Source organism: Salvelinus namaycush, chromosome 14, assembly GCF_016432855.1.
Source record: "Salvelinus namaycush isolate Seneca chromosome 14, SaNama_1.0, whole genome shotgun sequence".
Taxonomy (NCBI): Eukaryota; Metazoa; Chordata; class Actinopteri; order Salmoniformes; family Salmonidae; genus Salvelinus; species Salvelinus namaycush.
The window spans coordinates 34,085,155-34,156,996 of NC_052320.1; the positions used below are offsets into that span (position 1 = coordinate 34,085,155).

The following is a 71,842-nucleotide window of genomic DNA, read 5'->3' on the forward strand; positions in this document are numbered from 1 at the left end:
TCACACACCAGTTTATTTTACACAGACAGACCAAGATGAGGATCTTCTGACTGATTGTGAGGGAAGTCTTTACAAGAATGCAGTCCAACGGAAGAGGTCAGAAGCACATTTACAACATACAGTGAGCAAGGCAGGAAGCTTCCCTGCATCTCATCAACTGGTAGACCAGAATCAATTTACATGAAGTTGATTGCAGTGCAAAGACGATAAAACTACTGTAATGTGAACAATGTGTCTTCTAACCACAAAATGAACCACAGTAACATGTGTGGTGTAGGAAATCTGTTGAACTGATGATCTTCCATAGTCCCTTGGCCAGGTATTTCTTCAGCAGGACCTGGGACTTCAGTACTATATTGCTGCCCTTGGCCTTCTCTGCAATGTTGTTGAGCCACGGGCGTCTTAGACACTGTCCAGCACTTATTCGCCCTCTGGCCAAACAGGGAAACGGGTAGAAGTATTACTATTAAACTGTAATAATCACATACTTTTGTTAATGTAGTGTATATTAGACTGGCAGCATATAAGTGATGACCCCTAAGGTCCACATGTCTGTGGGGAAGGACACAAAGTCAAAGTTGACCACCTCTGGGGCCAGAAATTCAGGGGTTCTAAAATTGAGAGCTTTCCTGAGGCCTGTATCTGATTCCCAGGAAGAAAGAACATTTATTTTTAAGGTTATCTTTGAGAGAGCTGCTACCAATGCTCACAATAAAGCCCCCGACACACACACAGCTGTGGAGAAAGGAGACATTACCTTCTGACCAGCCCAAAGTCGATAATCTTCACCTGATGGCCAGTGTGATTCACACAAAGGATATTCTCCGGTTGTAAACATTGTAGTGGATAAATGAGCCATTGATTACTTTTCATGACACCGACACATGCGTGAGCGCCTCTTTGGTTCATGGTGAGTGACCACGCAGTGCTTCAAGTGGTGATGAAAATGTGACTTGTCATTTGTGACAGTTGGTGGTGGGCCTTAAAATCTGGTTTGAGACAATGCATATCGAGTCCACCATACTCACTTTCAGGTCGAGGTGGAGGATGTACAACTGATGCATGTAGCTGACCCTTTCACAGATCCGCTTGGCAAACACCATGGCATCCACGTCGGTCAGCGGTGCACTCTCATCCACGATCCTTTCAAACAGCTCTCCACCCTCAACACTGCCACACACAGACAGCGCATTGACCACCTCCACTGGCCCTTTCCATTGTGTTCTTTTATTTGATGGATGTAATGCACTTTGCTTCATCATGTATCCATATTTGTGGTGATTCTGGCTACTGTATGTATGTCTCTGAATGTGTATTTTGTACTCTAGTGTATGCTGCCAGCAAACCAAATCTCCCCTCGGGAGATCAGTAAAGTATATTAATGAATTGTTAATTTATTGATCCCTGTTAAATGATATGTAGAATGTTGGGAAGCACTACAGTGTAATGGAGTTCATGACAAGGAACATCAGAATGGAATATGAAGGAATAGTAGCAACTTACTATTCCAGAATTAACACCAGCTGGTGCTTGGCCTCAAAGACCTCGTAGAGCTGGAGGATGTTGGGATGACTCAGCTGTTTCATCGCCTGCACCTCGTTATTCACCTTTTTTCACAGGCAAATGTCAACATACAAATATGTACCTGTAAAAAATAAATATATATATATATATGTGTATATCATGTTGACATTTATCAACATGGTAAAAGACCATGCAGTGTATACATTTAACCATTCACACAATGAGGAAACCGACTCAAAGTAACTTAGCAGTGACAAGTGAGGTCCTGCCTGGCAGAGATGCTGTCCTAGGTAGTGGCTCGATGGGTGGGGCTTGGGAAATTCCCTGGCAGTTGTGGTGGACCCTTTGCTCCAGACCTCATTTACAAGACAAAACAGAATAGTCCTCAATGGAAATTGGACACATTTCCTACAAGCCTCTCATTTTCACAATAGCATGAGTGTTGTTGTAACATCAACATTGAGAGAGAAAAATCATTGTAATTTATATCCACTTCACAGCAATTCATCTCCTTTCAAATGCTGTTTGAAACTTTAATTCATATGAATCACATGGCATTGGTTGAGACATTGAAATACAACCTTTCTGACCTGTAGTGAGCTCAGTCAAACTAAGTCTGTGAATAATGATACAATACTTCCATGTGTCATTGAACACGTTACCTTTGGTCAGGCCCTCTAAAGTCCTCTGCATTTTACTCATCCTCCTCTCCAAATTGGTAGGCCTGATCACCGACAACGACGAGACAGCCTATAGGGACGAGGTCAGAGACCTGGCCGGGTGGTGCCAGAATAACAACCTATCCCTCAACGTAACCAAGACTAAGGAGATGATTGTGGACTACAGGAAAAGGAGTACCGAGCACGCCCCCACGGCAATTGCTCGGCCTCCGACCGCAAGGCACTTCAGAGGGTAGTGCGTACGGCCCAGTACATCACTGGGGCAAAGCTGCCTGCCATCCAGGACCTCTACACCAGGCAGTGTCAGAGGAAGGCCCTAAAAATTGTCATAGACCCCTGCCACCCCAGTCATAGACTGTTCTCTCTACTACCGCATGGCAAGCGGTACCGGAGTGCCAAGTCTAGGACCAAAAGGCAACAGTTTTTACCCCCAAGCCATAAGACTCCTGGAGTACGCACTACCCTCTGAAGTGCCTTGTGGTCGGAGACCGAGCAATTGCCGTACCAGGTCAGGATGCTCTCGATGTTGCAGCTGTAGAACCTTTTGAGGATCTAAGGGCCCATGCCAAATCTTATTAGTTTCCTGTTGGGGAATAGGCTTTGTCGTGCCCTCTTCACCACTGTCTTGGTGTGTTTGGACCATTCTAGTTTGTTGTTGACGTGGACACCAATGAACTTGAAGATCTCAACCTGCTCTACTACAGCCCCGTCAATGAGAATGGGGGTGTGCTCGGTACTCCTTTTCCTGTAGTCCACAATCATCTCCTTAGTCTTGGTTACGTTGAGGGATAGGTTGTTATTCTGGCACCACCCGGCCAGGTCTCTGACCTCCTCCCTCTCACTAAACTATCAGATACTGTTCCGCCATAATACTCTTCCTGTTTCAGATACTCTTTCCAATTTGTTTTGGTGTTTGTTGGTTATGCTGTGCTGTTTCATGTTACCTTGTTTCATTTTGGAATTCAAATATACAGGTTACTGCCAAAATAATGGAAACACAAGGATACAAAGTATATTGCTTCCACACAGGTTCAGTTCCTGAGTTAAACAATTAACATCCCATCAAGCTTAGGGTCATGTATAAAAATGCTGGGCAGGCAATTATTCAGGCAAATATCTTCGGGCTTAGCTGTGGTCAATTTGCAGTGTACAAATAATTGTTTTGGCCATCTGCTCCAACAAAAAAATATACAGTACCAGTCAAAAGTTTGGACACACCTCATTCCAGGGTTTCTTTATTTTTCCACATTGTACAATAGAAGACATCAAAACAATGAACACATATGGAATCACATAGTAAGCAAAATAATCTAAATATATTCAAAATTTGAGATTCTTCCAAGTAGCCACCCTTTGCCTTGACAGCTTTGCACACTTTCAACCAGCTTCATGAGGTAGTCACCTGGAATCTATTTAAATTAAAACAGGTGTGCCTTGTTAAGAGGGACACCCAAGAAAGGAACAAACCAGGCTCTGAGGGGTGGCCAATCCTCTTCTGGCTGTACAGGGTGGAGATAACAGTACAGCGCCAAGATCTTCAAACTTTCATAGATGACCAGCAGGGTCAAATAATGAATCAGTGGTTGTAGAGTGCAACAGATCAGCACCTCGGGAGTAAATGTCAGTTTGCTTTTCATAGCTGAGCATTGAGTTCGAGACAGGTGCAGCAGTCGAAAACAGCACATCCAGTGAACAGGCCAGGGTTCCATAGCCACAGGCAGAACAGTTGAAAATCTTGCTCAGTTGGTCAACCTCTGGTCCTGGAGATAGTCAACACTTATATACCCAGCTCTAGTGCTGTAAGCTTCCCCCCCAGGGGGAAAAACCAGACTACCGGTCCCTGGCAGAAAAAAGGTTGAGAAACACTGCAATAGCTCAAAGAATTCAAGAAGTATCAGCGAATGTTGTAGTCCATTTTTATTGGCAGAAGGCTGCTGCAACATGTTGCAGAGACAGTCAAGACTACATTCATGTCAGGAAATTAAATACAGGTAACAAGACTTCAAAGACAGATTATGAATTTAAAGCCTGGTGTTTTAAAAGGTTAAGACATTAAGAACATTACTTTATTATACATAATTGAAATCAAAGCGACGACAAGTCAGAACAAGCAAGAAATGTACAGGCCAGTGGGAACGAGCAGTCAGGTTTTTCCAGAGAAATTTAAAGCTGAAGAATGGTTCAAACCAATAAAATAAAAGGCAGACCACAGAAGCGGCATAGAACTAAATTAAGTGTTTATATAATATACACAACTAAATCCCTTCTCATCCATCACATGCGGAAGCGATCAGAAAAGTTGGGAGACTGGGGCACAGTGAGTGTGACATTGCTCTTCTTCAGCTCCAGCTGTTTGTAATGTCTGACAGGTTGGGCTTTGTGGACCTGAGGGTCAGAGAGAGGACACTCACGTTACACTAAGGTACAACCAGGGCTTCTGTTCCGACAAACCACCACATGCCCGATTAAAAATTATATTAAATGCCCTAATGAGCAATAAATTACTTGTATCAGATGTGTTGGTGCCGGGCTATAGCAAACATCAGATTAGGGTACACATAACATTTTGAAAACGAAAAGGAACATTTTAGACAAGTTCAGGTTGGCCACCCTACCCCGGTGTGTTTGTGCTGGACCAAAAGCCAGCACATCTAGAGGGAGACTGGTTAATTTCAATAGAATTGTTTAAAAGTGGTATCCGGACAACAAGCCCTTACCAGGCTACAACTTAGCGCTACAGTATTTTAAGCACATGACCAACTTCTGGGGGGGCTGGTCTAAGGTCAGTGTAGTTACCTGTTCTAGGCGTAGCCTGGCCATGTCCTCCTTCTCACGCTCCTCCTGCTCCCTGCGCTGTTCCTCCTCCATGCGAGCCCTCAGCGCCTCCTTCTCACTCACCGCCCGGTCAAACTCCAGCCGCTCCTTGGCACGGCGCTCTGTAGACAGCTGGAAGCCCTCTGGAACTACGGAATTATTCATGTCTTCTAAAGAGAGGCAAGTAAAAAGAGGGAGGTGAAAAGGGGTTTTGGTGGCGAGGTGTTTAAAAAAAAGATTGGCGTGTGGTAAAGGAAAGGCAAAAAGGTTATGAGTGCAGAAGTCCAGCTCAGCATTACCCAAACAAAGCCCACGTAAAGGAGTAGGCAACCCTGATCCAGTGTTGAGACGAAGATAAACAAGACTGGAATTTGTAGTTGAGGGAAATAAATAGGCTAGAGATGAGTCTCAAGACAGTTAATGATCCAAGAGAACTGTTCAGGGTGACAAAAGTGTGGGAATCCCTTAGATAAAGGGTGGGAGAAGTTGTGAGTTAGAGGTCCAACAGGTTTCCAGGACTGTTGTGGTCTATGGCCAGTGCAGAAAGAAGTGAGTGAGGCTGGTGTGATCATACTTACCCAGGACAGAGCGGTTCTCTTTCTTGGGGATGAACGGCTCTTTGTGAGTGACCAAATTTGGTCGAGCTTTGAAGGTGGCTGCCTCCGCCTGGTGCTTCTGTTCCTCCTTCAGCTGGAGAGAACAAAACAGAGGGGGTTTGGGCAGGAATAGTGCTGTGGAGGTCATGAAATTCTGTCAGCCAGTTGTCGTCATGCAAAAGACTTCCGGGCTGACGGTAATTGACCGTTAATTAACAAACACGTTTAGCATCTCCAGGCCTCCACACATACGAGCCACTAGTGCACGCATTTGTCACATCTACATAAATACATTTCCTCCTGAGTGGCGCAGCGGTCTAAGGTATCGCAGCACTTGAGGCGTCACTACAGACCAGGGTTTGAGCCCAGGCTGTGTCACAACCAGCTGTGACCGGGAGTCCCATATGGGCTGCGCACAATTGGCCCAGCCTTGTCCGGGTTAGGGGAGGGTTTGGCCGGGTGGGGGCTTTACTTGGCTCATCACGCTCTAGTCTAGTGACTCCTTGTTGTGGGTGGATGCCTGCAGGCTGACTTCGATCGTCAGTTGAACAGTGTTTACTCCTACACATGGGTGCAGACGGCTTCCGGGTTAAGTGGGCGGGTGTTAAGCGCGGTTTGGCGGGTCATGTTTCGGAGGACGCATGACTCGACCTTCGTGTCTCCAGAGCCCGTTGGGGAGTTGCAGCGATGAGACAAGCTCTTAATTGGATATCACGAAATTAGGGCGAAAGAGTAAAATATTTTTATATTTAAAGTAAATATTAACCATCACAACAAATACATTATTTTTAGGCAGGTCTAAAGAAACATTATGAAGAAAATGTATTTCAGAAGAGAATATAAGTTGGCTATGCGCCATGCCTTAGGCTTGTTCATTTAGCAGACAAGATGTCCCTTCCCATTATTTTATATTAAGAATTATAATTGAACTTGGCTGAATAAAATAGAAAGGATATTTTTCCCCATTCCGGAGCAAGAGGGTGCGCATATGAAGCGGCTATGTTGAGTGTAAAAGTGATAATTTGAAACAGGTCCTATACGCTACATTAAGTTATTTGGCAACTTTAGTTGTGAATGATACAAACGTTAGATAAAAAGATATGGGCTGCATGATGCGACTATAGGCTATTGATGAGTTGAGAAAGTCAAAAAAGCCTGCACTCCGTTCCTTGCCTCAGGATGCACATGCGGTTCTCATTAAGTGATCTTATTTTCACCCATCAGACTATTCTCAATTTAATCTAGTCTTTACTAATATGTCAAATTTGTTTCGATTTAGAATGGCTCATTATCAAATGGGCAAGACATGGTCACCCATATGTACTGGAATAGAAAATAGAGGCCACTTTCCCACCAGTACGTTTTCATGCAAGTCGGCTACTCCGGTAATGTCACTGCACAACAGGTGATATTCAGCAAACTCTGTATGCCATGGACTCCCCAACCCTGTTCCTGCAGCAACCCAGTGCTTACATTTGGGAAACCAAGTGAAATCTGTTCGGGAACATTGATAGTAACATGTTTTCACAACAAAACATTTTATTAAACTGTTGACAGCCCCGCTATGCACGCTGGAGAAAGGAATGAAGGAGATTTAAACTCAGCGGTGAGATATTATGTAGCTTAAGGTAAAGCATCAGCCTATTAATGATAAATATTTGACAAAACGCCCTACTAATTGTAAGCTAAATCTGTGTCATTTAGGCTTCACCAATTACGTACCAAAGATATCTTTAATCAGTTTCTTTTCACGTTTTATTGCCATGTGCAGTAGGCTGTGTATTGTATAACGGAACAATAATGTTAATTCAGGTTCTTTGAAACGACCATGTCTTCCACTCAGTTTCAACAGGTTGAACATCAGTTTGGTGAGTTTTAAAAGCACATAGGTGTTTGATGCGATTTTAAATGTCATTTGCATTGGCGTCAGAGTGTTTAGAGGGACAATAGAGCCCCAAGTACCAGGCCATTAGGACCTGATGATTGTTAGCCAGTTGGGTACAACTAATGCATGCCCAGAGTGCATAACATGATTAGAATTTTACTGTGGTCATGACTGCTGGTGTGGCAGTAATAGGGTCACTGCAACAGCCCTAGGCAGGAAATAGGATTTTGCAAATAGTCGATGCACATATAAAAAATTTAAATAAACTTTTAAAAAACTGATTGTGCCTGACATGCAGTACTTTGGTGCCAGTCAGAAATACAGAACTCGTTATTCTATTTATAGGGTCGGAGTATGAAAGAAACGGCATGAACTTAGCCACATCTTCAGTTTGACAGCCGAGCAGGAATTTAATAAATCTAGTCAGTACCACTCCGGAGTTGTCCAGGGACCCTGCCTTGGCCTTACCATCTGCTCCCAGCGGTCGTGCTTGACAGCTCCCCGCTCATCGATGAGCAGCTTGAAGGGCTCAAGCTTGGTGGGCTCAGCCACCTTCTTCTCTGGCAGGACCACCTCATGGAAGTCCGGCAGCGGCTGGGCCTTGAACTTTGGCACCTGAGGTTCAGAATTTTTTATTGACCTGGTTACGATATCATTTTCTAGCTAAACAACTTGCAGCAAAAAGGCTTTAAATCATTATCCCAAAATAATGTTGCACCACAAATCTTAGATGCGCAACACCTTGCTCGTCACCATCTAATGACACAAGGCATAACAGTCAACTGCTCCTGTAACCCCTCTAGTGGCATTACTCACCAGGTCTCCCCATATTAATAGAATTTAAGGCAAACGCAACCCGAGAAGAAAACTGAACACTTTTAAGGCAGTACCTCTTCATGCCTCAGCTCCTCCAGCCTCTTCTCTTTCAGCAGCCTTCTCTCACACTCCCTCTCTTCAAAGGAGAAGGGGCACACGTCCATCTGGGTCTTGTCCTGGAGCTTAGGCTGGAAGGGCAGGCCAAAGTGGGGCGCCGCGTGGGCCTTGAGCGGGGCCGGGGGTTTTACCTCCTCCACCTTTCTGTCTATGCGCACCCTCTTCTTCAGGGCCCATGCAGGGGACTCTGGAACAGTGGGACACAGCACCTTCTTCTCTGGGACACCCTGTAAACCAACAGGTGTGGGTAGCCCATTAGCAAGGGCACCATCACATCATATATACCATCATGGTATTATACCAGAGCTAGAATGTTTTGCATGCAAAATACTACATTTCTGTTCTTTGTTTGGCATGACAATACCATAAGGAGCAGATAGCAAACAGACTGGCATGCAGGCTACATGTACTACCAATCCATGACAATCTAGTTAAAACTAGAGTTGGCTGTGTAGCACTCACCACCACCTCCTCTAGGATCCTGACCGGTAGCGGGCGGGAGTGGAAGGTGTGCTGCTCCTCAGGCTCCTCCGGCTTCTTACTGGCATTTCGATCCGTCACCCTCTTGTCCATGTGCAAATGAAAGGCCTCAGGCCGCGTGGACTCCTTCACCGTGGGCTTCTTGGGGTTCAGCGCCCCCTCTAGGATCTTCCTGTTCAGCTCCAGGGCCTTGAACTTAAACCTGGAAGATACCACAGGACAGGGGTGGATAATGAAGGTTGCAAATAGAATAAGTGAAGACAATTCCTTATTCAAATTGAAACAAATCATATATGTTCTAAACAATGCATTTCTATCCTCTTGAAGAGGGTTCAAGGTCGTTGGACCACGAATGGGCTGGAGCACCAGTAAACGTGTCGGCTTCATTGGTAGAAGTAACCCACCAAGTCGAATAACTACTATTTATAGGCCACACCGCATGCCAGCAGAAGAACAGAGTGAAGAAGCCTTAAGTGTGGACTCACTGTTTGAGTTTCTGGAGTTCCTCAGCCTCAAGCTCAGCGCTGCTCTTGACTGCCGTGGGTCGGCTCCTCTGCCGGGTCATCAGCTGAGGGGTGTGAGGGTGGGTGATCTTCAGCTGCTCACTCTTCACAGGCGACGGGCCTGAAGGAGAGAATCATTGTAGTTTGCTGCCATTTTTACTTCACGCACATGCATCCAGTGAGCACACCCCAGAGCGTGGGACTGCCACCATTGCCTGTCATGTATAACAGCAAGGACTGGCTGGATTAGAGCTAATACACACCCTTCTCGTGGCTCTGTCGACTGCGAAGGTGGTAGCGGGTTGGAGTCCGTCTCTGAAACTGCTCAATCTGCTGGGCCATGGGCACGTAGGGGGCAGGGTCCTCCAGCTTCCTCTTGCTGCCAGTAGACAGGTTAAAGGGCTTGGGCACAGTGGTACCATTTGGCGCCTTGGCCTGACAAAGAAAATAATTCAGGAGATGACGTCAAGGGGAAACAAATAATCACAAATATGTCTGGGTGAAGCGACAACCTAGGGAAGTGGAAAAGTCATATTTGGGTTGCACCCATCCCTTAAACTGCCTAAGCGGCTGATGTGGCCCAAAAAAAAAGCTAGCTACTTACGGGGGAGGATGGGTGCTTGCGGAGCTGAGCGGTGAAGTCCATCTCCTTGTGCGGTGGCAAGTTGCCGACCTTGACACGTCCGTCTGTGCTGAAGTTGAACTCTTTGGGTACGGTGGTGGCCAGAGCCAGCTTCTTTGGGGGCTGACCTGAGTGACGACATGATTGACCAGATGAAATTCTGCTTAATGCAGACAGATTACTCCTTCATACAATTGAAGCTACTCACTGCCTGCCATTGCAGCCCTGTAACTGGCCTCGTTCCTCTTCCGCTGGTCAGCCACTTCCTTCTGAAGAGCCTTGATGCGCTCCATCTCCTGCTGCTCAGAGCTCTTATGCCTGGGGTTGACATACAAACGTTATAACACAATTTAGGGATATTAACCTTCAAATGCAGTGTTCCACAATCCTGGTCCTAGAGAACCACTGGGTTATGCAAGATTTTGTTCTAGCCCAGTGTCAATACTTGATTAGTTGAATAAGGAGAGTTACTGCTAGGGTTATAATGCTGAGTGATGGGAAATGTAACCAGTCAAATTCCTTAACGTATCCACGGATTAAAGGACTGACAGTCTTGTCAGCACCAACATCAGGTCATGCATGCCTCCTTTAATTAAAATCGATGAGTGATAGCAGTATGACATACTGTGTGGTGGTGGGGGCCGCTGCAACGTGCCGGGCCTGCGTGGCTGCTCTGGGGTTGAGTCGCACGGTGGTGCGGACACTAAGACTGCGCCTGGGGGGCAGAGATGAGCTCCTGGCAAATGAACAGACCAGGACAGTCTGGTTACTTTTGTCCACAAGACAATTGGTCAAAGTTCATTATTAAAGATGGAATCTGCAGTAGGGAGAAACAGCACCACTGCCCAGGCATTATTGTTTTGTTGACAAAGCAGAGGTGGAGAGCGCTGCATGTGAAAAACTAATAGAGTGATACATTCACCAACACCCAAAATTAATTTCATATTTCAAACCCAATAGTGAATAGTTTGGACCATGCTAAACAAGCCCTCAAAATACATTTCCACCATGGTGGGAGGGGGAAGACAAGGTACTCCAGTTGTTTAACTTCGATGTGTTGACGAAATGTTGTGTTTTTTTGTGCGTTTTTATTTTTTACAGCAGTAGGGTTTGAGCTGTAAGCAGCAAGATGAATTGCTTTCTCTGCCATGACCACATCCAGGGCTAGATTGAATAATTCCAGGCACACTGTGGCAGAGGGGAGGATAGTGAAAATGTATAAGTTCACTGACCTTCTCTGCTTCTTGACAGGTGGTGGCACTTGAGGGGCGGTGTGCCGTCCTTCCTCATTGCAGGCTGCCTCTTTGCGCTTTGACACCCTTCAGTGGAGAAAAAAAAGTGTTATATTACCACTTAGAAACATACAGTTGCTTGGTCTAATACTGACCAGATAGGTCAAATACAATAGGAACTTAATTTAGTCCTGGACTGGTCTGCAGCTAAACAGGTTGATGCTGGTTATAGAAGAAACATTACTTTAGCATTATAACATTTTGCCATCTTTCCTTTCCACTTGAAATGGACTAATAAAATAAATATTCCAAACCTCATGAATGCAGCAGGGTGGCTGCAATCGGGTTCTTCAAAAAGAACCACATTCTCCACATTCCTTAGTAACTAAATTTAACCAATGTAGAGCCTAAGAACTCTCAAAGAGATGTCAGCTGAGCTGAGTGTTCTAGAAGCATCATACCTGCGCGGTTGGGCAGGGGGTCCCTTCCTTTTTGGCTGGGCAGCTCCCGGAGCTGGCTTATTTCCCCAGGAGGTGACAATGTTGGGGAGGGTAGCTGAGGACATGCTCGGGGCATCTGCTGTGGTGGGTCCTGGGGAAGTGCTTGGGGCCTCTACTGTGGAAACAAGAATATATATCACATTACACACAGGTCAGTCCAACTTGTGAATGTAAGTGTGAAAACACCCAGGATAATCATGAAATTGTCTAAAGTACCAACCTGAGTTAGAGTGTGTTTCAGGGGTCATTCCAAGTGGTATATTGTTTCTGTTTGGGGTGGCAAGGTGGCCAAACATTCCCCCACCCTGGCCAGCACATTGGTCTGCAGAAAGTCACACAATTCAAGAATAAAGTGCAAATTCAACAACTTTGCAAGTTACAATAGGTGATAAAGCATTTAACACCCAGACCCCCATTTGTCAGCGTGCTCCAATATTTCAAAATGCATACATTAATCTTGGGAAGATCCATCCTTACACAGCCCATGGGAATTGTAGTCGTTGCCCTACTAACAACCCCGTATTTCCTCCAAAATACGGTATAATATTGTGTACAAGCTTGCGAACATATCTTACCAAACCAAATGTCTGCGTTGTCCCCCGTATCCAATGCTTTGAAATCAATGACATGTGACGGTGCATCAAATTCGTAGTGACTTGCCGATTCACTCTGCGCCATCTCACCATCCATTTCAGCAGCTGTCTGTAGCTGGTCTCCTAACAAGCAGATGTTGATGACAGGAGGCCAATTGTTAAGATGGGAGTTAGTTTTCAAAACGTATCAGTGGCTAACTTCGCTAAATTAGCGAGCAAAACGTTACACTTTTCCCCCATGAACACATTTAACTGCGTAGCGACAATATAGATATACAGTACTTTAACATAACAAGCACAAGAGAGCCATATAAAAACAAAATACCAGAAATGGTATCGTTATTAGCCACTGAAGCTAGCTACAGTGGCTAACGTCGGGGTACTAGCTAGATACTGTACTGTTGATCCAAATTATCTGGGTATATTATGAGATAAAAAAATTGTTAACATGTTCATAATAATAACCTACATTATATCATACCTTTTAAACGTGTATCTTAGAAACACAACCAAGCCGTAGTGGCAATCCCTTGAGCAGTCAGTTAGCTTCAGTGCTGAAATAACAAAATAAGGTATGGCGTTACCGTTTAAATTTCCTCCCCATTTGAACCAGCCAATCAACAGCCTCTTCCAGAGCAATTGGTTTTCCATTGGCTCAACATGCCTAGATTACGGCATTCTCAAATTATATTTCCTGCCACGTGAGGACTTTCTGTAACAATTCTGAATGCTCACGTTCTTACATTTTCATTTGGCTACATTTGACTAATTTAGCAAACACTCTTACCCAGAGTCAACTAATGTATCTAGATAAGAAACCCACATAAGTAATTGTAATTTAAAATTCCCTAAAAAAAACAGCTATCAGCAAAAACCTACAACAGTGCACGAGTTCGTTTTGGATGGCCCGGTGCACCGGGTAAGCGGGGTTTACACATTTAAAACTATTCCATTGGTCCTCAAAATAAAACTCCACTCAACTGGGACAACGGCCCATGCAAAACTAACTCTTCCAGTAACAGGGGGGGGGGGGGGGGTCAACAACAACAGATGAAAGGGGAAATCTTTGACCATGTTCTTTGAAGAGCATCATTTTTCATCATTAATTTATCAACAATGTAACAAATTTAACTCGGTGGGCAATCAACTGTAAATAATAAATGTGCATTTGCACAGCATCATGCTCTGTAGGCTTAATCTTTATCAATTATTAAATAAAGTAGCAATTTTTTGGCATGTTAGGCCTACTTATTTAGGCCTATGCTATGGTCTAACTTCAACAAATGATATGGATACAAAGGTTGAAATAGACTTGGGTCTTTAATCAACACTCAGTGCAAATAATATTTTTCAGATGTAAAGAAAAAACATGATTCATGTGCATGTTACAATAATGCATTCATTAATCGTAATCAACAATAATAAGTAACAATAGTACAAATACATTTGATAAAAACATATGATATGTAGGCACAACACTGATGTCTGCATGCAGGACATTTCAAGCTTTTGTTCAATAAAGAAAGTCAATACAACTGGGATGGGTGGGGTTGGAGTGAATACGCCTTCCTTCGGAGGGTGCTACATTTTCTGGATCATGACCTGAAATTTACCTGTGTAGAAATAAACAATATGTCAGAAGGATAAAAGTACTGTATATCCCAAGATCATTTTGCTCTTCCCATACCAACATCACACACAACATACTGTATCAGTCTGGGCTGGCTGATGTTTTTGGTTGGTTGTTGAGTAATGGTTGGGGCATGGTTATGCTTGAGAATCATTATAGCTCTGGATACCTGTAATAAGTCTAACTTTCATTAAACTGTTTACAACCCTGGATGGCTTGTTTATGGAGGAATGTGTGGTTAGATGTTTAATAGGTTTCTCAATTCACAAGCTCTCCCAAAGAGAAAAGTCTTCCTTACAGGCAGGCATAACGGACACCTCTGCTGTGACAATACTCTTCACTCCCAGGTTGGAAAGCCCTCCTCTAACCAGGCCACATGTGAACGCCAAATACTGCAATGACAGGGGCAGGGAGAACCATTCATGTGGTGAAAGTTGTCCAGGTATAAATAGTGCTTGACAAGTGAGTTTTTCCCCATTATGCTTCCTCACCTTTGGGGCATGCTCCAAATACTGTTTACCGGCAGAGAGCTGAGTGAGTAACCGGAACTTGTTATCCTGCAGGACATAAATACCCTGAAAAATAATCCACAGAAATCAACACTACATGAAAAATTACAATATATTCAGTGAAAATATTTGACTGCATAATATTTCCACGAGAGGTGGTGATTGAAGTGCAATGGAAAATGTAACCTTACTTGGTGGTTTGTTCTTAGGTTGTCAATTTGCTTTTTGAAGACACAGGTCCAGAAGTCTTTGCAGATGAATTTCATCACATCAAGCTCATCTTTAAACCGTGCTGTGTCTTTGGTGAACCTAAAGAAAAAGAGTATGTTCACCATGATGTTGTTCCCAGGGCCGGCTCCAGACAGAAACAGGTACTTAGGGCCCCAGGCCGCAAGGGGGCACCCAACCCAGGGCAGCTATCTAAACTTGTAGTAATCATAGTCGAATACCGACCGGTCATGCAGGGCACGTGCCCAGGGGTCCTGACCTCCAGGGGGCCCCTATTGATTTTGTTAGTTACGCTCACTCAGATATCATTAACATGGCATAAATCAATGCAAAATGTGTAGAATTGCAGGAAATTAGACTTAAAACTGAAATGTCTCTCCGGCCAATGGCAAAATGTGTAGAACTGCAGAAAACTTGACTCAAACCTGCAACTTTCATATTTTATTTATTTTTACTCAGTCAGGGTCTCAACTTACTGTTGAGAGTTAGAATACACAAGGTGCAAGTTCAAAATGTGGCTGTGCATCAGACATTTTTATCTTGTTATGTCAGTCACTAGCTAGGTTTCCATCCAATTGGATACAGATTTTCATACAAATATTCTAAAATCTGCATAAAAACAATATGTGCATTTTCCCACCAGAGATGTGTTCCCATCGAATTGACATGTTGCAGATAAAAGGCTGTGCGTGATGACGTAATGCATATAAAAATACATTTGCAGTTAAATTCCCATGTACAGAATAAAAATTCAAGTTAAATTGGTTTCTATCGCATTTTCAACTTTACTGGTGGTTTTCTCACAAAAAAATGGTGTTTTATAGCGTGTGCCCACTTTGGTACTGGCACGTGCGCTCTAGCCAACAGCGCTACCTACACGCTGTTGGCTAGAGCGCACATATAGCCTACATGATGAGATTATTATAGATAAAAGGGCAAGATTATTTTTAGTTTTCAAACGGCAGCCAAGCATCGATTATCATGTAACCAGAAAAATACCCTCGATATTTATTGGAAAGCAGCATCAAGCTCATCACCTTGCACTTCCACCACCCTGAAGTTCATCATAATTTATTTAATCTCTAGCCTAATAAACTGCATGCTTTCCCGAAGAGTCATAGAAGAGCCATTACCATTGACAGATCAGTTTGGAAAATATCACCCTTGGAGATAATTTGTGTTTGGTGATGTCAGTGATTATTATAATAATTGGAGGTGGTCACAGTGGTAAACAACAACATTAATTATCCTATTAGTATCAATAAATAAACAAAACAAACATAGTGCTTCAACAAACCTTTCTATTAGTCCCTGACCCACCCGGAATCCCATATTTTCCAGTTTGGTAATACATCTCCCATTTTCCTAAAGGATATGAGGATAAAACAACATAATTAGTTATTATGCACACACATTCCGTATGTTCCAATACCATACAAAAAATCTGGCCTCACCATTTCCCCATGTTCAGATGATTTGTATATATACTGTATCACCTCATTGTGTAAAAACTGAAAAAGGGCTTCGTCTGCCATCCTTGGTTATTCCCAAACCTATCAAACACCTCTGGCTAGTAAGGATGACGCCACCCTAAATGTTATCAGTATTCATATATAGATTTTTTTTAAATATATAACGTTATATATATTCGTCTTTGAATTTGGGGATGTGTGTTTCTACAGTTACTTAATAATGTAGAGCAAAGAACACAACCTAATCGAAATTTCTATGAACCCACGATTATTTAAGCCAACATATATTTCTAACTAGCCGTCAATAAATTCATATTATTAAATATCTCAACTGAGTCGTGAGACGCAAAGATTTAACGATGAGACATGAAAATAAACATCTGACTGAGGTCCTTCTTTCACACTAGCAAACAGTCGGCCAAAATAATGCCTGAACAGGAGGCAAAAAAGACAAATAAAAATGATGAATATCTGATTATTACATTCCTTATTATTTAACAGTTCATACGTTTAAAAAATGTCAGGGGATGTATGTGTTAATTAGACACGAGAAACATTGTGGCAATGTGGGCAACAACGTTACAAAAGCATATATGGGCTACTTCCATAGAGATAGATAGAGGACTCATCTTTGTATCTGTGCCATTGTAGCGTCTGTGATAGCATCAAATCAAATCAAATTGTATTGGTCACAGTAAGAACAATATATGCTACAGTATGTACAAAAGTGACTAGACAATCAGGATAGATAATAAACAGAGTAGCAGCAGCGCATGTAACGAGTATGAAAGTCTGTCTATCGGTGTGTGTGTGTAGTCAATATGTATGTGTTTTGTGTGTGTGAGCATATGTAGGTATAAGTGTGTGACTAGAGTCTAGTGAGTTTGCAGAAAATCAGTGCAAATATCATAATAAATAATAAAGGGGGTCAATGTAAATAGTCCGGGTAGCCATTTGAAGTGATGTTCATCAGGCGGATCCCTATTTTTGAACACAAGCATGGTACCAATAATTGCTTCTATTTCACCAGATGTACAGTACCAGCCAAAAGTTTGGACTCACCTACTCATTCAAGGGTTTTTCTTTATTTTTACTATTTTCTACATTGTAGAATAACAGTGAAGACATCAGAACAATGAAATAAAACATATGGAATCATGTTGTAACCAAAAAAAGTGTTAAACAAATACAATTTTATATTTGAGATTATTCAAAGTAGCCACCCTTTGCCTTGATGACAGCTTTGCACAATCTTGGCATTCTCTCAACCAGCTTCACATGGAATGCTTTTTCAACAGTCTTGAAGGAGTTCCCACATACACTGAGCATTTGTTGGATGCTTTTCCTTCACTCTGTGGTCCAACCCATCCCAAACCATCTCAATTGGGTTGAGCTCGTGTGATTGTGGAGGCCAGGTCATCTGATGAAGCACTCCATCACTCTCCTTCTTGATCAAATAGCCCTTACACAGCCTGGAGGTGTGTTGGGTCATTGTCCTGTTGAAAAACAAATGATAGTCCCACTAAGCGCAAACCAGATGGGAACTCTAAATAAATTGAATTCTAAATAAATCACTGACAGTATCAGCAGCAAAGCTCCTTCTCCATGCTTCACAGTGGGAACCACACATGCGGAGATCATCCGGTCACCTACTCTGCATCTCACAAAGACACAGCGGTTGGAGCCAAAAATCACAAATTTGGACTCATCAGATGTCCATTGCTCGTGTTTCTTGGCCCAAGCAAGTCTCTTCTTCTTATTGGTGTCCTTCAGTAGTGGTTTCTTTGCAGCAATTAGACCATAAAGGCCTGATTTACGCAGTCTCCTCTGAACAGTTGATGTTGAGATGTGTCTGTTACTTGAACTCTGTGAAGCATTTATTTGGGCTGCAATCTGAGGTGCAGTTAACTCTAATGAATTTATCCTCTGCAACAGAGGTAACTCTGGGTCTTCCTTCCTTGTTGCGGTTCTCGTGAGAGCCAGTTTCATCATAGCGCTTGATGGTTTTTGCGACTGCACTTGAAGAAACACAACTGACTGGCTCAAACGCATTAAGAAGAAAATAAATTCCACAAATTAGCTTTTAACAAGGCATACTTGTTAATTGAAAGGCATTCCAGGTGACTACCTCAATAAAAAATCAATAAAAAATATATCTAATGATTTAACTAGGCAAGCCAGTTAAGAACAAATTCTTACTTACAATGACGGTCTATACTGGCCAACCCAGACCCGACGCTGGGACAATTGTGCGCCATCCTATTGGACTCCCAATCACGGCTGGTTGTGATACAGCCTGGAATCAAACCAGGATGTCTGTAGTGATGCCTCAAGCACTGAGATGCAGTGCCGTTTTAGATCGCTGCGCCACTCGGGAGCCCAAGTAGTGCATGTTGACAGAATGCCAAGAGTGTGCAAAGCTGTCATCAAAGGGTAGCTACTTTGAAGAATCTCAAATATAAATATATTTAGATTTGTTTAACACTTGTTTGGTTACTACATGATTACATATGTGTAATTTCATAGTTTTGATGTTTTCACTATTATTCTACAATGTAGAAATTTGGTAAAAATAAAGAAAAACCCTCTAATGAGTAGGTGTGTTCAAACTTTTGACTGGTACTGTATGTCCTTGAACCGATTACTTTCAAATCACACACAGACGAAGTTATAAGGATAATTTAGTTGCTAGCCTACAGTACCTTGGTCGGGCCTTCTTCTTGAGATACTCCATGAGAGGGGGATGCACTGAGCCAGCCTGCAAAGTCACTTCCTAGAGTAGCTCAAACTGCGCATGCAATGTTTCCAAAAACTCCTCCATGTAGCAAGATGACACTTCCTGATCATTAAATGCGCCACTGAGCATTCTCAAAGGAAACAATGGGGTGACGTCATCGATGGCTTCCTCCATATTTTTTACAGTCTATGGGTGGAAGCCCTCAATGGCGCTGCCCATGCTAATACAGCCTTTTGGCCACGAGAGACCTCTATCATTCTCTATAGCTATGTCCAAATAGTTTTAACATGGTTCTCTGCATACTAGGTTTGGTTTGCTCCTAGTCGAAGTGAATGTCTGTACCTCACATGCTCTTGACCTTTGATTGAAAATAGTACTATTTGTCCCTCTTTAGACGCTGTAGCCAGTATACTTCCTCAAAATAGTCTAAATTAATCTAAGATAACTCTAGAAATCTGTAATACATTTTTATGTTTTTGCCAAGGAGGTCTTAGTTGCGCAATTTTACATCTAACTGAGATGTTTGGTGCAGTATTTCTCAGGTGAAGAAATGTGCATGAAATCAAGCTGTCTCTCGTTGAATCAGAACAAACACTTCTTCTTCTCCTACTGCTTCTTCTTCTTTTTGCTATTATGGCAAACAGATATTATAGGTGCATGCCACCACTTACTGTATTGGCTGTGTATCAGCCTACTATTCTGCAGTATGAATTCACTAAACTTTGTGAAATAATTTCCCTATCATCTAACCCTGCACTCATTAAAACCTCACCACTATTCCACTACTTTGGCCCTATCTAATCCTACTCCAGGCCAGCAGCCTGGGCGGATGGGACACTATCGTTCAAAACATCTTGTAACTCTTCTGCAGTAAAATCTCGTACACCCAAGTGCTTCTCTGCAGATTCCAACACAACATCTATCCTCTGGGCTTGACGTACCATTCCTGCAGTACAATTGACAACCATTGCCATGAACACCAAAAAACAAACCGTATTCCTATCAATCTCTATTGGCCTAGGCCAACTCACAGGGATCCATGTAGGATCCCTCACCCTGGACCCATCTTCCTGTACTACTTTCTTTACTGCCTCAGCATACAACACCTTCTACACTACTCTGATCCTAGAAACCTCAACCTACCTTTCTCTCACCGGACACCTCTGATCTCCAGCACCGATTGTACACATTCCTTTATCTCATGTCCTCCTGCACACTTCTCACATCTAGGAATCTCCCTCCTACACACTGCTGCCACATGACCATAAGCTTGACACCTAAAACACCATAATCGATTCGGGACAAAAGCTCTCACGGGATAACTGACACATCCCAACTTGAAATTATCTGGTAAAGACTCTGCCTCAAAACTCAGCCGTACAGACAGTGTCTTCTCTGGTTCACCACGCTCTCCACCGGGTCTGCGTCGCACCAAATGGTTGGCGTCACAGAGACCTGGAATTCTGAACTTCAGTTGATCCTGCTCAACACTTAACGCCACTCCAGTTATCACTCCTTCTGGACGGCAGAAACGCAAAAAATCAACACGATTCCCCTTCGAGTGACTTTCACATTCCCAACATACCCCAACCTCTTCTCCACCCAACCTGACACCACATATGGATCACAGGAGGTTGGTGGCACATTCATTTGGGATGACAGGCTCGTCGTAATGACTGGAGCAGAATAAGTGGAATGGTATCAAATACAGTGAATTTGGAGAGTATTCAGACCCCTTCACCTTTTCCACATTTTGTTACGTTTCAGCATTATTCTAAAATTGATTAAATAGTTTCCCCCCTCCTCAATCTGCACGCAATACACCATAATGACGAAGCTAAAAAAGTTTTTTTGAATTTCTTGCAGTTATATAAAAAAAATACTGAAATATCACATTTACGTAAGTATTCAGTCCCTTTACTCAGTACTTTGTTGAAGAACCTTGTTAGGATTTATGTTTATGCACTATAGCCTGCTACCATATTGTATGAAGATGAATATTGTTTTGTTACACACACACACACAAACAATACAGATGTATGTGTGTAAAGACTGACCAACATTGAGTGACAGGCCATAAAAGCTGTGGTCAATCTGGAGAGGGGAGGGGTGCATATCTCCAGGCCAACCAGGGAGGTTAGGACACTGGACAATACCATATAAGGAACTGTTTGAGTGTAGCGGCACAAGACGGATCTAATCTACCCAACAACCAGATGCGGACAGAGGAGTGCACTAAGGGACTTGGACAAGTCCGAGTGCCAGCATAGGCTGAGCAAAGTCTAAACCGCGCTCAGCCTCTACTGTGATAGGCCAACAGACGCGTTGGAACTACGTCTGTCACCGTATAAGAACAGCTGTTTACGTACTTCCTGCCAGTTCCCTGTTCTACCCTGCGTGGAGATACAGCGAACCCGTATATACGAAAATTGCATTTGCCATTTATTGTCTGCGTTAATTAAACATAATTAAAGAAAGTTAGCAGACCTTGCTCTTTATTTATCCTGATACTGGATTTGTTACACGCAGAGCTTTCAACCTTTGGAAGCGATTACAGCCTTGAGTCTTCTTGGGTATGACGCTACAAACTTGGCACACCTGCATTTGGTGAGTTTCACCCATTCTTCTCTGCAGATCCTCTCAAGCTCTGTCAGGTTGGATGGGGAGCATTGCTGCACAGCTATTTTCAGGTCTCTCCAGAGATGTTCGATCGGGTTCAAGTCCGGGCTCTGGCTGGGCCACTGAAGGTGTAAAAACGGACAGCTTATCTCCTTTCCAAGACCCCAACTTTCTTTTGGTTTTCCTATTGGAATAAGGTCATGCTAATCATCATAATTTTATTAGCCAATCAGCTGCCTTTCTTTCTGGGACTTAGAGGAATAATTTTAATTTTATTGCAACAATAATAACAACATTACACATAAATACAGGGACATTCCTGTGAATACAATGAAAAAATAAAATAGCGTAATACTGTCACGTTCCTGACCTATTGTTCCTTTTTCTTTTATTTATTTAGTTGGTCAGGGCGTGAGTTGGGGTGGGTTGTCTATGTGTGTTTTTCTATGTTGGGGTTTTTGTGTTCGGCCTGGTACGATTCTCAATCAGAGGCAGCTGTAGTTCGTTTGTCCCTGATTGAGAATCATACTAAGGCAGCCGGGGTTTCACGTGTGTTTTGTGGGTGGTTGTATCGCGTGTCTGTATTCGTTACCACACGGGACTGTTTGCGGTTTGTTACGTTTATTGTTTTGTATGTTAAGTGTTCATTCTATTTTCATTAAATAATCATGGACACAAACCACTCCGCGTATTGGTCTGATCCTTCTCGCCTCTCCTCCTCGTCCGAGGAGGAGGATTACGACGATCGTTACAAATACTCCACCAGGCAGGGCCTCAGGCAGTCTGTAGTTTACATTCTGATAACCAACTTGTTTTTCTCTCCTGCTTATTCTACCTCTTTAGAATACATTTCTTCTCTTTCTGATGTTTATTGTGCGTGCAGCTAAATGTAAGTGCCAAAATCCTGATGTCTTGTTGTTTGGAGCTAAATAGCGTCTGTTTTAAATATTAGCATTAGCATTGTCATCTGGAATTCATTACTATTTAGCATGCTTATTAGCGATTAGCATTATTTAGCATTTGTCTGTGGTGCTAGGCTATTTTCGTTTGTAGATCGTTCATGCTTATTATGTTTTATAATGTGTAGATATTTCTACATTGCTCTATTTTTTGTGAGTCTAGCATGTGTGTTTGGGTCCACATAGCCTGTTAAGTTGTGTGCTATAGCCTAAGTTCTCTTTTCTTTACAGAACCACAATTAGTATCAGAGAGAGTGGTGTTGTGTGTGGATCTTCATTAAACCCTTGAACTGGAACTACAGCTTCCTCGTCTTCTGAACAGACACCCTGTGGTTGTTGCTACCGGCCTAAAATCCAGCACCTAAGTTTTTTTATCCCTTTTTATTGATCCTTTGAATTTATAAACTACCCATATTTTTCATGTTCCTTTGAGCCGGATTCAGTAACTGCCAGAGTCCAAGGATGCCAGTCTCCAGAGAAAATCCTCCACACATTGTGGTTCGTCCCCGCCGTCACACTCCCCCCACTTCGTCTGGTTGACTATGAGGTAAGCTACGAGTCAAGACAGACACCACACACAACAGAAGGACATTCAGAGACTTGTCCCAAAGCCACTCCTGCATTGTCTTGGCTGTGTGCTTAGGGTCGTTGTCCTGTTGGAATGTAAGATGAACCTTCAAAGAAAATCAAACATTAAAGTGACTAGTGTTGCATTATTAAATTGGCCAGTGATTCCAAGTCTATGTATATAGGGCAGCAGCCTCTAAGTTGCAGGGTTGTGTAACCGGGTGGAGCCGGCTAGTGATGGCTATTTAACAGTCTGATGGTCTTGAGATAGAAGCTGTTTTTCAGTCTCTCGGTCCCAGCTTTGATGCACCTGTACTGACCTCGCCTTCTGGATGATAGCGGAGTGAACAGGCCGTTGCTCGAGTGGTTGATGTCCTTGATGACCTTTTTGGTCTTCCTGTTACATCGGGTGCTGTAGGTGTCCTGGAGGGCAGGTAGTTTGCCCCTGGTGATGCGTTGGCCAGACTGCACCACTCTCTGGAGAGCCCTGCGGTTGCGTGCGGTGCAGATGCCGTACCAGGCGGTGATACAGCCCAACAGGATGCTCTCAATTAACCATCTGTAAAAGGTTTTACGGGCCAAGCCAAATTTCTTCAGCCTCCTGAAGTTGAAGAGGTGCTGTTGCGCCTTCTTCACCACACAATCTGTGTGGGTGGACCATTTTAGATTGTCAGTGATGTGTATGCCGAGGATCTTGAAGCTTACCACATTCTCCACTGCGGTCCCGTCGATGTGGATAGGGGCGTGCTCCCTGTGCTGTTTCCTGAAGTCCACGATCAGCTCCTTTGTTTTGTTGACGTTGAGTGAGAGGTAATATATTTATGGCACCACTCTCCCAGGCCCCCCCCCCCCCCCCCCCCCTAGTAGTCAATGAACAGCATTCTTACATAGGGATTCCTCTTGTCCAGATGGGATACGGCAGTGTGCTGTGCAATGGCGATCTGTGGATCTATTTGGACGGTAAGCAAATTGAAGTGGGTCTAGGGTGTCAGGTAAGGTAGAGGTGATATGATATGATACTTAACTAGCCTCTCAAAGCACTTCATGATGACAGAAGTGAGTGCTACGGGGAGATAGTCATTTAGTTCAGTTACCTTGCTTTCTTGGGTACAGGAACAATGGTGGACAATTTGAAGTAAGTGGGGACAGCAGACTGGGATAGGGAGAGATTGAATATGTTCGTAAACACTCCAGCCAGCTGGTTTGCACTTGCTCTGAGGACGCGGCTAGGAATGCCATCTGGGCCGGCAGACTTGTGAGGGTTAACACGTTTAAATGTCTTACTCATGTCGGCCACGGAGAAGGAGAGCCCGCAGTCCTTGGTAGCGGGCCGTGTCGGTGGCACTGTGGTATCCTCAAAGCGGGCAAAGAAGGTGTTTAGCTTGTCCGGGAAGCAAGACGTCGGTGTCTGCGACGTGGCTGGGTTTCTCTTTGTAGTCCGTGATTGTCTGTAGACCCTGCCACATATGTCTCGTGTCTGAGCCGTTGAATTGCGACTCTACTTTGTCTCTGTACTGACGTTTTTACTTGTTTGATTTCCTTACTGAGGGATTAACTACACTGTTTGTATTCTGCCATATTCTCAGTCAGCTTGCCATGGTTAAATGCGGTGGTTCTCACTTTCAGTTTTGCACAAATGCTGCCATCTATCCACGGTTTCTGGTTTGATTAGGTTTTAATAGTCACAGTGGGAACAACATCCCCTATACACTTCCTGATGAACTCCATCACTGTGTCAGTGTATACGTCAATGTTACTCTCAGAGGCTATGTCACGCCCTGACCTTAGAGATGCTTTTTATGTCTCTATTTTGGTTTGGTCAGGGCGTGAGTTGGGGTGGGCATTCTATGTTTTGTTTTTCTATTATTTTCTATTTCTATGTTTTGGCCGGGTATGGTTCTCAATCAGGGACAGCTGTCTATCGTTGTCTCTGATTGGGAACCATACTTAGGTATCCCTTTTTCCACCTGTCATTGTGGGAAGTTGACTTTGTTTAGAGCACATAGCCTTTAGCTTCACGGTTTGTTTTTGTAGTGTTTATTGTTTTGTTCGGCGTCATTTTTATTAATAAAAGGAAAATGTACGCTCACCACGCTGCACCTTGGTCCTCTTCTTTTAACGGCCGTGACAAGCTACCCGAAACAAATCCCAGTCCATGTGATCAAAACAATCTTGAAGCATGTATTCCGATTTGGTCAGACCAGCATTGAATGGACCTGAGCAAGGGAGGAGCAAAATGGAGCCGTGATCAGATTTGCCTAAGGGAGGGCAGGGGAGGGCCTTGTAGGTATTTCGAAAAGTTGAGTAGCAGTGGTCCAATGTTTTACCAACACGAGAACTACAGTCAATGTGTTGGTAGATCTTTGGGTAACATTTTCCTCAAATTTTCTTTGTTAAAATCCCCAGCTACAATAAATGCGGCCTCAGGATATGTCGTTTCTAGTTTTCATAAAGTCTGGTGTAGTTCTTTGAGGGCCATCATGGTATCGGCTTGAGGGGGAATATACACGGCTGTGACTATAACTGAAGAGAATTCTCTTGGGAGGCAATACGGTTGGCGTTTGATTGTGAGGTTTTCTAGGTCAGGTGAACAAAGGGCTTGAGTTTCTGTATGTTATCACAATCATGCCAGGAGTAGTTAATCATGAAACATACATCCCCACCTTTCTTCTTCCCGGAGAGTTCTTTATTCCTGTCTGTGCGATGTACTGAGAACCCAGATGGCTTATGGACAGGGACAGTATATCCCAAGAGAGCCATGTTTCTGTGAAAGAGAGTAAGTTAAAATCCCTGATGTCTCTCTGGAAGGAGATCCTCGCCATGAGCTTTTCTACTTTATTTTTTCAAAGACTGAACAATAGCGAGTAATATACTCAGAAGTGGTCGATGGTGTGCACGCCACCTGAGTCGGACAAGAAGTCCACTCCGAATACCTCTTCTCCGCCGGCGGTGTTTTGGAGCAGCCACTGGAATAAGTTAAATTGTCTTGGGGGGTACGAACGAAAGTCGTATTCCTGGTCGTAATGCTGGGGAGTTACTGCCGCTCTAACATCCAAAAGTTCTTTATGTATGTAATAACACCAAACATTTTATGAGCTAATAATGTAAGAAATAACATACAAAAAAACAAAATGCTGCAAAGTTGCTTAGGAGCTAGAAGCAGAGCTGCCAAATCTGTTGACGCCAAACACACAGACCTTCACCCCAGTCTGAGGTTCTGAGTGCTCCGGAGCAGGTTTTCATCAAGAATCTCTCTGAACTTTGCTCCGTTCATCTTTCCCTCAAACCTGACTAGTCTCTTAGTCCCTGCCGCTTAAAAACAACCCCACAGCATGATGCTGCCACCACCATGCTTCACCGTAGGGATGGTATTGGCCAGGTGATGAGCAGTGCTTGGTTTCCTCCAGACGTGACGCTTGGCATTCAGGCCAAAGAGTTCAATCTTGGTTTCATCAGAGAATCAGAGAATCTTGTTTATCATGGTCTGAGAGTCCTTTAGGTGCCTTATGGCAAACTCCAAGCGGTCCGTCATGTGCCTTTTACTGAGGAGTGGCTTCTGTCTGATTGGTGGAGTGCTGCAGAGATGGTGGTCTTTCTGGAAGGTTCTTCCATCTCCACAAAGGAACTCTGGAGCTCTGTCAGAGTGACCATCGGGTTCTTGGTCACCTCCCTGACCAAGGCTGTTCTCCCCTGATTGCTCAGTTTGGCTCTAGGAATAGTCTTGGTGGCGCCAAACGTCTTCGATTTAAGAATGATGGAGGCCACGGTGTTCTTGGGGACCTTCAATGCTGCAGCCATTTTTTGGTACCCTTCCCCAGATCTGTGCCTTGACACAATCCTGTCTCAGGGCTCTAAGGACAATTCCTATGACCTCATGTCTTGGTTGTTGCTCTGACCGGTGTGTGCCTTTCCAAATCATTGAATTTTCCATAGCTGGACTCCAATCAAGTTGTAGAAACATCTCAAGGAGGATCAATGGAAACAGGATGCCCCTGAGCTCAATTTCCAGTCTCATAGCAAAGGGTCTGAACACTTATGCAAATAAGGTATTTCTGTTTTTTATTTTTCATAAATTTGCAAACATTTCTAAAAACCTGTTTTCGCTTTGTCATTATGTGGTATTGGGTGTAGATTGATTAGGAAAATGTTTAATATTGTCAATTTTCGAATAAGGCTGTAATGTAACAAATGTGGAAAAAGTGAAGGGGTCTGAATACATTCCGAATGCACTGTTCATCAAACACATGGTTTCCAGATGTTTGATGCCATTCCATGTGCTCCGTTCAGGCCCTTATTACGAGCCGTTCTCTCCTCTGCAGCCTCCTGTGATGTGGATCTGCCAGAAGGCAAGGATCCATTCTCTCCAAAAATCTCACTCCCACAGGGCCAGAATCATCTTTGTCATCATCAGGATGAGGCTCAAACTCAGCGGTCTTCACTGCATCTGCCACCACAGTTCATTCATCCACACTCTCGTCACGTTCAATTTCCTCCTGTAGCTCTTCCAAAAGTTCTGTGTGATCCACCACTCCAAATTGACCTTTTTTTCCTCTCCTCCATTTTACCCCCACCTCATGGCCACGAAGAAACACTTAATTGAAGAATCTCAACTGTTGACCAATCACCGACGAAGGGGCGTAGACTTCGGCTTGCCTCATGAAAAATGTTTGTGTCCCCAAACAGCCAATAAAACCCTTGCAAAAGACCCAATAAACAACCTCACAAAATGTTGTCATAATGTATGAACAAACTGTTTCGGATGGGAAGCATGTGGACACCTTTAATATTTGAATTTTACAGGATGAAATCTCTTGGTATGCACCATGTCGTTTTCAAGTGTCCAAATTAAAAAAACGAACGAAGCAAACAAACAATATTTAGTAACAAGAATAATATGGCAACTTCTGTCTAATAATAATAACAATGTAATAATAGGCGCAGGCATAGTCTGGGTGCCAGTCTGTTTAGCAGAGACTGTTAACCCCTAAATAGAGACTGGCACCCAGACTAGCACAGGCAAGGCGAAGCAGAGAAGTTGAGAAGGAAGCAAACGGCATAAGGAATAATAGCGCTATCTGACGGCTAAAGGGCTATAATGTAGGGTGTGGTAAAGATACACTACATGACCAAAAGTATCTCATAAGAACATCTCATTTCAAAATCATGGGCATTAATATGGAGTTGGTCCCCCCTTTGCTGCTATAACAGCCTCCACTCTTCTGGGAAGGCTTTCCACTAGATGCTGGAACATTGCTGCAGTAACTTGCTTCCATTCAGCCACAAAAGCATTAGTGAGGTCGGGCGATTAGGCCTGGCTCGCGTTCCAATTCATCCCAAAGGTGTCCGATGGGGTTGAGGTCAGGGTTCTGTGCAGGCAAGTCAAGATCTTCCACACCAATCTCGCCAAACCATTTCTGTATGGACCTCGCTTTGTGCACGGGGGAATTGTCCTCCTGAAACAGGAAAGAGCCTTCCCCCCCCAAAAAAAAAATTCTCCAAAAAATTAGAAGCACAGAATTGTCTAGAATGTCATTGTGGTGCCTACCCAAACCATGAAAAACAGCCTCAGACCATTATTCCTCCTCCAACAAACTTTACAGTTAGCACTATGCATTTGGGCAGGTAGCGTTCTCTTGGCATCCGCCAAACCCAGATTAGTCCATCGGACCGCCAGATGGTGAAGCATGATTCATCACTCCAAAGAACGCATTTCCACTGCTCCAGAGTCCAATGGCGGTGAGCTTTACACCACTCCAGCCGTCGCTTGGTATTGCGCATGATGATCTTAGGCTTGTGTGCAGCTGCTTGGCCATGGAAACCCATTTCATGAAGCTCCCGAAGAAAAGTTATTGTGCTGACATTGCTTCCAGAGGCAGTTTGGAACTCTGTAGTGAGTCGAGGACAATTTTTACACGCTATGTGCTTCAGCGCTTGGAGGTTCCGTTCTGTGAGCTTGTGTGGCCTACCACTTCGTGGCTGAGCCATTGTTGCTCCTAGATGTTTCCACTTCACAGTAACAGCACATACAGTTGACGGGGGCAGCTCTAGCAGGGCAGAAATTTGATGAACTGACTTGTTGGAAAGGTGGCATCCTATGACGATACCACGTTGAATGTCACTGAGCTCTTCATTAAGGGCATTCTCCTATTTGTCTATGGATATTGCATGGCTGTGTGCTCGATTTTATACACCTGTCAGCAACGGGTGTGGCTGAACTAGCCGAATCCACTCATTTGAAGGGGTGTCCACATACTTTTGTATATATAGTGTATGTCAAAATTATACTACAAAAATGATAATTTCATAAATAATTATATTCTAATATGATTTGGGTAACTTTCAACTCTCTGTTTGAATGTGTTGACCAAAGAAGACACACCCATGAAAGTGGTTCTCTGTGTGCAGCTTGTTTTTATTGAGCAAAATATCCAGCTACCATACAATATATCATAAAAAAAGGGGAAGAGCTGTCAGTAGAGCAGTCGTGGCACTTTGTTTTAACATAAAAGATAAAGAAAACACAAAAAATCTCCTTCTGCTGCCTACTTCCCCATCCCCCTAGGCACTACACACAGATTAGTGTTTTCTTTTTGGTAGGCTACACAATAGAATTGTACAGCTCACTAATAAATAATTTGTTTTGTAAAATGATACAGAACTCTGTAACTGACAAGTTAGAGCTTACATGGGATTATACTCTTATTCTGGTTATACAACTACAATGATTTATTGTGTCTATTATTTACAGCATGTGTCCAATACTAAAGAAAAAGTCACTATGCATAAAGCAGTGACTTGTGGTGCGCACGCACGCACGCACGCACGCACGCACGCACGCACGCACGCACGCACGCACACACACACACACACACAAAACATTACATTGTATTGTTCAAACAAGACAAGGATAAAAATCAGTAAATTCCTAAATGTCTTGCCTTAGCTGATTGACAGACTACGAATCCCCTTCTGTAGAGTCACCCTCTAAAATCCATAGGTTCAAGTGGAGTTGTATGCGAAATTTGCTAATATAAAAGTATAGATTTAAATTTGCTGATATCATTGTCCTACACTCTTCGAAAAAAAGGATTCCGAAAGGATTCTTAGGCTTTCCCCATAAGATAAATGTTTTTGGTTCCAGGTATAACCCTTTTTGGTTCCAGGTAGAACCCTTTTGGGAGTACAGAACCCTCTGTGGAAATGGTTTTACATGGAACCAAAAAGTTATACCTGGAACCAAAAATATTTATCTTCAAAGGGTTCTCCTATGGGGACAGCTGAAGAACACTTTTAGGTTCTAGATAGCGACTTTTTTTCTAAGAGTGTACTTAGTAACTGTGAAGCTTAGTCTTCGGTGTATATGATAGATAATACCGTAATAACAAGACGCTTTAATGCCCAATATTTCATTTGAAAAGGATACCCTGTGAACACCCCCTTGTATAATATATCAGAGGCGGCAAGCCAACTTCATCACCATCATCTGGCATCAACTGCGTCACCATTATCTGGCATAACCATCATCAAACCATCATCTCATTTTAGGAGCCTGAGATCGCTGATCTGTTGAGGGAGTCCTGCTCTATGGCTATGACAATGTCTCCTATTCTTTGATTTGTTATGTGTTAGCTATATGTGTAAGCCAACTATGCCTGTTATGTCATGTGTTATATGTGTAAGCCAAGTATGCCTAGTATGTTTATGTTTGTACATTTTTGAACCATTTATTTAAGAGGACCATAATGGAAATATATCTAAAACATGGTTTGTGTCATGCTTGATGATTTTAAATGCATTATCCACATTTGTGGTTGTATATTGTTTAACATGGTCAAATAAAATCTATCTATCTATCTATCTATCTATCTATCTATCTATCTATCTATCTATCTATCTATCTATCTATCTATCTATCTATGTATGTACAGTTGAAGTCGGAAGTTTACATACACCTTAGCCAAATACATTTAAACTCTGTTTTTTTTCACAATTCCTGACATCTAATCCTAGTAAGAATTCCCTGTCTTAGGTCAGTTAGGATCACCACTTTACTTCAAGAATTTGAAATGTCAGAATAATACTAGAGAGAATGATTTATTTCTGCTTTTATTTCTTTCATCACATTCCCAGTGAGTCAGAAGTTTACATACACTCAATTAGTATTTGGTAGCATTGCCTTTAAATTGTTTAACTTGGGTCAAACATTTCAGGTAGCCTTCCATAAGCTTCCCACAATAAGTTGGGTGAATTTTGGCCCATTCCTCCTGACAGAGCTGGTGTAACTGAGCCAGGTTTGTAGGCCTCCTTGCTCACATTTTTTTCCGTTCTGCTCACACATTTTCTATAGGATTGAGGTCAGGGCTTTGTGATGGCCACTCCAATACCTTGACTTTGTTGTCCTTAGGCCATTTTTCCACAACTTTGGAAGTATGCTTGGGGTCATTGTCCATTTGGAAGACCCATTTGCGACCAAGCTTTAACTTCCTGACTGATGTCTTGAGATGTTGCTTCAATATATCCACATAATTTTCCTCCCTCATGATGCCATCTATTTTGTAAAGTGTACCAGACCCTCCTGCGACAAAGCACCCCCACAACATGATGCTGCCATTGGCAGCTTCACGGTTGGGATGGTGTTCTTCGGCTTGCAAGCCTCCCCCTTTTTCCTCCAAACATAACAATGGTCATTATAGCCAAACAGTTCTATTTTTGTTTCATCAGACGAGAGGACATTTCTCCAAAAAGCATGATCTTTGTCCCCATCTGCAGTTGCAAACCGTAGTCTGGCTTTTTTATGGCGGTTTTGGAGCAGTGGCTTCTTCCTTGCTGAGCGGCCTTTCAGGTTATGTCGATGTAGGACTCGTTTTACTGTGAATATAGATACTTTTGTACCTGTTTCCTCCAGCATCTTCACAAGGTCCTTTGCTGTTGTTCTGGGATTGATTTTCACTTTTAGCACCAAAATACGTTAATCTCTAGGAGACAGAACGCGTCTCCTAACTGAGCGGTATGACGGCTGCGTGGTTCCATGGTGTTTATACTTGCGTACTATTGTTTGTGCAGATGAACGCGGTACCTTCAGGCGTTTGGAAATTGCTCCCAAGGATGAACCAGACTTGTGGAGGTCTACAATTTTTTTCTGAGGTCTTGACTGATTTCTTTTGATTTTCCCATGATGTCAAGCAAAGAGGCACTGACTTTGAAGATAGGCCTTGAAATACATCCACAGGTACACTCAAATGATGTCAATTAGCCTATCAGAAGCTTCTAAAGCCATGACATAATTTTCTGGAATTTTCCAAGCTGTTTAAAGGCACAGTCAACTTAGTGTATGTAAACTTCTGACCCACTGGAATTGTGATACAGTGAATTATAAGTGAAATAATCTGTCTGTAAACAATTGTTGGAAAAATTACTTGTGTCATGCACAAAGTAGATGTCCTAACCAACTTGCCAAAACTATAGTTAACAAGAAATTTGTGGAGTGGTTGAAAAACTAGTTTTAATGACTCCAACCTAAGTGTATGTAAACTTCCGACTTCAACTGTATGTATGTATGTATCGGTGTTGTCGGAGGGCTTAGAGTTGGGAGTCGGCTCCCCCCAGGCTGTTCATCTCGTCAGGCGCATACTTCTCCCCTGCCTCTCCGGCATCATGGCGGAAGCCAGCAGCGATCTCGTCAAACGATCGTCCCTTGGTTTCGGGCACCATGAAGTAGGTGAAGACGAAGAAGCCCAGCAGCAGCACGGTAAAGATGATGAAGACGTAGGGGCCACACAGTTGCTACAGAGAATACAGAAAAGTTACATTATTTTCACAATTTCCAAATTGAAAGTGGAAGTCATAAGTACTATTATAGAACTATATAATATATATAATAATATATACTATCAATGTATACTAATTCATATAATACGAAAATGAGCCATTAATGCAATAGTAATTGTTTCTGTCTCCTTACCTCAACGTATTGGAAGGTCATGCCCACTATAAAGTTAGCTGTCCAGTTGGAGAATCCAGCCACGGCAAAGGCAGAGGGCCGAGGACCTTGGCTGAAGAGCTCAGCCACAATGAACCATGGGATGGGGCCTGGGCCAATCTCAAAGAAGGCCACGAAGCTGAAGATGGCCACGATGCTAACGTACGACATCCATGGCAGCTGGTCCTGAGGCAAGACACATCAGTAGAGGAGTCTGGTTGAAGTAGCCGTGTACATAAAATATAATATAAGCATATCCATGATGTTTTTGTTCCTTTAGTGCACCATTATACATACAAGCAGTGCCATGGCAACTGTCATCAGGACCGCTGAGAATGCCATCCCCAGTAACCCAGTGAGGTGAAGGGATCTTCGCCCAGCACGCTCCACAATGAATAGCTATATAAAGAGAGCGAGGAAGAGGAGAAGAAAGGTGGTGTTGGGGAGTGGCTACATTTCAAAGACACATTAGTCTGTTTCATTTTCCACCTATACTAGAAAAAAACAACATTTAAAATATATTTTTTATATATTTTTGGGGGATAAATATGAAATGTTAATTTTTTTTTAACATATATTACGGAATGTATTTAAAATTCATATATAAACGTATGTGAAATGTATATCACAATATACACTGAGTGAACAAAACATTAAGAACACCTTCCTAATATTGAGTCCAGTTGCACCCCCTTTTACCCTCAGAACAGTCTCAATTCGTCGGGCCATGGACTCTACAAGGTGGCGAAAGGATTCCACAGGTATACTGGCCCATGTTGACTCCAATGCTTCCCAGAGTTGTGTAAAGTTGGCTGGATGTCCTTTGGGTGGTGGACCATTCTTAATACACACGGGAAACTGTTGAGCATGAAAAATCCAGCAGCATCACCTGGCACCTACTACCATACCCTGTTCAAAAGCCCTTAAATATTTTGTCTTGCCCAATGGCACACATACACAATCCATGTCTCAATTGTCTCAAGGCTTAAAAATCCTTCTTTACATTTAAGTCATTTAGCAGACGCTCTTATCCAGAGCGACTTACATTTAACCTTTTCTTATTTTTATTTAACTAGGCAAGTCAGTTAAGAACAAACTCTTATTTTCAATGACGGCCTAGGAACAGTGGGTTAACTGCCTTGTTCAGGGGCAGAACGACAGATTTGTACCTTGTCAGCTCGGGGATTTGAACTTGCAACCTTTCGGTTACTAGCCTAACGCTCTAACCACTAGGCTACCCTGCCGCCCCTTCATCTATACTGATTGAAGTAGATTTAACAAGTGACATCAATAAGGGATCATAGCTTTCACCTGGATTCCACAACTCAATATTAGGAAGGTGTCCTTAATGTTTTATACACTCAGTGTATGTTAAATGCATTGGAAAATGTAATTCATGTATTCTAAAGTACATTCTGAAATTCATTAAATAATGTTTCCACATGTATTTAGTGATATATTTAGGAAATATATTTTATGTATTTGTAAATGTCTTTTCAATTATATTATGACACGTTCTCCCATGGGTGACCCAACGAGCTCAAACCAAGGCCACGCCTCCAAGAAGCCACGCCCCCAGATTGTCTAATAGGCTGCCGCAGCTACAATATATTTGCTCAGAATGTATTTTTATTGTAGTTGAGACATATCAAAAGTATACCGAAAGCACAAAAATGCATTTACATTTAAAATCATGTAATGATTTTTTCATTATTTAATGAAGCTGAAGAGAGGCACTTACTATATAGTCTTTTACATTTTTATTTAACCTCTTGAGACAGGAAACATATTTTTTATGAAGTTGAACATGCACTCTTTATGACAATGTTAAAATTATATCAATGCCAACATTTTGTGTAAAAAGAGTAATTAACCCACTCTGAAGGGACAAACTATGTCATATGCCAAATTAGGAACTGCTTTGGCCACCCTGTAGACTAGATATCTTAGCCATGCATTTCTGGAATTGTCAGGCATTACATGCATTTGAGCAAAGAGGGAAATGTATGTACATGTATTTGAAATACATTTTGTGAAATTAAATATATTGAAATTATTTATTTTTTCTTCGTATGGGTGTTTATGGATGTTGTACAGTGTTTTTCTGACTTACAGACACAACAGTGAAGGCTGTATTGACTACTCCAGCCCCAATGGTTGCATAGACTGGCTGAGAAACCCCCGCCTTCTCAAAGATCCTGGTGGAGTAGTAGAAAACCTGCACAAAATTGTCATAATTTAGTGGATCATGTAGTTTGAAGTGTATGTTTGTGTGTGTGTGCACATGTGTGTGCATGAGTTAGCATGTATGTGCATGCATGCATGTGTATTCACAAGTCAGTGTGAATACACATGCTCCCTGGCTTTTTTATGTTGTGACTGTGAGTGTCCTACACTCACAGCGTTGATGCCAGACAGCTGCTGGGAGAGCTGGAGCATGATGGCGATGAAGATGGGCTGGCGGTAGAGTGGCGAGCGGAATAGCTCCAGGATGGTGACCTTCTTCTCCCTCATCATCTGCCTGGCCTCCTCCTTCATCTCCTGCATGTCGTCGCCCACCTCCTCAGTGCCTCGCAGCTTCTCCAGCACTGCATGCAAATCCACAACACACTCAGGACTCCATTCAGCTGGTAACAAGATGCATGACTGGTGGCCGACCCTCCTCCTAGAGAGCTAATGGATGTGCAGGCGTTTGTTCCAGCCCTACTTGAACACCCCAGATTCTACTAATAAGCTGCTTGTCGGGACCTTGATTAGTTGAATGGTGTGTTAGAGCAGGGCTGGAACAAAAGCCTACACACCCAGGAGCTCTCCTGCTCTCCATGGGAATAGGTCCTCAGCTGGGAGGGTTCCATGTTTGAGGGAGTGAAGGTGTAGCATTAGATGGTCAGAGGCTTACCTTCCCTGGCCTTGAGCTCCTCGTTGCAGTTGATGAGGAGGAAGCGAGGGCTCTCGGGGCAGAAGGGCAGCAGGATACACTGCAACACGGCCGGGATGAAAGTGAGGCCCAGCAGGAAGGGCCACATAGTGGAGTTCCCCATGATCGACTCCATCCCAAACACCTGTAAGTAACAATATGTTCGTACACTGTAACACTGTTAATGAAAGTTAAACTACCATGGAAATACACTGTGGTGAAGTTACTTGGGTACTGTATGTTGGTGGAAAGAATATTTTGTCCAGATGATTGTGCTGTATCACTAGCGTTGAAAAAGATAACAAAAAGATCACACCTGAGGGCAGCAAATATTACTTGAACATTTGTCTTCTCGTCATTGCTATATTTGTCCAGTTGTCCTGTGCCACATTTGGATTGTCATCTCTAGTAATCACTGACATCGGATCAGGTGAAACTGAAAGTCACCCAACGGACAGTGCCTACCTGTGCCATGAGGATTCCAATGACGATGCCCAGCTGGTGCAGAGTGCCCAGCGCCCCACGGAGCGAAGTGGGCGCGATCTCCCCCACGTACATGGGCACGAAGCCAGTGGACAGGCCGGAGTAAAGTCCCACGATGAAGCGGCCAATGATCAGCATCTCCCACGACGCCGCCAGCTTGGAGAAGCCCATGAACCCGGCGGCGATGAATGCTAGCACATTGGCGATGAGCATCGAGTTCCTCCTGCAAATCATTCACAGAGAGGTCAATTTAAAAATATGGCTGGCTTCTTCACTTCCTAAAGGCACAAAAATGCTATACTGTTGTTAAGGTGCATAGGACCGCACAAAAAAACGAAATGACCCATGATTACCACACCCTTTTACCGTAAAGACCAGTCTAAAATATAACACTAACAGAGCAGATTTACCTGCCCAGGCGGTTGACAAAGAGGCCCACGGAGAAGGAGCCAAAGATGCCCCCGACAGAGAAGATGGCCACGGAGATGGACCACAGGGTGGTCAGGGATGTGGCAGGGATGGGCTCAGAGTACCTGTTGTTCCACGTGTCATTCAAAAAGCCTTCAATGATCTAAGGTACAATACAACATATCACAACATGAAGAACATACATTAACTATATTCATCATTGAAGGTTGCTGGAGACATTAAAGCTGCAACCAGCAGCAAACAATAACAAAGCATCCTCCCCGGTAAAAAGCTGAGTGATGGGCCTCAAAAGTGGGTTTGACCGATGAGGCGTCACACAATTGGCCCAGCGTCGTCCGGGTTAGGGGAGGGCTTGGTCGGCCGGATGTCCTTGTCCCATCGCGCTCTAGCAACTCCTTGTGGTGGGCTGGGCACCTGCAAGCTGAATGCGATCGCCAGTTGTACGGTGTTTCCTGCGACACATTGGTGCGGCTGGTTTCCGGGTTAAGCGAGCAGTGTGTCAAGAAGCAGTGTGGCTTGGCAGGGTCTTGTTTCGGGGGATGCATGGCTCTCGACATTCGCCTCTCCCGAGTCAGTACGGGAGTTGCATCAATGGGACAAGACTGTAACTATCAACTGGATATCTCGAAAAAGGGGTAAAAATAAAATAAAACATTTTGAAAGCTGAGGGACGGGGCTAGAGAAATGTAATCACCCTCAAATTCATAGACAGAGTTATGGATGCAAGGACTGACCATCCATGATATCTAGATTGTAGTTTTAACCATGTAGCTAATGTTTGTTTACATTTACTTTGTTAAAAAACATTGGCATAAAACAAGCTTATATTTTGGGTTCTGATGGGGTACAACAGTTGAATTAAGCTCATGAGGCATTTATAAATGATATTCTTCAAGAATCAATGGGTACATATCGTTAATTTATATGTAAAGAAAATTCTGTACAAACTGCAGATTGCCCCTTTAAATAATATCATTATCATACATACATCATATACATACAGTCACAATTCAATTCATAGTGAATTACCAACCATACAGTGAAATTATAGATATTGTAATCTCGGAACTATAACAAAAATCTTGCGTAATTGCGTCAGTTGCTCAATTAAATTCTGCGCGGAAACATGATAGAAAAAATAATTTACTAGAATGTGGAGCGGAAGCCAGGGCGGTATATCCGCCCCTCTCTCTTTGCAAGTTACAGGGAAAACATATGGGTTAAATGTCCCCTCCCCTTCCGAAATTGGAAAGATGCGAACACCTGCGAAATCATGATGTATCCAAATGATCAGTGACGAAACATCTGTGAACCGGAACAAAGTTCATAGTTAGTCATCTCCAACGCTACGATACCAGGGCTGCGGTCCAAACACTTAAAAGACACACCCTTGTCTTATGCCCTTGGGGGAATCCCCGTCGCCATCTTGGAGGGTAGTCCAAATTATTAGCCAAGCAGGAGACGTTTGCAACGTTTTTAGTCGGCTTTGCGAGTGTACAATTGTGTTCAATTCACTCCAGGGCCTGAAACTCCCCATAATTCAATTCACGACGGCAGCCCAGGGCTGGGTGCTTTATATGCGCTACAGCCAATTATGATTGCATGTCTTCTTATATACGTCTACTGTATGATAGCTAGCTAACATATTTACTTTTTACGAGATGTGTTTGTGCCGTCATGTGCATTAGTAGCACCATTTCTAACTTATTTGCATTCATTTTAGTTTCAATCAAAGCACATATTTTGCCTATTGGCGCATGCTGTTGAGTTTTCTCAAGAAATTACAAATTCCTTTTTGTGTTACAGTAACGTTATAAACTCAGCAAAAAGAGAAGCATCCTCTCACTGTCAACTGCGTTTATTTTCAGCAAACTTAACGTGTAAATATTTGTATGAACATAACAAGATTCAACAACTGAGGCATAAACTGAACAAGTTCCACAGACAAGTGACTAACAGAAATGGAATAATGTGTCCCTGAACAAAGGGGGGTCAAAATCAAAAGTAACAGTCAGTATCTGGTGTGGCCACCAGCTGCATTAAGTACTGCAGTGCATCTCCGCCTCATGGACTGCACCAGATTTGCCAGTTCTTGCTGTGAGATGTTACCCCACTCTTCCACCAAGGCACCTGCAAGATCCCGGACATTTCTGGGGGGAATGGCCCTAGCCCTCACCCTCCGATCCAACAGGTCCCAGATGTGCTCAATGGGATTGAGATCTGTGCTCTTCGCTGGCCATGGTAGAACACTCACATTCCTGTCTTGCAGGAAATTACGCACAGAACGAGCAGTATGCCTGGTGGCATTGTTATGCTGGAGGGTCATGTCAGGATGAGCCTACAGGAAGGGTACCACATGAGTGAGGAGGATGTCTTCCCTGTAACGCACAGCGTTGAGATGGCCTGCAATGACAACAAGCTCAGTTCGATGATGCTGTGACCCACCGCCCCAGACCATGACGGACCCTCCACCTCCAAATCGATCCCGCTCCAGAGTACAGGCCTTGGTGTAACGCTCATTCCTTCGACGATAAGACGAATCCGACCATCACCACTGGTGAGACAAAACTGCGACTCGTCAGTGAAGAGCACTTTTTGCCAGTCCTGCTGGTCCAGCGACGGTGGGTTTGTGCCCATAGGCGACGTTGTTGCCGGTGATGTCTGGTGAGGACCTGCCTTACGACAGGGCTACTAGCCCTCAGTCTAGCCTCTCAGCCTATTGCGGACAGTCTGAGCACTGATGGAGGGATTGTGTGTTCCTGGTGTAACTCGGGCAGTTGTTGTTGCCATCCTGTACCTGTCCCGCAGGTGTGATGTTCGGATGTACCGATCCTGTGCAGGTGTTGTTACACGTGGTCTGCCACTGAAAGGATGATCAGCTGTCTGTCCTTATTATGTTGTTATATTCTATTTTGTTATGAAGAATACTATCATTGTGATCTTGCGGAAATGGATTCAGCTTTGATCTAACTTTATTAAACGAGCAACATTCGCCAGAGTAGCCTGTTCTCTACAAGTAGAGCAGAGACTGTGTGTAAAGTAGAGAATCCGCACATGCGCAGACCTTTCAGGACCTTTAGTGTCGGGAAGAGGGGTCCATAAAAGTCGGATCCGCAGCCACTCCGTATTCAGCCGTATTCTAAAAAACAGGTAAATAAAAACATTCTTACAGAAGCCAGCTTTTGACCAGCAGAGGGGGGCAGAGAAACACGATGCAAGATCGTTCATTACAGGACTTCATGTTGACAAACATAACTCAGAGTGTCATTGATACAGGTATGAGTAAGGCAGGGTTTATTGCACTCCAAAGAATATGCCCTGGGTCTCTGACTATGGAAAACATATTTTTCCTATGGCATCACCATTCGCCCCCTGCAGTGGTTTGTTGGATGTGAGCACATCATTGTTTTTTACCTGACTTTGACTTATACCCCACAACATTTTTATCTGGTGATACTAATTTTCTAGTGTACTAGTGTACTTTGAAGGAGATGTGAGGTAAATTTGCCATAAAGAATATGTGAAGAAGAGAGTAGTCAGAGTGAATGATCTCTTTGTTATTGTTAGTTGCACAACTCCTGTAGCCACCTTAATCCTGCAAACGTGACAATGATCCTCGTTACCTCTGCCACGTGTAATGGACACACCACAAGTGGAATGATCGCAATGGTAAACCTTTCTCAAAATTCCCAGTTGGAGACTTCCTGGAATAAGATTGAAATACGGGAATCCTCCAACAAGGATCTCAGGAAAACCTGGTAAATTTGGGAAAGTTAATGGAATTATGCAACCGTAATTCACTACAATAGATGATGACTTTCCACCGCAGACCGTGGAGGTGACTACAAGCCTTGCATAACAAAGTATCAAAGATACTGAATCCACTAGCAGCTACCTCCAGTAGCAGCTACCTTACTGTCCTGCACACCTTTAGACTGATGTAATCGTAATCTACAAAGCTATTTATAGTGCTCATGTGCTCAGGTATCCCGAAGAGGCTGCAGGATTGGCCTTAAACCTCCCAAATCTCTCTCTCTCTCTCACACACACACACACACACACACACACACACACACACACACACACACACACACACACACACACACACACACACACACACACACACACACAAATATAAGTACACACACACAGTAATACACATTTTTATTTACAGAGCAGGCTTCAGTAATACCTCAAGTAACTTTCTCAAGAAACTGCTGGAGTAAAGTACATACAGTACCAGAGTATCTCCAGTATATCTGCCAGACTGTCACTTACAGATGTCAGATCTTAATTTGATCACTCTTTCGTAGCAAAATTTGTTCCTGCCAGCTGGAAATTCGCAGAAGACTTGTGATTTAGATACGTTCACTGAAAACCTGCAGTTCTCTTTCTCTCCATGTAGGGGCAGTCGAGTCATTCGGACCAGTGCCAGCTATCAAAATCATCCTTCTCTTGCCACCTCAAACGGTAAAGCACCAGACAGAATATTAATACATTTCCTACTGCTACTGTAGGTCTATAGGTCCTATTACTGCAATATTAAAATGTACAAAAAATTTATCTGAAATGCATCCATACACATCAACAAACGTCGTTTCATAAAGCTTAATAACTCAAAATAGATATTGGTCTCCACTACGACATACAATTGTAAAGTGTATCCGAAATGCAGCTGTATAGTAGGCTATACCTAAACTATAGCCTACTGTAGCCTATCAAAACTAATTGCACACATAGGCCTATAATATCAGATGTAAAGACAAGATGAAATTGAGAATCGTGAGGTAGCCTACGGAATGGAGCACAATGGCGCATGAAAGAAAGTGACTCAGATTTTAAAACCAAAAAAACGCAGCCCATTATTTTTTTGATCTAGTGTATATATTATAGAAAAATATATAAATTGCCACAGTAGATTTGCCATGGTAAACAAGGAAATACTTTATTTCAATTGTACAGAATGCTTGTCAAATAGATTTTTTTTTTTAAAGGACTAAGTTCAGAATTTTGAGTTATTGTGCCAGAAGAGAGTGGGGTGGAATCAAACCCATAGCGATACGCTATGGTTTACATGTATGTCTGTGCTGAAGGCAGCGGCCTTAAGACTTTGGTTTCAAGCAGGACTAAGGTAACACTGACAACATATTTTAGGTAGCGATAATGTGGTGACCAATAATGGTTGCAATTGAGATTAGATGTGCGGGTGAATTTAGCGAGTATTGATGGTTTAGTTGGCGATAATCTAGTGCCATCGATGGTTGCAATAGGCCCCTTGTTATGTGATTATATTCCAATACATTCTGCAGGCTAGCCTATCCATTGTCACAAAATGAAAGGTGTGAAAAATGATAATAGGCTAAGATAATGGCGCCGGAGGGGATAGCTGACGTTTTACGGGCTCCTAACCAGCTGTGCTATTTTGTATGTTTTTTCCAGTGGTGGAAAAGGAAACCAATTGTCATACTTGAGTAAAAGTAAAGATACCTTAATAGGAATGACTCAAGTAAAAGTGAAAGTTACCCAGTAAAATTTTACTTGGGTAAAAGTCTAAAAGTAAATATACTTAAATATAAGTATCAAAAGTAAAAGTACAAATAATTTAAAAAATCCTTATATTTGTCACGACTTCCGCCGAAGTCGGCCCTTCTCCTTGTTCGGGTGGTGTTCGGCGGTCGACGTCACCGGCTTTCTAGTCACCACCGATCCATTTTTCTGTTTCGTTTTGTTTTGTCTGCATAATTACACACCTGGTTTCAATTCCCCTATTATGTTCCCTATTTAACCCTCTGGCTTTCATTTCTGTTTTGTCCGTGATTGTTTGTTACGTTAGTGGTTGTTGTTATTTCTTATGATGTTTTGTAATTATTCCCTTTGTGGAATTTTGCTGTGATTTTTGAGTAAACGTTTTGTGTTTCGCTCAACACCTGTGTCCTGCATTTGACTCTGCTACTTCGCCGCACACAACCCTCACAATATTAAGCAAATCAGACGGCACAATGTTCTTGTTGTTTAAATTTACAGGGGCACATTCCAACACTCAGACATCATTTACAAACAAAGCATTTGTGTTTCGTGAGTCCGCCAGATCAGAGGCAGTAGGGATGACCAGGGATGTTCTCTTCATAAGTGCGTGTCCTACTAAGCATTCAAAATGTAACGAGTACTTTTGGGTGTCAGGGAAAATGTATGGAGTAAAAAGTACATTATTTTCTTTAAGTAATGTAAAAGTTGTCAAAAATATAAATACTAAAGTACAGATACCAAAAAAAACGACTTAAGTAGTACTTTCAAGTATTTTTACTTAAGAACTTTACACCACTGTTTTTTTCGCAAGGCTTGGAACTCATTTTGTACATAATGTTGCTGCTACCGTCTCTTATGATCGAAAAGAGCTTCTGGACATCAGAACAGCGATTACTCACCCCGAAATGGACAAAGATTTATTTTTTATGAGTCTGATGTGAAAGATATACTGCTTTGTCGTGAGAAGACCCAAATCCTCCGCGTGAAGAAAAGACGGATAAAAAGGGGGAGGAGGGCGGTGTGCCTTGTAAGAATTAGCTGACAAGTAGATAAACCACCACCACCCTCCGTATTATTGGCCAATGTGCAATCATTGGAAAATAAACTGGACGATCTACGATTAAGACTATCCTACCTCCCTGGACATTTCAAAACTGTAACATCTTATGTTTCACCAAGACTTGGCTAAACGACGACACGGATAATATAGAGCTGGCTGGCTTCTCCGTGCATCGGCAGGACAGAGCAGCTACGTCTGGTAAGACGAGGGGTGGGGGTGTGTGTCTATTTGTCAATAACTGCTGGTGCGCAATGTCTAATATTAAAGAAGTCTCGAGGTATTGCTCGCCTGAGGTAGAATACCTCATAATAAGCTGTAGACCACACTATTTACCAAGAGAGTTCTCATCTATATTATTCGTAGCAGTCTATTTACCACCACCAACCGATGATGCCACTAAGACCGCATTCAACGAGCTGTATACGGCCATAAACAAACAAGAAAATGCTCATCCAGTAGCGGCGCTCCTAGTGGCCTCGGACTTTAATGCAAAGAAAGTGCCCATGAAAGTGAAGGTAACCTGCCTAAATGATTACCGCCCCGTAGCACTCACGTCGGTAGCCATGAAGTGCTTTGAATGGCTGGTCATGGCTCACATCAACACCATCATGCCAGAAACCCTAGACCCACTCCAATTCGCATACCGCTCCAACAGATCCACAGATGACGCAATCTCAATCGCACTCCACACTGCCCTTTCCCACCTGGACAAAAGGAACACCTATGTGAGAATGCCGTTCATTGTCTACAGCTCAGCGTTCAACACCATAGTACCCACGTAGCTCATCACTAAGGAACCTGGGACTAAACAACTCCCTCTGCAACTGGATCCTGGACTTTCTGACGGGCCGCCCCCATGTGGTAAGGGTAGGCAACAACACATCTGCCACGGTGATCCTCAACACTGAGACCCCTCAGGGGTGCGTGCATAGTCTCCTCCTGTACTCTCTGTTCACCCAAGACTGCGTGGCCAAAGACGACTCCAACACCATCATTAAGTTTGCTGACGACACAACAGTGGTAGGCCTGATCACTGACAACGATGAGACAGCCTATAGGTAGGAGGTCAGAGACCTGGCAGTGTGGTACCAGCACAACAACCTCTCTCTCTATGTGAGCAAGACAAAGGAGCTGATCGTGGACTATAGGAAAAGGAGGGCCAAATAGGCCCCCATTAACATCGACGGGGCTGAAGTGGAGCAGGTGGAGAGTTTCAAGTTCCTTGGTGTCCACATCGTCAACAAACTATCATGGTCCAAACAACACCTTTTCCCCCTCAGGAGACTGAAAAGATTTGGCATGGGTCCCCAGCACCATCGAGTGCATCCTGACCGGTTGCATAACTGCAATTTTATTTTATTTGTTTGTGTTTCCCTGGCTGAGTTGATAAGCTGATTTGGTCATCAGTTGATTAACAGATGTAGGCCTACTGTAGAACAATAAACTTTCCTCCAGTGTGGATGCTTGCCCACGTTTTATAGTAAGGCTATGTATAATTTGTCAATATAGTTTTGGTCTTTGGTGTGGATGCCCTTACAGCAGGTGAGATTTCCATTGCTAAGCTATTATGTGCCGGCTACAGTAGCATAGGCCTACTGTACTTTCAGTTTGATGCCGGCATTTGAAGTCATCCTTGTTGTGGACTGAAAGCCTGTATTGTGGGCTTTAATATTTCATTTTGTAAAGCTGTCAAGATGTTTATGGATTTGAGCCTATCCAAAGACAATTTTGCTGAGCTGAGACACTTTTCTTTGACGTGTAAATTATCAGACAGTTTGTTTTACTTCTTGAAAACGTTAAAATAAATGCAGTTACCTTGCGGGCCTAAAATAGGCTGTAGGCTATCTAAACCCTTACAAAAAAAGATTGCAATTTTGAAACGGCAGTAAAAGTGCAGTAACTTCTGTGGTATTTTGGACGCAGTAATTGCACCCTGACTGCAATCTTTTGGTGGAGCTCCACTCATTAAGTGCGTGAATCAAACTTACATGTATTCAAGGCTTAAAAGTCCTCTGAAGTTTTTATTTTCCACCTCAAAATCTCCAGACTGAATCTCAGCATATAGGGTTTATTTTCTATTTCTTTGTTTGTTTTCTCTTTCAATGGTAGAATCAGTTAGCATAGCATATATTGTTGCCTGCTAGGTCTGTACATGTTTTATGAATCAATTTAGCCTACCTTGTACGATTTATAGTAATGTTTTAGGTTGGACGTGCGCTCACCAATCGATTTGTAATTTGTCCAATTATTTATTATTATTATTATAATTTTTAAAAAAATTTTATCCCATTTTCTCCCCAATTTTCGTGGTATCCAATCGCTAGTAATTACTATCTTGTCTCATCGCTACAACTCCCGTACGGGCTCGGGAGAGACGAAGGTCGAAAGCCATGCGTCCTCCGAAGCACAACCCAACCAAGCCGCACTGCTTCTTAACACAGCGCGCCTCCAACCCGGAAGCCAGCCGCACCAATGTGTCGGAGGAAACACCGTGCACCTGGCCCCCTTGGTTAGCGCGCACTGCGCCCGGCCCGCCACAGGAGTCGCTGGAGCGCGATGAGACAAGGATATCCCTACCGGCCAAACCCTCCCTAACCCGGACGACGCTATGCCAATTGTGCGTCGCCCCACAGACCTCCCGGTCGCGGCCGGCTGCGACAGAGCCTGGGCGCGAACCCAGAGACTCTGGTGGCGCAGCTAGCGCTGCGATGCAGTGCCCTAGACCACTGCGCCACCCGGGAGGCCCTAATTATTTATTATTTCTTAAATATATATTTTTATGGAGTGGGGCAGTCCCACTCCTTTCCTATTTTATTTGTTGCTTTTATTGAAGAGAGAGAACAATGTTGGAAACATGGGGAAGGGTGAGTCAAAGGGCAGTGGACCGGAGTCGAACCCTGCTGACTCTGGCACATGTATGACGGGATAAGCGGTTGTAACCACTGGACCACATAGGCATTAAGGCCACCAACTAGTTATTCTGCCTATTGCTTGTCTTGAACATACAGTATAATAAAACTTTGGCGTGATCCTGGACAACACCCTGTCGTTCTCAACTAACATCAAGGCGGTGGCCCGTTCCTGTAGGTTCATGCTCTACAACATTCGCAGAGTACGACCCTGCCTCACACAGGAAGCGGCGCAGGTCCTAATCCAGGCACTTGTCATCTCCCGTCTGGATTACTGCAACTCGCTGTTGGCTGGGCTCCCTGCCTGTGCCATTAAACCCCTACAACTCATCCAGAACGCCGCAGCCCGTCTGGTGTTCAACCTTCCCAAGTTCTCTCACGTCACCCCGCTCCTCCGCTCTCTCCACTGGCTTCCAGTTGAAGCTCGCATCCGCTACAAGACCATGGTGCTTGCCTACGGAGCTGTGAGGGGAACGGCACCTCCGTACCTTCAGGCTCTGATCAGGCCCTACACCCAAACAAGGGCACTGCGTTCATCCACCTCTGGCCTGCTCGCCTCCCTACCTCTGAGGAAGTACAGTTCCCGCTCAGCCCAGTCAAAACTGTTCGCTGCTCTGGCACCCCAATGGTGGAACAAACTCCCTCACGACGCCAGGTCAGCGGAGTCAATCACCACCTTCCGGAGACACCTGAAACCCCACCTCTTTAAGGAATACCTAGGATAGGATAAAGTTATCCTTCTAACCCCCCCCCCCTTAAAAGATTTAGATGCACTATTGTAAAGTGGCTGTTCCACTGGATATCATAAGGTGAATGCACCAATTTGTAAGTCGCTCTGGATAAGAGCGTCTGCTAAATGACTTAAATGTAAATGTAAATAAAACAATTTTTTTTAAGGATTTTCCCTACCGAAAAATACATTTACTTCCATAGAAATATGTGGATTTATTCAAATCCAAATAAGAATTCACACGAGACGCGCTGTAGCCTGCATGTAGCCTACATTGGCTACTTGAACTGGAGCCCAGTGGACCTGCAGTCTAAGGGATCCAAAAGGGTTCTTCAGCTGTCCCCATAGGAGAACCCCTTTTGCTTCCAGGTAGAACTATTTTTGGTTCCAGGTAGAACTCTTAGAGGGTCCATGTAGAACGCTTCTTGGAAATGGTTTACATTGAACCCAAAAGGGTTCTACCTGGAACCAAAAAAGGTTCTTCAAAGGGTTCTCCTATAGGGACAGCCGAAGAACCGTTTTAGGTACTTTTTTCTAAGAGAGTAGGTACGGTATTGCATTGTATACAATCACAGCTTCCCCCTGGTGACGATTCTAAATATTTCTTCAGACATTGAAATCCTCCTCCTGCAGGATTATTTCCCCTCTGCTACAAAACAGGTCAAACTAAAAATCCAACATCTGTAGCCAAGTGCCAAGATCCGACACCAGTAGAAGGATTGCGTCTCATCTTATCTCACCAGGGAGTCTCACCACGTCAGTCAAAGATCCTACATGTATTTTATGTATCATGGCTGATTGACCTGGTGGGGCTCTTGATGGAGAGATGAGATGCAAACCTTGACAAACAAATCAAATCTGAGTTTATTTGACATATGCACAGGATACAATAATAGTAACAATTACACAATAACTAAGTCAAAAAGAGCACAAATACAAATACAAAAAAAGGTAAGAAAGATATACTGAAAAATACAGAAATGTTCTATGTCGGTAATTCAAGAATATACTGTGAAGGTTATTTACATGTAGTAAAGTGACTTGGCTGAGCAGCGAGAAATATAGTAAAAGCAGATATGTAGCAAAACAGTCTGGGACTGAATCGTAGGGTCATAGGCACAACATAGACGATCCTGAACCATCAAATCATCGACCCTGATCATCTTAAAGCCAATACGGCATGTAACATGGGCCATTAACTAACAGGTAACGAATGTTAAGAGGCACTTTATATATAGTCAGGTTTGCCATCTAACTCATATCACAGACAGAGGTACGTATTGTTGCTGGACTATTAATGGCTTGGAAAATGGACTTTGGACATGGGCGTACGGCACCTTTGGGTAGGACATCTATGAGCGCCACGCATCTCTTAGGAACATCTTAACCTGCAGAGCTAGTAAGGGATGTCAAGAATTAATAGGAAGAATACTGTCTTTATGTTCACCGGGTTTGGACAGGCTTTAAGGGGCACAAACATAGAAACTAACAGAGTATGTGTCCAAAATGGCACCTTATTCTCTATACAGGGCCTCTATGGCACTGGGCAAAAGTAGTGCACTGTTTAGGGATTAGGGTGCCATTTGAAACTGTCCTTTCTCACTCACCTTTTGGGGAGCGTTGATGACCCCTGTGTTGTAGCCAAACTGCAGCGAGCCAATCACAGCTGTTCCCACTGCCATCATCAGCTGGAACGTCACCTCCTGTGGGCACAAAAATACAATTTAAATTAAAGTCTCTTCAGTTTTACAAAGAAATGCTCAAAGTGCTCAATCACATGCGTTATTGCATTATCCTACGAGCATTTTTATTTTTTTATTTTAATATATCTTTGAGGGAAGGTATATTCAGACTAATCTGATTTTATATGAGAAGTCTTGGACTTGGATAAAAGACAGGTGAATTGGGACTAAGTCTTAATAAATGTGCATGAGATATTGAGACCTCACTTGGACTCTTCAGTGTTACTGACACTGGTGGTCCATTCAGTATAATCCCCTTAAGGAATGAGGAACATCAGAAACTAGGCCCGGTGTTACTGACACTGGTGGTCCATTCAGTAAAATCCCCTTAAGGAATGAGGAACATCAGAAACTAGGCCCGGTGTTACTGACACTGGTGGTCCATTCAGTATAATCCCCTTAAGGAATGAGGAACATCAGAAACTAGGCCCGGTGTTACTGACACTGGTGGTTCATTCAGTAAAATCTCCTTAAGGAATGAGGAACATCAGAACCTGGGCATGGCTCCACGAGAGGGCAAAAATGAGGCTTAGCCCCCTCAGTTGAAACTTGTGCCACCTCAGTTTTAGTTTTATGTCCCTATATAAAAATAGCAACAAATTTGAGTGACAGGTTGGCACGAAATCTGTATGTGTATCTATGTGTGTGTGGGTTTGTGTGTAAGGGTGCTATGGAAAGCCACTGGAGGAAAAAAACGCATGCTCATTTGTGGTAGACTATGTGAATAATGTGATACTCCTCCACCATTTTTTTTATTAGATTTATAAGGACAGGGTCAAGTTAGAGTTGAAGCTGCTTCACTGAACTCTGCCTCACACCCCACCACTATAGAGTTTCGTTAGCTTCTTAGCTAGCTGCAAAAGGCGTTAGTGTTATTAGCCTATTTAGCTCTAACCAGCTAATCTGCCACTGCCACGATGGATATCAGAAATTAAACCATCGAGGCCGCCGACCAAGCCCAGCAGCGATGATGCTGCCGAGCTCCAGCTAGCTACGCGTGAAGAGCCCCCCTTCCCCCCTTTCACAGGTGCTGCCAGGGTAATGGCTCCAAAGCCCCCTCCACCTCCGTCTGTTCCTGACGATCTTGGTACAGAGGAGCCAGCCCAGGGCGCAGTCCATGGTGCTGATAAAGCACAACAGAGTTTTCGCACCAACCTTTCACTTCTTGGTCAAAAGCACTCAATGGTCTCAACATTTTAACTTTTATGTTTATTGTGGTATAGCGTGATATAAGCAGAATTTAATATAATTCCAATGCAAGAACTCAAATTACGCCCCTGGGTATATCTACATATCTTTATGTTTCATCATAGAAATAGATAGCCTAGTTTGTTTACTGTTAATGTAACTAGCCTAAATATAGATAGTCTCTTGCCATTATCGATCTGATATTTTGTTCATAAGCCTTTAGTAGGCCTTTGTTATGTTCGCATTCATTCGTTCGCATTCACATGTCGGTATTGTAAGCCATGTCTCTGTTTTGAAATGTATTATTGTTGTATTATTATTATTTAAAATAAATAAAAAATACGTTGCAGCCACACTGACGTCCATAAAAGTTACCCTCTTTACTCACATCGACAGGAATCTCTCAGTCATTTCACCTTCTAGAATCTGCATCTTCTATCTGTTAAGTCAAAAGAGAGATGCACTGAGAGTAGCTTTACTCCTACTCCTACAAATCTTCTTAGTGAAATTGCTTTTAGACCTTATACAGCATGTACTACATCATAAATCACTTATTTTAAAATCGGGTATCAACAACATTTGTCTGCTCAAACAATAACACACTCTCCATCTTAGCTGTCCAGGCTTGAGCTTTTTGCGTCAGTGGCCTTTTAATAGTTTAGTAATCTGGCTCCTATCTTGTGAATGACAGTGCTCCTGTGTGGAGGTTATATCCAGGGAAGCGGAGTCGGCCAGCAGTGCAGCTTTGCAGGGATCAGCTGCTGCTTTGGCATGCTCACGCCTCCTTCTACACCGTTGTCATGGACACCTATCAGATGCCCTTTAGCTTCTCGCCCGCCCTGCGAGGGAAGACTGTCCCCTGTGAAGGACAGGCCGGGTGTAAAATGGCCAGCTCATCTCCTATTCAAGACCCCAACTCTCTTTTTAGTTTTCTTATTGCAATCATCATTATTTATTAGCCAATCAGCAACCTTTATTCCCGGGACTTAGCATAGGACCCCACCATGCAGGGCCGTCAGTCAGTCACTATTTTTTTTTCCACTAGTCACTAAATTCCCTGTCTTAGGTCAGTTAGGATCACTACTTTATTTCAAGAATGTGAAATGTTAGAATAATAGTAGAGAGAATGATTTATTTCAGCTTTTATTTCTTTCATCACATTCCCATTGGGTCAGAAGTTGACAAACACTCAATTAGTATTTGGTAGCTGTAACGATCGTCTACTTCGTCCTCCTCCTCAGACGAGGAGAGGCGAGAAGGATCAGAGGACCAATGCGCAGCGTGATAGTTTGACATAATGAATTTATTTAAACGAATAGACGTAACACGAAAACACTTTCACAAATTACCAAAACAAATAAACGATGTAGACAGACCTGGACTTGAGAACTTACAATAAACGAAGAACGCACGAACAGGAACAGACTACATGAAACACAAACGAAACAGTCCCGTGTGGTAGACATACAGACACGAGATACAACCACCCACAACAAACAATGTGAAACAACCTACCTATATATGGTTCTCAATCAGAGGAAAACGAAAACACCTGCCTCTGATTGAGAGCCATACAAGGTCAATTAAACCTGACACTTAACATAGAACAAACACAGACTGCCCACCCAGCTCACGTCCTGACCCACTAAACACAACTATACAAAAGGAAAACAAGGTCAGGAACGTGACATTAGCATTGCCTTAAAATTGTTTAACTTGGGTCAAACGTTTCAGGTAGCCTTCCACAAGCTTCCCAAAATAAGTTGGATGAATTTTGGCCCAATCCTCCTGACAGAGCTGGTGTAACTGAGTCAGGTTTGTAGGCCTCCTTGCTCGCACACGCTTTTTCAGTTCTAACACACACATTTCTATAGGATTGAGGTCAGGGCTTTGTGATGGCCACTCCAATACCTTGACTTTGTTGTCCTTAAGCCATTTTGCCACAAATGTGGAAGTATGCTTGGGGTCATTGTCCATTTGGAAAAACCTATTTGCGACCAAGCTTTAACTTCCTGACTGATGTCTTGAGATGTTGCTTCAATATATCCACATAATTTTCCTCCCTCATGATGCCATCTATTTTGTGAAGTGCACTAGTCCCTCCTGCAGCAAAGCACCCCCACAACATGATGCTGCCACCCCCGTGCTTCACGGTTGGGATGGTGTTCTTCGGCTTCAAGCCTCCCCCTTTTTCCTCCAAACATAAAAATGATCATTATGGCCCAAAAGTTATATTTTTGTTTCATCAGACCAGGGGACATTTCTCCAAGAACTACGATCTTTGTTGCCATGTGCAGTTGCAAACCGTGTCTGGCTTTTTTAATGGCGGTTTTGGAGCAGTGGCTTCTTCCTTGCTGAGCGGCCTTTAAGGTTATGTTGATATAGGACTTGTTTTACTGTGGATATGGAAACGTTTGTACCTGTTTCCTCCAGCATCTTCACAAGGTCCTTTGCTGTTGTTCTGGGATTGATTTGCACTTTTCGCACCAAAGTACGTTAATCTCTAGGAGACAGAACGCGTCTCCTTCCTGAGCGGTATGACTGTCACACCCTGGCCTTAGTTATCTTTGTTTTCATTATTATTTTAGTTAGGTCAGGGTGTGACATGGGGAAGTTTGTGTGTTTTTGTATTGTCTAGGGTGTTGTATGGTTTAGGGGGTTTAGTAGAGTAGATGGTGTAGTGTTCAGTGTAGGTGTCTAGGAAAGTCTATGGTTGCCTGAATTGGGTCTCAATTAGAGACAGCTGGTTATTGTTGTCTCTGATTGGGAGCCATATTTAAGGCAACCATAGGCTTTAGCTGTTTTGTGGGTAATTGTCTATGTGTAGTGTTTGTGTCAGCACTATCTGGATTTATAGCTTCACGGTCGTCTGTTTGTTGTTTTGTTTTCCTTCTTATAATAAAGAGAAGATGTATTTTTCACGCGCTGCGCCTTGGTCCTCTCTCTCTCCCTTCGACGATCGTGACAATGACGGCTGCGTGGTTGATTTCTTTTGATTTTCCCATGATGTCAAGCAAAGATGCACTGAGTTTGAAGGTAGGTCTTGAAATGCATCCACAGGTACACCTCCAATTGACTCAAATGATGTCAATTAGCCTATCAGAAGCTTCTAAAGCCATGACATCCTTTTCTGGAATTTTCCAAGCTGTTTAAAGGCACAGTCAACTTAGTGTATGTACACTTCTGACCCACTGGAATTGTGATACACTGAATTATAAGTGAAATAATATGTCTGTAAACAATTGTTGGGAAAATGACTTGTGCCATGCACAAAGTAGATGTCCTACCCGACTTGCCAAAACTATAGTTTGTTAACAAGACATTTGTGGAGTGGTTGAAAAACGAGTTTTAATGACTCCAACCTAAGTGTATGTAAACTTCCGACTTCAACTGTACCGCTCTATTGTGTGTTATTAGCTCATTGCTACTAGCATGCATGTATGTTATAATGTGCCATTGTCTACTGCTAGCCTACTAACCTATCCAATACTTAAACCACTGTATAACAGAGGTGAGACCAAGTCACTATTATTCGAGTCACAAGCAAGTCACAAGTCACAATGTCAGAGTCTCAGGTCGAATCTGAAGTAGAACGGGTCAAGACTTAAGTCAAGTCCAAGTCATGCATTCTAAGAGCAAGTCAAGTCGAGACAAGTAACAAGTTTTAAAAACATGCAACGCCTGTTCAACTACAAATCTTTCTCTTACTCAGCGTTCTGACTCCAAAGCGTGGAGCGCAGGCCAAGTTGCCTATTTCTATGCACACTACGGTGCGCGCGCTCCTTTAACGCACAACAAAAATGACAGACATAGGACATAGACACACAGAACTCCGACATAACCCGGAAAATATAAACAAAGGAAACCATACATTGAATTAAATAAACAGAACTTCTACCTCATGAGTCTTGCGAACGTCCATGTGCACTATAAACATCGCGCCCACTCAGAGCACTGCAACAAATGGTTGTCTACATGGAAATGTATCGTAGGCCTATCAAACATGAAACAGAAATGTCTGTGTTGCAATAAAACGGTACGGGGATGGAATGATGAAACGCTAGCAATTATTGTAGTATTAGATGGAATATAGATTTACCACATATGGCCTATTAACAGCAAACATTTCAACAAGATAAAAAGCACTCCCCCTCCACTGGCGGGAGTTTGGAGAGTGCAAGTGAAGAGCCGTGCCTATGGTGCGTCTTCGCCACTGTCACGATCGTCTTTATGTGGAAGAGAGGACCAAGGCGCAGCGTGATACGAATACATCTTCTTTAATTATAACGAAGACGAAACAAACACTCTTACAAACTAATACAAAACAACAAACGACCGTGAAGCTACAAACCTACGTGCACACATGCAACATAGACAATGAACCTAAACATAGAAACACATAACATAGAATGCTCACCCCAACTCACGCCCTGACCATACTAAACAAATACAAAAACAAGGAAAACAGGTCAGGAACGTGACAGCCACAGTAATGATTCATTTTACAACAAATTCAAAATGCAAGTTTCAGAAGTAAATGATCAATTTCAAGCATTTGCTACATACCAAAAGACCAGTAGGCCTATGCTAATAATTGTTGCCCCATTGCTGGTGAGTTTGCGAAGTAAACAATTCATATTCTTGATCACCAAACAATTTTTGGAGCTGCATATTTATTTATTCATGCTAATCCTCTCTTCCTACAATTTGACGTTTGCGCTGCACCCAACCCTATAGCCGTACAGCAAATCAGCAATCTGTTCGCTAGCTCGCCTGACCTGTGTTTGACAGTTTACTGGTCTAATCAGAGTGCTGAGTGTGCGTATCACTAGCCAATCTGTTGCAGTTTTTTTTGAAAGGGCGATGCTGCAGCTACTGTCTCTGGCTGCATCCAGTAATCCACGTAGACTGTGCCACCAAATAAGTGACAATACATTACCAAACCTGGCCAGATCATTTCAAGTCATCAGTCTAAAGTCGAGTCCCGAGACTTGAGGCTCCAAGTCCAAGTCAAGTCTCAAGTTATTTTATTGTCCAGTCTCAAATCATCAAATTTGTGACTTGAGTCAGCCTCAAATCCAAGTCATGTGACTCGAGTCCACAATTTTGCTGTATACTGTTTCCATTTAATGCTATTTGTGCCCTGTTACTGCTTACACTGTAGTAGCTTTGTAGCCTATCACTGTATAGCCATTATCATATATGCTATATTGCTATTAATGCTCTATATTTTACATCATTGCCATTCCCTTTGTGTAGCCTTACATTACTATTACTCTGATGTAATATATATTCCTTGTTTCTTCTGTTCTACAGAAACCACAACAACACTATCACTATCACTTCAGCTAGTTTCCTCCTCTTCTCATTTGCTGTGTGTGTGTGCCTGTCTGTTTGAATAAAGTGTGAGTCTCTTGCTGGTCTTCATCAGTCCTCTTACCAGGACTTTGGTACAGTTGCCCCTATACTCGAAACTGGCACCTCTATCGCAGTCCACCACCAGTTGGTTGTGCTCTTTTTCAATGGTCCTTTGAACCGGATCCAGGAACTGCTACAGCCCAAGGATGCCAGTCACCAGAGAAGATCCTCCACAAGTTGTGGTCCGTCCCCGCCATCAAACTCGCCCCCCACATCATCTAATCGACTATGAGGTAAGCTTCGAGTCAAGTCACACACAACACATAAAAACACACCACTCCAATGAGGGAGAGCAAGCAAAGGTCGCTGTGGGAGGAATTATGTCCTCTCACAACCAGACAAGCACCAGCTACCCTCCTGCACGAGATAAACAAAGCACCCGCTCTTCTTCCAGAACACTCTCAACATGCCTGAAGCTGATAGGAAAGGAAAGTGAGAAGTTGAGATGTGAGATAATGGAACTATCCAAAGAGCTAACTTCTTCCGCTTCAATGAGCATCCATTAGTTCAAGGAACCACGCAGACTGACCTGCAGCTTTGAGGATGGATCAACGTCAGCCTGAGCGGGCACAGCTAGTGACAACCAAAGAGGACACACTGCAGTCACAAAGGCAAGATAGAGCAGCTCATTGAAGAACTCAGGCTCAGAGAGTTCACAAACACAGACCAGCCATCATTATCGTCATCACCTACTCAGTTAAACCCTCGGTGTTGTGAGGCATCGCACCACCGAGACAGGTTGTCTTCTCATTGCAGGACTCGTAGCCATACAGAGCCACCTAGAGGGCCAACCTCATCTGATCACCAACGTCGGCCTTCACCTGACGCTTATCGTCAGCCTACACATAACCCGCGGTCGGTCTACACCAGATTGCCATCATCAGCCGTCACCTGACTGCCGTCAGCCCTCAACTGACCTAGACCTGACCACCGCCGTCAGCCTACACCAGCTTCAGCCCTCATCCTGCAGTCGCCGCCGTGATTACTCACCTGATCATCACCGCTGCTACTTACCTGATCGTTGTAGCCGCTACTCACCTGATCGTTGTTGGCACTCACCTCTCCGCTATCGCACACCTTCTCCACCCATCCATGAGCACACCTACCGTGGACCAACTTCTACCATTCCCAACTTCGTCAATGAAGACCCACGGGAGTTTGCAAGGCTGAAGGTTGCCCTCGACAATGTGCTTCCTGTAGATGCAACAGAGCGCTTCAAGTTTCAGATACTAGTTGGAAGAGGTTGGAAGAGGCTTTGCTAATTTCAGACTCCTACAACAACATCATGGAGTCCCTCACAGAACTGTATGGCCAGCCCCACCAGCTTGACCTACAACGCATCGCAGGGTTATTGGACGGCCCAAACATCAACTTGGTTGACCTGTTGGATAATCTAGGGAGCAATGCACAGACGGAACTGAGGTGTGGCTCACACTCTTAGCTAAGTTGCCACACGACTTAAGAGCCAGCTTCAAGAGACATGTGGACCCCATTAAGACACCCATTCTAACCCTCCTTTACCTGACAGAGTGGCTTGAGTACGAGCTGAGAGTGCACGAAGATGGCACGCAATTCATCACACGCCAAGATCAGCGTAAAGACAAGTCCTTCCCCATCTGCCACGAAGGTGAGCAGAGAAAAGACAAAGCCAAAGCCTCTTTACAGAACCAGTCATCGGAGTAAAGGTCACGGTAGAAGCCAAAGAAGTACTGCCCGTTCTGCAACACCATTCAGCACTACATGAATCAGTACACCAACTTCCAGCTCCTTTCCAAAGAACAGAAAGTACCCTGAATCAAGACAAATCAGAGATGTTGGAAGTGTGGACGCGAACACCAAGCAGCACAGTGTACTCTCAAAGCTAAGTGCAAGAAGTACAATAAGAAGCAAATTGAGATTCTCCACGAGGTCAACACTAGCACAACCGCTATTAAGAATGCTACAAAGACTACGAGCACAAAGGTGCCAGCAGATAGCACTTGCCTTGTGAGTTGCTCCCCTCCTCAAGAAACCAACACTCCACTCATCTGACGTCAAAAACTATAGACCTGGGAACTTTCGGTGGCCTTTTGGCAGAGATGCATGTGTAGTTCTGAGTACCGTCTCAAAATTCCAAAATCCGTCATAAATTCCTGACAACTGGCCTCTGAACCTTCAAAATGCTTAATAATATGGACCTACGCGACCGAGGAAACTCAACTAAGGCACAGGGGCCTAAAAGGATCCCAAACAGAGGCACAGATCCAAAAGGTTTTCTTCAGGAGAATCTACCAAAATGGATACCATTGCTACAAGGGAGGAATATTGAAATTCAACGGGCACACCGGATCTACAGTGGCAATAATAACCGTGGCCATCCCCGCACCCTCATATTCTGCCTGATAAGATATGAGGACCGAGTGGATATTCTGCGGGGAACCAGAGCCCTCGAGAACCAACCGAGACACGGGAGATCTAATCTGGCATTCTACCAAGACTACAGCAACGAAACCACACTGAAGAGGAAATCCTTTGACCACGTCAAACGACAGATGACAGCAAGAGGACTGCGCCCGTTCCTGATATACCCAGCCATCCTGAAGATCAGGAAAAATTGAACACTCCAAGAATTCCATACTATGGAGGAAGCAGAGGCATGCCTTGCAGCTGAGGACAACTACAAGAGAAGGAGCCCAGTCATCACTCCCCATTCCTCCAGATTCTCCCCACTGCACACGGAAGAAACTACGGTCCCCCTCCTTCCTTGAATACCCCATCGCATGAAGGCCCATCTAACTAGTAAGATGGACAGAACTAATGCTAAGCTAACTAGCTAACGTCACCCATGTCTATTTGTTATTCAGCGACATAATGTAGTTAATTTGGTATGAGGGGCATGGTGGATTTGTTAACTTGGCAGTTAGCATTCTGGTTAAATGACTAATAGGCAGCTGGCTGGCACGTGGCTAGCTAGTTGAGTTGGCTGGCTGGTTAGGTTAGCTGGCTGGATAAGTATTTGGTTCAGGCTGAAAACATTAGCTGGCTAGAAATTTGAGCCATCAGTAAAGCAGTCCTGGGGTAGGGTAAACATGATGGGGATTAACATACAGAGCGCTCAGCTTGGTATGAACGTGTTCTGTGAAAAGTAACGTTGCCACCTATTCATGTCATGTTGGATAAAAACAAGAGGCTGACATAATGGGACTGTACTTGGGACGTGCGTCGCTGTTTGGGAGCCTTCTGATGTTAGCGAACCTGAGTTCCTACCAGCCAAAGAGAGCGGTTGAAGCTATAGACCTCCTCTTTTGCGGGCGGTTACTGTTTTTGTTTTTATTATTGTTAAAACCCAGCTGTCAGAATTGATTCACAAATATATATATATTTTTTCCTGTTTATATTGAAGTAAGTGTTTTTTAATTTAATTTATTGTATATTTTGTCATACACTTATCCATACATTCTATATGACAAAGGTTTTAAATGAAACGTGAGCTCATCGTAATTGTCACGCCCTGACCTTAGAGAGCTTTTTATGTCTATTTTGGTTTGGTCAGGGTGTGATTTGGGTGGGCATTCTATGTTCTATTTTCTATGTTTTTGTATTTCTTTGTTTTGGCCGGGTATGGTTCTCAATCAGGGACAGCTGTCTATCGTTGTCTCTGATTGGGAATCATACTTAGGCAGCCTTTTTCCCTTTTGTGTTTGTGGGAAGTTGACTTGTGTTTGTGGCACTTAGCCCTCGTAAACTTCACGGTTGTTTAGTTTGTTTCTTGTTTTGTTGGCGTCATTCCAAAATAAAGGATAATGTACGCTCACCATGCTGCACTTTGGTCCACTTCTTTTGACGGCCGTGACAGTAATGTTGTTAAATTCACATGGTTTGAATTCCGCTATCAAGCATACCAAATGATTAGAATACGTAAAACGCAAAAAGGTTGATATCGCCCTAATAGAAGAAACCCACCTAAAACACAAGATGTCTATAGATTCCAAAACAGATACTATAAATGTGTTGCTCACTCCTCAGCCACTAACAAAAGAAAGGTGTTAATACTATTTGATAGAAAACTATGTGTTCTGATAATGATGATGCAGGACGTTTTGGATTTGTAACTACGGTTATAAATCACACTAAGATGTGTTTCGCCTCAATCTACTGTCCAAACATAACTGATTCTAATTTCCTTAGTTTTATCTCGAAAAGACAATTAGATCTTTCAGAATACCAACTTGTTGTGGGAGGAGATTTTAATCAAGTATGTAATTCTCAGTTAGATAGGTCTCATGATTCATCGCACTCTCAAACTGATCATTTCTGACCATGGAGCTGTCCTGTATAGTATCTTGCTTGATAGCTCCAAACAGAATGGTGCCTGAAGATCGCGCTTTACTACAACATTGCTGCAGAATAAGGCTTTTTTGTCACAACTTTCAGCAAAGTTGAACTATTTGTTATTGTTTAATACAGATACAGCCACATCCCCCCCCCCCCCCCCCCAGTCACTTTGGGAGGTGACAAAATGTTTTGAGGGGGAACTGTACCTTGTTTGCCTCACATCTTAATTCAACTCACAGAAAAAAAGTAGTAGACCTGGAAAAACAGATCGCTCTTGTTGAAAATGAGCAGAAACAAAAATTTACAGAGCAAAAGGGGAAGATTTTAACAGCATTAAAACACGAGTATAACACTTTACTACAAACTAAAGCAGAATTTATAATGCATTTCACAAGAGTAACACTATTCTGAAGGGGAGAAAGCTAGTAGACTTTTAGCGGCAAGGCTTAAGCAAAATGAGGCCTTTTCTTGTATCGATACAATTCAAACACCATCTGGTAAGATATCACATGACCCGACAGAAATTAATGATACGTTCAGGCAGTTTTATTCTCAATTATATACGACAGAGATGGACCCTGATCATAGTAAGATGACACACTTCTTATCATCATTGGGCCTTCCCAAACTCGACAGAGCGCAATCTGGATTCCTTAACTCCCCACTTACTCTTGAAGAACTCAGGAGTGCATTAACATCTATGAAAAGAGGTAAATCACCAGAACTTGATGGTTTCCCTCCAGAGCTGTTTCTTGAAATATGGGATATTGTTGGGCCCTAATTCTTGGATCTATCAATCATGCATTAAAACATGGAGAATTCCATAGAGACCAAAACACCTCAATGATTATAGTTTTGTTAAAAAAGGGAAAATCTCCCCTGGACTGTAAAAGTTATAGGCCCTTAAGCCTTACTTGCAATCAGATTGGAACTGCTTGTAGGAAATCTAATCAGCGATGATCAAACTGGGTTTATAAAGGGTTGTTTAGCCTCAGACAATATTAGACGTCTATTCCATATCATAAATGAGTCCGAAAACGACCCAGTCCCTGCTGCACTTTTTAGTTTGGATGCAGAAAAAGCCTTTGATAGGCTAGAATGGAACTATTTATGGTGTGTTTTGGAGGCCTTTGGTTTTGGTAAAGGATTTATCTCCATGGTAAAAACATTGTATTCTGTATTCCAAGCAGTTGTGCAGACGGGAAACATTCTACCCAAGACTTTCTGTTTACAACATTCCACAAAACAAGGATGTCCATTATCACCAATGCTCTTTGCACTGTCTTTGGAGCCCCTTGCTCAAACGATTAGATTGGACCCACTTATTTCACTCATCAATATTAAAGGTACTCAGCATAAAGTGTCACTCTATGCCGATGACACCTTATTGTATTTCTCAGACATTTCAATTTCCCTTCCACAGATTCTGAAATTCTTTACTGTTTTCGGTTAATTCTCTGGATATAAATAAACTGGAGAAAATCTATACTGGTTCCCCTTAATAGCCCTGTGAAATTGCTTGATTTGCCTGCTGCATCTCCAGTGCAGTGGCATAAGGCAGACTTTATTTATTTGGGCATATGCATACCCACCAAATTTTCCCAAGTTTGCAGGAGGAACTATGTCAAACTAAAAGAGGAAATCACCTCTGATTTGCAGAGATGGTCCTCTCTTAAAATGTCATTACAAGGAAGGATTGCTATAGTAAAAATACATGTACTCGGTCGAGTGAATTTTATTTTCTCTATGCTGCCTATACCTCCGCCGCCAAAATACTTTGAGGAATTAAAGTCAATGACCTCAAAATATATTCGGAATGATAAAAAGCCACACATTCAATATGCAAACATCAAAGGAGTGACCCGCCCCTGCAGGTTCATTCTCTACAACATCCGTAGAGTAAGACCCTACCTCACACAGGAAGCAGCTCAGGTCCTAATCCTGCCCAGTCTGAGAGCTTCCCAGAAGACCTCTCCCTACTAGAGGCAGGTAATCCAGTCCCTCCAAGCAACCGTCTGGTGACACTGCCACTGAGTATGACATTTTTTACATTTACATTTTAGTCATTTAGCAGACGCTCTTATCCAGAGCGACTTACAGTAGAGTGCATACATTTTATTACATTTTTTTTTTATTTTTTTTTTACATTTCATTACATTTTTACATACTGAGACAAGGATATCCCTACCGGCCAAACCCTCCCTAACCCGGACGACGCTATGCCAATTGTGCGTCGCCCCACGGACCTCCCGGTTGCGGATGACCCAGCTCATCCAGTCATAAGGCTATCAAGAAATATGACTAGCAGCTGCGGCACCCGGGCCTAGAGAGGGTGTTAGGCGAGTTCTGGATTCTGATGGGGAGGACAGCTATCCGCCGCTTCCTGCTTGGTTGCACCGAATGCAGGAAGTGGTGACTCCAGCCAGATGTGCCTAAGATGGCTGACTTACCTCCAGCCCGACTGTGGTTCCATCAGCCCTCATTCTATTTTACAGGTGTGGACCTTTTAGGGCCGTATCTTATCAAGATATGCCAAATGAATGAAAAGAGATGGGGAATCACCTTTAAGTGCATGACCACTCGGGCTGTACACATAGATCTGCTGACAAACATGGATATGATTTGTTCCTGATGAGGTTGAGATGCTTCATCGCTCACAGGCGAAAGTCCTTTCTGATCTTGTCTGACTGAGGAACGAATTTCAAGGTATGAGAGTGAGAGCTACAGGAGGCCTTCATGGCTCTCCACCTACAGCTCCAGGAGCAATTGGCCAGTCATAATATTTGCTTTGCTGTCAACCCGCCTAGTGCGACGCACTTTGGAGGATGCTTGGAAAGGGAGATCAGATCCATCAAGACTGTTCAACAATCCACTCTTGGCACACAGACCGTCTCCAAAGAGGTGCTGAGGGCTATCCTAATTGATATAGAAGGGATCTTGAACTGCAAGCCCTTGGGGTATGTGTCCTCGGACATCGCAGATCTGTATCCAATCACTCCTAACTCTGTTCTCATGGTGGCGGCCAGACTCATCACTACCACAGGTGGTCTACCTAGAGTCTGAACTGCTCAGTCACAAAAGGCAGAGACTCAGCCAGGTTCTAGATGACCATTTCTGGCATTGATTCACAAGCCCGCCAAAAGTGGCACAAGGATAAGGAGGACCTTGCAGTTGGGACCGTTGTGATGATCGTGAAAGATCTGTCTCCAAGAGCACTCTGGCAAGTTGTAACTTAAGTCAGTTATCCTTGGAGCAGACAGGAAAGTGAGGATAGCAGAGATCCAAGTCAAGGATAGAACTTACGTCAGGCCTGTTGCTCGGCTCAATAAGCTGCCCTTCCTCAAGAATCTACCGACCCTTAGCTGGCCTGTCAGCTGAAGCAAATCTGGGGGCGGCTGTAAAAATTGCCATCTTCTCTCCTATTCAAGACCTCAACTTTCTTTTAGTTTTCTTATTGGAATAAGGTCACACCAATCATACTTATTTACTAGCCATTCAGCAGCCTTTATTCCCAGGATTTAGCGTAGGACCCCACCAGGCAGGGTAGTCAGTCAGTAGTTTTCTGTCCTGACGACCAATCATTTGTCCCTCCAGCTCATTCTATCTCCTGAGGAAAAACACGTTTGAGTTTCTGATGTTGATTGTGCGGTGCAGCTAAATAACCAAGCCATATTTTTCACTGGGGAATCTGAAGGGGAGATGAAAGTGTGTGTGGGGGTGAGGTGAGTTTGTGGGTGTGTATTGAATAGTTTGATGGCTTTGATAACACTTTGAAGATGCTGCTACTAAATGTATTTTCTTTTGTACCCCATAGTTAGATTTTCAGGAAAAAATTCATGCAAGGGAAACAATGGTGTGGAGATAAAGAGCGCTGAAAAGCTTCATCAGAAAGTTGACCCATGAGTAAGGCCATTACCCAAATGTTAACAACATTAAATGAGAGAGAGAAAGCCAGCGTTTGGGGTCATTGGGTGCATTCTTTAACCCCCCACAGCACAGGATGTTAACCACACACACACACACACACACACACACACAACAGATAGACCAAGGCAACCTCTGTTAAAAATACACAATTCAGAGACCGTGAATGTGTGCCTCCTGGCAGCCTCCTTCGCGGCACATAATTATAAGGATGCTGAAAAGTGCCTCAATATGTGTTAGAATAATAACATGTGTTATTGCCATATGGGGGCAGGGTTCCACAAGTAATTCATTAATCTGATGTTTATACCATATAAGGCATACAACTAACTAGGATGATCATTTCTCAGAGTGAGCAATAAAAAAATAAAACATGGTTTTAAATGTTGTCAGGCAGGGAGACATGTACTTGTGTACATCTACATGAACCATTGACATGGATGTCAACACAAACACCGACACACACACATAAAGCGATCATGTTTTGACACTTGGTCTAACTCAAATAAAGTACTGTATGTTTCACAAAATAAACAATCCATCACAAACATTCTCTGCTCCAGGTATCAGAACCCAGTCTAGACTGATATGCAAGTTTGAGGCTTTGTTCCCTCAGACAAATTGAACCATCCTATTCTACCCAGCCATACTCAACAACACTAGATATTGCCAAAGTTTAACATCGCAAACATCCTTTGTGTCAGGTAGTTTCAGGGCAGTATTCCATATAGGCCTACTGTGCGAAAAAGTTGCTAGAAAGCATCTGATATTGCATGACCTATTATTAATATGAAAATGGCCATTTAATCCCAGCTGGACTGTCGAACTCATGTAGACAAAACCAACAGCACAGGTTACCAAGACTATCCGTTGGCCATCAGCATACCTTGGCTAATAGCATACCTTGGCTAATTTAACTAGTTTTTATATCTAACTTTCTCATTACCTTGCCTCCACCTTCCATATTTGATCAGTGAAGTAGATCGATGGTTGATAGCAGGTCTGTCGGGACAACTCGCAGCTTCTGCTTGTGGGAGCCTATTGGACAGGACACAATTATGGAGAAGAGTCTTCTATCTTCCTTGTATCTTCATAGGCAACTAAAATCCACAGGGCTTACTACACCGTCGTAAGCCTTTTTCAATATTGATATCAAAGTTTTAAAAAAATAATTAAAATACACAATTCCTTAACAGAGTTTCATTATGCCGTCTTTCCTTATCTCTTGTATGTTGCGTTTGTAGACCGTTATAGGCTCCCATTGACTTGCTGCTAGTGGACATAAACCGGTTAATATAATTCAAGCAGCTTGCATTGTGATTGGCTGCCGCCAGCTTCCAAACGAGCGCTTCGGACGTGAGGGATCAATGTCTGTTTATGAAGTGTGGGAGAGCCTGTTTGTAACATATGGCTCTGATTGGCTGTGGATAGCTCGGCAGATGACGTAGCCCATAACAAACTACAGTACTACAAGAAAGTTGTATGTGATGGAGAGAGACATTTTTACACTTCAGTCCATATTTATCTTGCATGTGTTACTTTGAAAAAGTAATCAGAGTATCTAAGGCAAGATAACTTGTTAATAGATTAGCATTTCAAGAATCAATTAAAGACTTAAGCTTATCACTGAAACATTTTTTATTGTTAGGCTATTTTAAAGGTATAGCATTCACTATGTGCAGACACGCTATTAAATGACAACAAACACAAAGACAAGATGATAAAATGTAGGCTCTCTCTGAAAGGGACAGAGTGGCATGTGCTCAGGTGGAAGTGCATAGTAGTGTTGATGTAGGAAGATGGCCAAGGTTGAGTTCCTTGTGGATTAGATTAATTAAAAGTTCAAGCACTAAGGTTATTTATAAATGAGGCCATATTGTGGAGTGAGTAATCCTCATGGTAATCCTTCATTTTGTGATAAAAGCACCAAATTTGGTACAGATTATATCAAAACTCAAAAGATGTAGATATGGCCCTGTGGCAGACATCTTCCAAAATGGCCACTGGCGCTCTTATTTGTATTAATAATATTAATTCAATACTCTACATACTCCTACAGTAATTGTTTAGGTATTTTCTAAATGTCAGATTGTTTTGATAAGTTGTCACTACAGTCAGACTGGGACCCTGGAGAACCATGTTTACATGGGAAAGCAGTAGGGGTGGCACAGATTTTTGCAGCATGTGTTAGGTGAAGTGCATCTATGTTTAAACAACTATGTTTAAGCAACAGGTTCAATGTCTTCATCAAATACCATCAGAACCAGTGATGTAGCTGTAAAAAAGAAAAGAAAAAAAGTGGGTAAATGGTGGTTGCTTTCCTTGTGAATAAAGTACTGCTCCCTAAATTCTCAATGCATTTTTACACAATAGGCGGATAAACACTCGTACAAAATAAAAAAAGATGTGTTAACAGTGTTTATGTGCATTTACCCTCCCATATACCACTAGAATGGCGCTGCATTGGATAGCAGCCGTTTTACAGGCTCCAGACCAATTCTGCTATTTTGTGTTTTGCTGCGCTGATCTGAATAATTTTTTTACATGATGTTTCCGCCATCGTTTTCTATGACTGAAAAGAGCCTCTGGACATCAGAACAGCGATAACTAACCTCGATTTGGATGAATATTTCTATTTCAACAAGTCAGAGGTGCAGGACATACTGCTCACCCCGGACCAGGCCCTAATCCCTGAGATACTGAAAAGAAAAAGGTGGCGTAAGAGAGGCCAAGGTGCGGGCAACCTGACGAGTACATAAACCACCTCAACCCTCAAGTTCTACTGGCGTACGTACAATCCCAGGAGAACAAACTGAATGAGCTCTGTTCGAGACTATCCTATCAACGGGACTTGAAGAACTGTAATATCCTATGTTTCAGGGAGTCGTGGCTGAACAAGGACATTGATAATATACATCTAGCTGGTTTTTCTATGCATCGGCAGGACAGAATGGCAGCGTTGGGTAAGCTCAAGGAAGGAGGGGTGTGTTTTTTGTTAACAACAGCTGGTGCCCAATCTCTAATTGTCACGATCGTCGTAAAGATGAGACCAAGGCGCAGCGTGAGTAGAGTTCCACATCATTTTAATCAACTGAAACTCACCTAACAAAACAACAAACAACCAAACGAAACGTGAAGCTACATGTGTGCACTCAGGCAACTCAATGTAGACAAGATCCCACAACACAAACGAGGAAAATGGCTACCTAAATATGATCCCCAATCAGAGACAATATATAAACAGCTGTCTCTGATTGGGAACCATATCAGGCCAACATAGACATACAAAAAAACCCTAGACATACAAAAAACCCTAGACATACAAAAACCCTAGACATACAAAAAACTAGCGTACCCACCCCAGTCACACCCTGACCCAACCAAAATATATAGAAAAACAGAGATATCTAAGGTCAGGGCGTGACACTAATATTAAGGAACTCTCAAAGTTCTGGGTATGCGCAATGCCGTCAGGGGTACGCCAAATAAAAATGTGATTCACATTTTCTTCACATTTTCAAACAGCAAATTTAGATTTTCCAACATTTGGGTGAGGTTATTTTCTCGCCTGAGTAGCCTCGTTTCACTGCCAAAAATAAAATTAAACCATCTGGTGTTCAGCGAAATAACACCACAATGTCAAATACAGGTAGCCTAGTCAAATAATTAACGTTTTGGACACTACAGTGAAAATGGAAAACTTTGTTAAAGCAAGGCCCCTGAACTCTGGTGTATTTTCTACATTATGCAATATGTGCAGCGACCATATACCGCTTTTACAACATACAGAAGGGCGCTGATTATCAAGGGGCAAAGTATTGACAAGTTTTTTTTTAAATTGAGAGACGAGCTTAAAGTTTTCTTCACTGACCATCATTTTCACTTGTCTGACCGCTTGCATGATGACGAGTTTCTCACACGACTGGCCTATCTGGGTGATGTTTTTTCTCCCCTGAATGATCTGAATCTAGGATTACAGGGACTCTCCGCAACTATATACAATGTGCAGGACAAAATTGCGGCTATGATAAAGAATTTGGAGCTCTTTTCTGTCTGTGTTAACAAGGACAACACACAGGTTTTTCCATCATTGAATGATTTTTTGCGTGCAAATGAACTCAAGCTTACAGACAATGTAAAAATGTAATATAGCGAAGCACTTGAGTGAGCTGGGTGTGCAATTACGCAGGTACTTTCCTGAAACGGATGACACAAACAACTGGATTCGTTATTGTCACGTTCTGACCTTAGTTCCTTTTTTATGTCTTTATTTTAGTTTGGTCAGGGCGTGAGTTGGGGTGGGCATTCTATGTTGTTTTTCTATGTTTTGTTCTGTTGTTAGATTTCTATGTGTTGGGCCTAGTATGGTTCTCAATCAGAGGCAGGTGTCAGTCGTTGTCTCTGATTGGGAGCCATATTTAGGTAGCCTGTTTGTCATTGTGTGTTGTGGGTGATTGTTTCCTGTTGTAGTGTTTGTGTCACATTTCAGGACTGTTTCGGTTTTCGGTATTATTCACATTGTTATTTTGTATTTTTCAGTGTTCAGTTTTAATAAATTAAAATGGACACTTACCACGCTGCGTATTGGTCCGATCCTTGCTACTCCTCAGACGAAGAGGACGAGAACCGTTACAGTTATCCCTTTCATGCCCTGCCTCCAGTCATGATAATAGGCCTAAGGGATTTCCAAGGGTCCCCTTAGTTAGTTAGCCAACTATTGACTGTTTACGTGTTAGTTGGTGAACTACTACTGCACCTTGGGCAGAACAATCCTGCATAGAGGATAAGCTAAGCAATGTCTAGATGAGTCCTTTTGTCCTGTAAACAAATTCACCCAAAGAACGTTTGATTATTTTATGACAAGTATTGAGTCATTTCATTTCAGGTCATGTCAGTCACTACAGGCCGAAATGCTAGAACGGAAACAGGATAGTGGAAAGCACATTGGGTATTTGCAATCTAATACTTGCATGGTGTCATCTACCACTGAAAGGACTTCCACCACACAGAGGCTTCAATTATTTGGTGAGTCCATATGTTTTTACTAAGTTGTGTGCTAGCCAAACAACCTGCAAACAGCACAATAAGACAGGCCGGCCAACTGACGTTCATAAGAAAGAACCAGGTCTGCACCGTCACATTAATGACATTATTTATTTGTTACAGGATTATTCGATCATTTGTTCTGTCTCTCTGTACGTCTGTCCCTCTCACCTGTCATGGAAGTGTTGCATTGTTTCTCTCGTGCGAGTACAGGTGAGAGAGTGCTTATCTGGACAGTTCCTAGCACTTACTGTAATCCCCCTGAGTACAGTTTCTATTTTAAGGAAGCCCTTCTCTATGGTTTGATACCAGCACTTCTGACACCTGGATGATGCTGTGGCTGAACGTAACATTCAGGTCTTAGGACCAGATTTACTAAGCGTTTGCACACAAAGTTACAAACTATAATTTTCAGAACGGAATCATTTCTAAAGCTAAACATACTATTGGTTTCATTTCAACTCAATCCTAACCTAAAATAACCGTTGTTTCCTTTATTCCCTCTGAAATACAACAACTGCAAACTTTTCACCATGCAAATATTTAGAACATCTTGCATGTGAGACCAAATGAGATGCACACCTTTGTCTTGCAGATGTATTGGTGATGAGGTCTGAGGGCTGTGGCTGAGGGCTGGGTGTAAACTGGCCCATGGCCACCTTGACTTCCCTTGAGAGAGGATGAGCTCAGGTAAAAACATGACACCTAATCCAGGTGGTCATGTGACCTCCCCCAGTGCTGCTGTCTCATGGGAATACTCCTTGTCTCCAGGGTGACTCACCCTCACATGACAGGAACCTGATCCCCTCCCCACCTGCTTGCTCTGACTGAGGCCCACCTGTTCTTGCTGCCTAATCCAGAATCCTGCCTCCATCCTGCCTCCAACCTCCAATCCCAGCCAAACCCAGGAGACGGACATCCAAACTGGCCAATCCAGAGAACAGAGGAAAGACACAAGGTATAAGTGCTTTGAGAGACACTATGCACAATGAATAAATCATGAAAGTAGGCAAATACATGCAAGGCCATCGGTAGAACAGCCAAGAATGTGGTATAAGTGCATGGCAGAGAACAAATATTGAGGTAGACTGGTGCAAGGATATTTCTCCTCAAAACAACTAGTTCACTCTGTTAAGCCAGTGCCAAGCAAACGTGTTGTAGTAGAAATGTAGATGTTTTACTGTGTAGCCTAGCATGCCGTCTTTCCCCCCCAACCTCCTCTCTCTGTCATGTACCTGCTGTACTGTATAGTTGAATGGGGTCTGCCAGTTTACTGAGTTCCAACAGAAGGATCAAGGCCTGATCCGGTGGTGGACGGGGACAAAAGAGTATGACCAGTGTACCCAAAGCAAGTACGCCCACATTCCCTTCCTCACTGCTCTTGTCCCAGTCATCAAGGGCCATTTTGCAATTGAGGTTGACACTGTCCAAAGGCTCATGGCACAGCATGAAAGCGGAGTGTCAAATTGAAACCATCACCCCAACAAAGATGGTGATATCACATCAGCGCACAGCGCATGCAGTTTCATGCCACTGTTCTGTTTCAAAATATTTATTCCCTTTTCCCAATTAGGGAAATTTTGCCTCTATTTTTTCTGTGACTGGAGGAAATAGGATAACAGGCTGTCAACAAAATTTGACCAGTCATTCAGTTCAATGATGAGTCATAGCCAGGGGTGAAAGTAAGGCGGTACGGTCCGGTATGGCATCCAGGCAAATAAATAGTGGGTGTATGCCATTCTGGTAAAATGTGAGCCTCTCACAATAATTAAAACAAAATGCCAAGAAAACTATAGGCAATTACACCATTATTTAACAGTACTGCATGTCAGCTGTATGGAAATGAGCGATCTGACTTGAAAATGGGCATATAGACCTACTCTCCAAATTGTGTTGTGGCCAACAGGAGTGCTTTTTGAAGGGATTGTTTGACAATCAGATGAAAACATGACTGGTTGTGTTTATGCCACATTAAAATGTAGTAGATTATAAAAGTTATGACAAACCTTTATTAGGCCTACTATGCCCACGGAGATCACTAAATTAATAGGGATTCTATATGCAATTCAATGATCAGACCCATAACATTTTTAGTAGTAGGTCTCGTACCAGTAAGAAATGTAATCTACTTTCACCCCTTGTCATAGCTAGAGTCCCTGGGTCAAGCTGGTAAATGTGCTGACTAATCTAATGAATGGGTGAATTAACTTAATGAGCATGGGAATTTAAATGAAGGACACCAGTAACTGGAATTTCAAATGTGACAGAGACAGTAAAATAACTTGTTCTAGCTTTGAGGTATCTCTCGACAGTTGTTGACCATTTTCTGGGAACTAAAATCCCATCCAGGAGAGTTAAAGTTCTGAACAAGGCTTATAAATGTTCCTCAAAGGATTCCTACAGTAGATGAAAAGATCCAAAAAGTTAGTCCAAGCTCCTAAAAAACAACAACAGGAAGTTGCTCAAAGGAGGATGTGAGAAGAAAGGTGGAGAGTTTACCATATCAGCCATTGCTTTCAGATAGCCACTCTCACTTTTGGCCATGGGAAGATGTTTCCATATCTCTTAGAAGTCAGTGTGTTTGAGGAATGTAGATGAAAATAAATGTTTAAAAAAGCATTGTCTTTATACAGAAAGTTATACCTTCTTCCAATGTGAGAAAACCTGCTCTGTAGCCCACACCGTTTGGCCTGTATGTGTTTGAACGCATGCCCTTCGGTTTATGCAATGCTCCAGCAACCTTCCATAGATTTACAGAGCTGTTTGGGCAACCTGATAGCAGTAACCTCTTGGCAGTACTGTATGCTGCTGCCATCTTGTGGAGAATAACACCCATAACTTTGAGCACAGAAAAGCAGGACCTAATACTGACCCAACACAACACCATAGAATAAAACATAGACTTAATTGCCCTTGTAGGGAATTTGTCTTGCACATACATAAAAGAACACTGTCAATTTAATACACAAAATATAAATGTGTAAACAATGAGCTGTTCATACACTGTTGGAAAATGACAGCAACCCACTATGGTGAAATCACAGCAATTAAATGTGGCTGTATGTCAGTGATGTACCTAAATAATTGAACATTTACT

At 43.0% G+C, this 71,842-nt stretch overlaps 3 protein-coding genes across 4 annotated transcripts; all 3 read right to left on the reverse strand.

Moving 5' to 3' along the window:
* Positions 1 to 4,098: 4,098 nt before the first annotated feature.
* LOC120059426 (targeting protein for Xklp2-B-like) lies at positions 4,099 to 12,955 on the reverse strand. Its single transcript, XM_039008468.1, has 16 exons — positions 12,844 to 12,955; positions 12,345 to 12,485; positions 11,990 to 12,091; positions 11,731 to 11,884; positions 11,270 to 11,356; positions 10,663 to 10,773; positions 10,246 to 10,355; positions 10,020 to 10,165; positions 9,679 to 9,850; positions 9,398 to 9,536; positions 8,895 to 9,114; positions 8,390 to 8,659; positions 7,968 to 8,114; positions 5,597 to 5,708; positions 5,001 to 5,188; positions 4,099 to 4,589 (listed from the first exon to the last, which is right to left on the reverse strand). The coding sequence occupies exons 2-16, from the start codon at positions 12,457 to 12,459 to the stop codon at positions 4,479 to 4,481; spliced, it is 2,184 nt and encodes a 727-aa protein (XP_038864396.1). The 5' UTR covers positions 12,460 to 12,485; positions 12,844 to 12,955; the 3' UTR covers positions 4,099 to 4,478.
* Positions 12,956 to 13,662: 707 nt separating this feature from the next.
* On the reverse strand, positions 13,663 to 16,591 carry trappc6b (trafficking protein particle complex 6b). The gene is made up of 6 exons (XM_039007716.1): positions 16,184 to 16,591; positions 16,027 to 16,094; positions 14,693 to 14,810; positions 14,484 to 14,567; positions 14,291 to 14,384; positions 13,663 to 13,975 (listed from the first exon to the last, which is right to left on the reverse strand). The coding sequence occupies exons 1-6, from the start codon at positions 16,262 to 16,264 to the stop codon at positions 13,944 to 13,946; spliced, it is 477 nt and encodes a 158-aa protein (XP_038863644.1). The 5' UTR covers positions 16,265 to 16,591; the 3' UTR covers positions 13,663 to 13,943.
* Positions 16,592 to 32,662: 16,071 nt separating this feature from the next.
* LOC120058962 (solute carrier family 2, facilitated glucose transporter member 1-like) lies at positions 32,663 to 51,675 on the reverse strand. Of its 2 annotated transcripts, XM_039007718.1 has the most exons (10): positions 51,661 to 51,675; positions 48,724 to 48,816; positions 36,873 to 37,033; positions 36,445 to 36,685; positions 35,962 to 36,124; positions 35,463 to 35,650; positions 35,176 to 35,280; positions 33,360 to 33,461; positions 33,045 to 33,248; positions 32,663 to 32,866 (listed from the first exon to the last, which is right to left on the reverse strand). In XM_039007718.1, the coding sequence occupies exons 2-10, from the start codon at positions 48,799 to 48,801 to the stop codon at positions 32,663 to 32,665; spliced, it is 1,446 nt and encodes a 481-aa protein (XP_038863646.1). In that variant the 5' UTR covers positions 48,802 to 48,816; positions 51,661 to 51,675. The 2 variants fall into 2 exon arrangements, with proteins under 2 accessions (XP_038863646.1, XP_038863647.1); XM_039007719.1 differs by lacking the exon at positions 51,661 to 51,675 and having other exon boundaries at positions 48,724 to 48,825.
* Positions 51,676 to 71,842: the final 20,167 nt, after the last annotated feature.

Excerpts from the sequence above, each read along its gene's own strand:
- LOC120058962 (XM_039007718.1), bottom strand. The coding sequence starts at position 48,801 with ATGATGGCAGTGGGAACAGCTGTGATTGGCTCGCTGCAGTTTGGCTAC. Across the intron at positions 37,034-48,723 it reads TCATCAACGCTCCCCAAAAG|ATCATTGAAGGCTTTTTGAA; the intron begins GTGAGTGAGAAA and ends ATTGTACCTTAG. Across the intron at positions 32,867-33,044 it reads TGACCTTCCAATACGTTGAG|CAACTGTGTGGCCCCTACGT; the intron begins GTAAGGAGACAG and ends TATTCTCTGTAG.
- LOC120059426 (XM_039008468.1), bottom strand. The coding sequence starts at position 12,459 with ATGGATGGTGAGATGGCGCAGAGTGAATCGGCAAGTCACTACGAATTT. Across the intron at positions 11,885-11,989 it reads TGAAACACACTCTAACTCAG|TAGAGGCCCCAAGCACTTCC; the intron begins GTTGGTACTTTA and ends TTGTTTCCACAG. Across the intron at positions 10,166-10,245 it reads CAGGGCTGCAATGGCAGGCA|GTCAGCCCCCAAAGAAGCTG; the intron begins GTGAGTAGCTTC and ends GTCGTCACTCAG.
- trappc6b (XM_039007716.1), bottom strand. The coding sequence starts at position 16,264 with ATGGCAGACGAAGCCCTTTTTCAGTTTTTACACAATGAGGTGATACAG. Across the intron at positions 14,568-14,692 it reads ACCTAAGAACAAACCACCAA|GGTATTTATGTCCTGCAGGA; the intron begins GTAAGGTTACAT and ends ATTATTTTTCAG. Across the intron at positions 14,385-14,483 it reads ATTTGGAGCATGCCCCAAAG|TATTTGGCGTTCACATGTGG; the intron begins GTGAGGAAGCAT and ends CTGTCATTGCAG.